General features: G+C 37.5%; 1 protein-coding gene and 2 long non-coding RNA genes across 4 annotated transcripts; all 3 read right to left on the bottom strand.

Moving 5' to 3' along the window:
• Positions 1–2873: 2873 nt before the first annotated feature.
• On the bottom strand, positions 2874–3501 carry LOC147518999 (uncharacterized). Its single transcript, XM_086594828.1, has 2 exons — positions 3063–3501; positions 2874–2974 (listed from the first exon to the last, which is right to left on the bottom strand). The coding sequence occupies exons 1-2, from the start codon at positions 3423–3425 to the stop codon at positions 2897–2899; spliced, it is 441 nt and encodes a 146-aa protein (XP_086450954.1). The 5' UTR covers positions 3426–3501; the 3' UTR covers positions 2874–2896.
• A 12038-nt stretch (positions 3502–15539) lies between these two features.
• LOC147518998 (uncharacterized) lies at positions 15540–26492 on the bottom strand. 2 transcript variants are annotated; one of them, XR_015214175.1, is made up of 7 exons: positions 26428–26492; positions 21044–21100; positions 20010–20121; positions 18949–19340; positions 18359–18445; positions 18237–18274; positions 15540–15997 (listed from the first exon to the last, which is right to left on the bottom strand). It is a non-coding gene; the product is annotated as an uncharacterized LOC147518998 (long non-coding RNA). The 2 variants fall into 2 exon arrangements; XR_015214174.1 differs by lacking the exon at positions 26428–26492 and having other exon boundaries at positions 21044–21421.
• A 12106-nt stretch (positions 26493–38598) lies between these two features.
• Positions 38599–51559, bottom strand: LOC147518997 (uncharacterized). Its single transcript, XR_015211947.1, has 2 exons — positions 41329–51559; positions 38599–39557 (listed from the first exon to the last, which is right to left on the bottom strand). It is a non-coding gene; the product is annotated as an uncharacterized LOC147518997 (long non-coding RNA).
• Between the last annotated feature and the right edge of the window lie 20530 nt (positions 51560–72089).

Here is a 72089-nt window from a genome sequence, read left to right as displayed (position 1 = left end):
ACATCCACGTAGAAATAATTCAGTTATAAGACCGTAATCGAAGCGGGATTACAAAATGAAGGAAGAATTGTACTTCCATTATTTCAAAGTAAAACATATGAGTCCACAAAACTGGAAGTAAAAAGCTGGATTATCATATTTTTACATATTGATCAAGAACATAAAACCATATGGAGGTATCGGGTTACAAATGTCTTAACCCTTTTCTTTGGTAATTTACACGAAAGATAATCTTTGACAAAACCGAAAATAACGGACCCGACAAAGACCACCTATCATTAATGACCTTTTCCTACCAAACTTACGGCTTTCATCATGCTATTATTATACCGTCGAGAGCACCCAGGATGCAGTGCGGCATCATCAATTTCATCACCGTCCTCCTCCATTTCGAAGGCTACAAACAAAGATAACATAAAATTCAAATTTCAAATGCAAAATCATGATTTCTAAGATTTTCATATATATGCCATTGTCCAAAAAATATCAAACTCATAGTTTGGGAAATTCTTGCTCATGAGAAGTGGCGGTTTCACATTGAGTAGACTAACTACACTCTAGACCCGGAAATACATTAAGTAATTGCCGCATCATGAGAAACACCCTTTGTTACATGACCTAATCAAGACTTAACACTATCATATTTAAGTATTTTGCAATGACAATTTGCCAAACTAGCTATGTTTTCTAAGACCCTAGCAAGTCCTCAAACTTTGTCGTTATATGTCTACTAAGAAAAGATCCAACTAATGTGCGAAAGGTGTGAAGTTCCTCCTTTTTAAGCATAAAACACTATTGTTGATGCCATTGAACAGTAGGGTGTCTATTTCAAACTCAAAAGTGGTGGTGCTAGAGATAACTAAATCATATGAAGTTAATAATCTCTATCTTTCTCCAATTTTCCCTCTTCATATGTGTATTGTGTATGAGTTTTATCTATGTATATGCTTTCTTGGGGCCACAAGCTGCAATCCTATGCTCAACATTTTCAAGAGCAAAAATGAAGCAATTGGATGATACTAGGGAAGTGACTATATGGACACCTACATATAGGGACAATGAGACTCTCCCATTCCACTCATTGCCCATTGGACACACCAAAAACAAGATATATGGCCACAAGCTGCAATCCTATGCTCAACACACCAAAACAAGATATATGGCCACTAAACCCTAAACCCTAAACTAACCAAACTCAACATACCTAAATCCTATGCTCCTTCACATATATCGTCCGCCAATGAACTTGCACCGGTCAAATTGTATGCCTCCATGAACTCGTTCATTGCATCCTCGGAATCGCAGTCCACCCAATTGCAGGCCTTGATTGAGCAAGCGAGAAATTTCATCGACGACGGGGTGTTGTCAAAATTAAAACACAAAACTACATTAGTATATACATTTACATTTATAAAATACCAAAACAAAACAAAACAAAACAAAAATTAACGTTGTAAGATATTAACTCACCGGATTATGATATGGAAGACTCGTAGGGAGTAGTGACTAAGATGATCGGGGTTTATCATTCTCATATGACTATTATTTTTTCGTACCAACTCATGTATCTACTAACACACTCCCATGGATAAGACGGAATGGGTCAGCGTTGTTCAAGTTGAATCAAGTGATTCTGCCAATTACTCCAGTGGGAAGACGAATATTAAATTTTACATCATACCCGGCGTCCGAAGTAGTTAAGCGTCGAGCTCTTTGGTTTTGGGGGATCCGAGGGTACAAACCAGATATGACCTAACCGACGACAACCCTCGCAGAACATTGTATTGCTTTCGACATTATCAAGAAAGCATATAAATCCCTCGAAAAATGCTATTTCATCCACCGCCGTGTAGCTCGGACTTCAACATAGGGATACCATTCAACCGTCAAATAGCATATGATCGAGGAAATTAATCATTAATCACATACTAATAATATTAATTAATAAATAAAACTATTTACATACAAAAATACTTTTACATCGGGTACAAGTCATATTATCAATGGTGGCTCGGGTATACTTCAATGCATTTGTTGTGCTAGCATAAAAAGACGAGTGGCGAAAGTACCTATTAGCATCGGGACATGCTCAAATGATAGTCCTCATTTGGGTATGGCCTGAACTTAGGAAGTACTCATAAATCCATGCCTACATTAATATAGACACCGAAGTTAAATTGTAATAGATAGATAAAATTGACATTGAAAAGAAAAACAAAAAAACTAATACCTGTAGGAGAGTGAAATAGCCTGAAACACCCTTCACCTTGGCACTTGTGGCAGTCCCAAGACTTCGTAGACAAGTAAGCCGGTAAAGGCCGCACCCCACGCCGTAGTCTCCGATCTCGCAAATTTCGAAAAGGGCCTCAGATAACAAACGGAACTGCAGTTCGGGACGGTTTGGTAAAGGCGGTACATCCAAAGAAAAATAAATGATAAGCTCTCACAAAGAACTGCACCTCTTTTTGGGTTGACGCCTTCTTCACAACAACCCCATTTTCATCACGTAAATCTTCATCTCTTACCTTCCCAGCAAACTGCTTCATCAAGAAATCCATCCTAACTTTGGAAGTGAACTTATTGGATTTCATCTCCGTGATCTATCTTATCCATGGGTATGCCAAGATTTTTGTGGAGAAGTCTTTTTGTTCTGTTCCAAGGTCAAATCGGTGTCCCTACCTTTGCTTTGCCTCGACGGAACTCCTAAGAGTTGGGAAACATCATCCAACGCGGATTGTCATCTCGCCCCACGGCATATGGAAACGGTTGGTCTCTCGGATGCCACCTCTCCACAAACGCTAGAGACCAACACGGGATCCCGATGCTCCTCAGTATACACCTAAGACCGAAAGCACATAAGCCGGTCCTTTGAAGCTCCACGTGAAAAGTAGAACGGTCACGAACACTCTCCTCTGATATCCCATTGTACCAACTTGTTGAGGTGCCCATGGCACTTCAACACCCCTCGCTCCGCCTAAAACAACAAAAACTTAGTATTAATGTATGCACAAGTTTCGTAATACAAAATTTAAATACTAATAGACACTATATGATAATATTACCTGCCCCTCCCAAACATCGCGAGCTACGTGCACTGCATAGTCATACAATAGATGTGACACACGAGGGCCACCTCCATAAACACCTCTCTGGAACTCCAAGTCATTGTTGGACTTTCTCACAATATTCACTGGAGGTACAGGTACAGGGACTTCCTCGTCATCATCCTCCTCCTCCTCCTCATCCTCCGCGTCCTCCTCATCCTCCGCGTCATCAACACCCTCTTCGTCATCTTCTTCATCATCACCTACAGCTACACTCTTCCCACGATCCATATTTACATCATCTACATCTACATCTTCATCTTCATCTAAATCTAAATCTAAATCTACATCTACATCTACATCTAAATCTACATCACTCATAATTGTTTGTTTTCTTCTCTTTTGATTTCCTAACTCTACACCACTTACTACATTACTGGGATCATCCGCTTTCCGATCCCCTCTACTGACCGATGCGAGGTAGTTGTTGTTGCCCTTTCTCTCTTTTTCTCGGGCTCCTCGCGACCGAACTACTACTCCCCACCTAACAACTTCTTAGCACCCGCGGAAAACACTTTTGTCTGCATTCTTCACATTCAGATTCTTTGTTCGAGGCATTGCTACAAAATAAATAGGAGTTAAAAATAAGACATTCAACTAATTCAAGCATGGCAAAAATCGACTAGGAAAACTTTGGCGAGAACGACTCATGTAAAACTTTAAAGCCGCCATGGAGATAATGAACATCGAAAAAGAAGCACATTTGTAAAACGAAAATAGTCGACGCCGCATAAGAGAAAGACAATATAAGACATGTGTGATTCGAAAACTAGCAAGTCGTAACCTCTTTTAGTTTTGCTGGCGTGTGAGTTGAAATTTTACAACATCTAAACTTAAAAGAATTTCTTAGGCCATGTTTTTTATTAAGGGGTGGGACTTTTTCAAAGCCTTTAAAGCTTTGTGGGAATATCACGCTAGCAATCAAGGTATGTCATCAAGCATCAATAAACCAACTTTGAAAGCCTGCGGGCGAAGTTCAGATTATTTATTTGAAAGCCTGCCTAATCACTTGAGATGCCGGGGTGCCCTTAGAATAGAATTCTAAACCAGGGGCGCTTTTGATCAATAGGAAGAGGATCACTCCGCCATGGTGAACGTAACTCTTGGCAACTTCCATCCGCCAGAAGCAAAACGCCCGGCTTAAGCCCGACCTTTAGGAAGGCCTATATGAATGAGGCTAAATGCAGGAGCTTACTCTCTCTTTCTTTATGGTTTAGAGAGCCGCGATACTATATCTTTTTATACTTATTTTGGCGATTTCTATTGTGAGTAGTGATTCATTTCCTGCAATATAGTTCGCCCTTCCCTTGTTAGAGTTGGAGTCATGCGAGCTCGGCCTAAGTCCTGTAAGCTCTCCGAACTAATCCGTTCTCTCTACCCCTAAGGGTCGTTTCGCTCTATCGACCTAAGAAGTTAGTGCTTTAGAGAGAGTTATGAGAAAACTTCTCATCTCAAGACCTATAAGTATAAGCATAGTTCTCCATTCTCCATTAGTTAGTAGCTTCGTTTTATCTTCGCCTCAAGAGCTTTTCAGTGTCTGCTTCGCCCTTCCCTTGCTTACCACTGCTCAACTAGGGAAGCGCCCCCGCATGGGTTACATACAGATCCAGTCGATTATATAAGATATAAGATCCCCCTCGTGTTCGCCTCCTCGGTCACGCCTACGACGAAAAGAGTGATTGTGGGGTCATCCTTTAGCTGAAAAGCTGTACCAGCCCTTCTCCCGGGCTTTTAAGATTTTGAAGTCATCGTGGATGGCACGAGTTGAGGAGTAGAATAGGGTAGACGTTGAAGGCTCTCTTTCGTAAAATCCCTTTTTGTGAAATAATAGGTTCTCCCCCTATTTACTTTTATCAGGCAAGCTACTTTCTCTCGTTTCACTCCTCTTTATACACGAAAGCAAGAGAAATTGAGTCTATAAAGAACGAGAGCTTGATGACCTAAAAACCAGGAGCTTCTTTCCCTAACCAGAAAGAAGATCGAGGTATACAGCTAAGCATCAACGGAAGAACGACACAAGATAACCTAACGGGTTTAACGTTTAACGTAGTCCCCGCCTTTGCTTGAATAGGACTCATAATAACAACAAAAGCTTACTCCAACTACGCTTGCAAGAATGACAAAGCCAAAGCCCGTTAAGCTTCACTTTATTTTCGGTCCGACGGCTAAACCTTGCTTTAAGACAACTCACGTATAATAACTAAAAAGAATGTGCCGAAGGCACTCTTTTTCGATATTGCACTTTTGAACACATATATCCTTATATGTATATATAACGGTAAAAGTGCCTCTAAGGATAAAGTCTATCGGAATCCCTAAACCGATAGAGCTTAGACAAATTATGCTTGTTTAGATGCGGTAGCTACGGAGCAAGCGTAGCCTTGAGGTCATTAGGTAACTAGCCCACGTCAACAACGCAACCGAGACTCGAACTTCGACTTCTCCTTTTTTTCAATAAATAAATAAGAAAAACAACAACGAGGTTGGAGAGACCTATCGAAGAGCACTTTCTCACTTATTTAGTTAGAGAAGTGCGGAATAAGCCTCCAACCGAAAGTAAATAACGGCAGACAGTGGAAGGCAAGGAGCGAGAGATGTAATCTCTTTCCCCTTGCTTTCGAAGGGAGTGAAGTGAGAGGAGACAACCAACCCATTTTTTATTCCAGCCGAGAAGACTAGTAAAAGGAAGGATCCGAATGTCATATATCTCAGAGCTAGATCGGGCCCCGATAAACAAGTAAGAATTGCCTCAACCAAAATTGATGGAATTGGACCTAAAAAGCCATTCAGTTAGTTATCGATTAGGTATCGATGGGAACATCAAGATAAAAGAGTTAACTAAGTATCGATCGATCAAATGGAACAAATGATAGGTCAAGATCATGTTGTTCATTGGGAATTGAAGAGGGGAGAACGAGCGGACATCGAACGATTCATTTCTATTTTCGTTATCGTGGAATTCGTCATCAAGATGGATCGCCCTTTACGCGGGTCAACTTAACTCATACTAATGCACCTCAGGTTTCACTATCGAGCTATCAAAAGAAAAAGTAGATCATACTCTTAGACATTACGCTCCTCCCTCTAGATAGAGGAGGACCTCCGCTTCACCCCCTTAGAGAACCGCAAGCTAGATAGAGAAGTGAAGTTTGTGCTTGTATTTATTTCCTATTACACCATTCTAAATGGTGTCACAAAGAGCTTGTCTAACTTCACTTCTCTGATTATCAACTGATTTATCCTTCCTGAGTTTGGTGAATGCAAAACTTCGATATCATTTGATGTGGATCTTACTGGAACGTATCTATATATATCCGCTATACTTGCGAAAATATAAATTTTGTTATACTTTCGAAATCTTGTGAAACTTGTGTTAGATGGATGACCACTAGCTAGGTTCACTTTATTTTGGTTTTCATGCATTCTTAACTTCATTTTAAGAATGGGTGATATCAACGTAATGGGTGATATCAACGTGGAAAGTACAAAATGGGTGTCTAGAATTCAAAAGAATTGAATCAAACATAACATTATATATATAAAAAAAAAAGATAGAAAGATAGAACAGGTTATCGAAACAGAGCTATATATTTATTTTGAATCAAGCAAAAGCAAGACTCAAATCGATATGGCCTCAAATAAAAATCTAGTGATATCAACAGAGAGACAATAAGTTCATAACTTCATTGTTTGATTTAATGATTTATTTATTTTGAACTTGGATAAACATAACATTGATGTCTATGTCTCCATTTCTATAAATCGAAAAAAATTAAAAATATAAATAACTTAAACAAATCAAAAATAACAATGTACATAAACAAGGTAAATAACTTAAACATCGAAACTCGACAGAGTTCAAAACTCGACAGAGTTAACCAAATATGCTACTTCATCAACTCGTCAGAGTTCAAAACTCGACAATTCAAAACTCGACAGAATTTAGAACTCGACAGATTTAGAACTCTGACAGAATTCAAAACTCGACAGATTAAATTTAGAATTTCGAATGTAATTCAAGAACTCGGACATTTAGAATTTAGAACTTCGACGACAGATTTCACCGAACTCGATAATTTAGAACTCGACAGAATTCATCGAACTCCTCGACAGAGTTCAAAACTCGACAGAATTCGAACTCGATGAATTTAGAACTCGACGGACTTCAAAACTCAAAAATTCAGTTCGAACTCGACAGATTCAAAACTCGACGAGAATTCACGAACTCCGATGAATTTAGAACTCGACAGAGTTCAAAACTCGACAATTCAAAACTCGACAGAGTTTCGAACTAACTTAGAAATTCAATTCGAAACTCGACAGAATTCAAAACTCGACAGAGTTCACGAACTCGACGTAATTTAGAACTCTCGAGATTCAAAACTCACGTAATTCACCGAACTCCTCGAATTTAGAACTCGACAGAATTCATCAACTCGACCCGAGTTCAAAACTCTGACAGAATTCACCGAACTCTGACAGAGTTCATCAAATATGCTAACACCTAATTAAACACATTTAGCTCCTTGAACTACTAAGCATAAGAGTAGCCGCACGATTTGCAAAGCAGCTTAAAACGACTCTAAAGCTAATACAAATATGGGTGGTGTGGTGTCGAGTATTCAAGGATATTGGATAGGTTAGTTGTTGCTTCTAGTCATATTGCATTTGGATCTTCCAAATAATACAGTAAGCAAAATGCTCGAATCCAATATTTCTATCGGCTTATTAGTTGTTGCTTCTAGTCATGTGACATAGATGCAAGTTAAATCACATCCACTTCATAAGTAAATTTACATTCTTAAAACAAAAAGAATATTACTTGGTTTAATTTTATTACTTAATAAGGTTGATTTTAATATAAGTTAAAGATATATGAAATGCTATCAAAAAAAAGGAAGTATCGATTACCAACCTTTTGATTTCAACGCGAAATGCATCGAGCCACCAAATATACCACCGCAACAAAAATAACCTTTTAGAACCTAACAACATAAACGGAAAACAGATCTAAATTAGATGTGGTGAATTAGACCAAGAAGTTCACATACCGCAAAGAAAAGAAGAGATGGAAATCAAATCGACAAAGCAATATATGGTTGTTTTTGTAGATCGCCAGATTAGTCGATCCTCTCTCTTTTTGGTTAGATCGGCCTTTTTTTTGGTTAGATCGGTCTCTTGGTCTTAATTTTTGGTTAGATCGGTTTTGAATTTCGGTTTTTTTTTTGTTAGATCGGTTTGAACTCTTTGGTGAAGATCGGTTTTTTTTTTTTTAAGAGAAGACCGGTTTTTTTTTTTTTTAAGAGAAGATGATGAAATATCGAAATATCGGTAAATATCAGTAAATTGGGTGAATTAGATCTGAAGATCTAGAGGGCTCGATCGGACGGCTCAAATGAAGAGTGAGATAAGGGTGGCACTCTAAGAGTGGCACCCTAGACAAACCGATATATATATAGTGGTTACACTTTTGTTTAAAGCTGCCTACGTATCCAAATCTTTCAGGATTGGAATCAAGCCTTCGTAGTTCTTAACCAATTCTCCAAATATTTTAATAATCACGATAAAAGAAAACATATAGATATCTTTTTATTCCACACCAATATTTCCACAATAGTAAGAATATATCGAAAGTATAATAACCACTGACCATCTAATGCTATCATGTAACCACCCAACTATATCCATTTTAAACTTTAGCTAATTCTAACAACCTTGTTAATCCGTGCCTTGACAGACAACCCACCATTGGATCAGCCTAAAATTTGTATATGTCATTTAACTGGATATCAAGAATCTACATATTTAAATTTGAGGTTAATCCTCCATCTAAGCAGAAACAAAGGACTGCGCCTATCAGTTTTCTGGTGTAGTTTCTACTACGACCAGTCCCACTAATGGAAGCCTCGACAGATATCAAGCCGTTGGATAAATCTAAAAATCTAATATGGAAGACTACAATGTGTCAGGAAACTATGGGTTAAATTTCATACAAATCCGAGTGCGGAAAGGTCACCATCTAAGCATAAACAAAAGACGCGCACTGCAGTTTTTCTGGTGTAGAAACACTACGACCTGTCACGCTTATGTGCGCCTCGACAGAAATCCAACCGTTGGATCTGTCTAAAGTTTTAATATGTCAGACTACAATGTCTTATAAAACTATAGATTAAATATGAAGTCAATCCAATAATAATTTAACCTCCATCTAGTAAGAAACTTCTAACTGTGCAGTGTAGTTTTTCAGGTCACCCTTTTTCAGTTCATCTTCTTCTCAAATATTCCTAGTTAATATAAGTAACCAAACCTTAACAAAATTTAAGAGGAGAAATACATCACGCACAAGATAAGTGTATTAATACATACGAAATTATCCAATAGGAAACCAACGTGGAAATTACCCATTATATTTTAATTGTTAACCTTGACACCATATCAAACAACACTTGCATGATCGTAGAAGCGAACATATATCAAAGAGAAATAAAAAGAAAAATCCACTCACCTCTGTTGTGTTTACGAGCAACGTGAATGAATATAAACTTGAGAACGAAAAACGCCACGCAACAATCGTCAGAAAGCAATCCCAATAATCTTCTCCTTTCTCTCTTTTCCACTCTGTGTAAAACTCCCTCTCTCTATTAAAACTCCCCATGTAAAGTCCTGTGTAACTTTTTTTTTTTTTTAAAACCCCGAAAAACAGGGAATGGGGTTTATCCTCTTTACCTTATCTATTTCTAATATTTATCATTTTATTTTATTTTATCTCTTATTATTATTTTTATTATTTATTGTATTAGGAAAATATTAAATAAAAACACCTCATAGGGGCTTTGCTAATTCAGGAATAACCTGCGCTTAATCCAATGTTCCACCAATGAACTTTCAATTCCTTCAGAAAATTACTCTCACAAATGCGGCACATAAACTTGAATTCATTGTGAGACCTCTTCTAGCATTACCGAACTCTACAAGAGAAAAGTTCTCTCCTTCATCAAGACAGTGGAAGAAACAGACATATAACCATTGAGCATTATGTTATTGTCTTTTGCCGAAAGTTGTGATGATATTGATGTGTGATTATTGAAAACATTGAAAAAGAAATTATAATAGAAAATTACAAAAACTCCAATGTAGACTTTCAAGTTTCAACACTCAAACTTTCGTTTCCAGGCGAAATTCGAATTTGAAATTTTCTTAAAAATTTCTAAAAAAAGAGTTCTAAGAAGATATCTTATAAAAACACGTAAACAAACTCAAAATCGTTAGGGTATTTATAAGTTTTAGATTAAACTAATATTTTGTAGATATATTCTCCTAACTATTCTAAATATTGTCACAAATAATCGAAAAATTCAAAATTTTCTAAACTTGTCAAATGCAGTCAACAAATTACAAAATTTGGCTAATTGTGGATCGTTCATTTTCACCATTTTTGATACCATATTTGGCAAGTTTAGAAATTTTTGATTTTTTTGATTATTTGCTAAAATGTTTAGAATAGTTATGAGATCATATCTACAAAAAATTAGTCTCATCTAAAACTTATAAATATCCTAACGAATTTGAGTTTGTTTACGAGTTTTTTTAACATATGTCCTTAGAACCCTCTTTTCTAAAAATTTCCATGATTGGATTTCATATTCGAATAAAAAATTTTATTATAAGCGTTTAGAAATTTAGTTTCAACTGGTAAGTTGCTAGTCTCTTCACCCCACATACATCCTAAGGGAGGTGACGGACAAGATCAGCACAGTTGTGAACACTTGGTTTTATACCAAATATCATCCCAATTCCTTATTTTTTACTTGGACTCTTGGAGTTTAACTAACCATCTACTTATTTATTTATGTTCTAGAATACCTTAGGTTATTCTGTTTTTTTTCGATAATTACTTAGCCTTAGGATTACTCTTAAGGTTTATAGACCAAGATATGGTATGATATGAATGTGCAAGTACAATTAATAAAAGACTATGTATATGGACATTTGGTTGATTTGCAAGTACTTTAATTATCAAAATACAAAGTTATATAATATACTTTTTTGTTTAATTTGATGACTAATGAATACAATATACTTTGGTTGATTTACCAATTACTACATTGAATGGGTTCGGACAAATAAATTAAAAATAAAACTTAAGAATGAGAAACTGTTCAAGAGATGAAATTTCATTAATTTGAAGCAATTACTTACTTGAATTGAAGATGGATTTGGTTTTGGCATTTCAATCATGACCAATTTGAACACAAGAAATTTGGGGATTTTTAATTCTCGAGATCCCTAATCTAATTAGGGATTCAAATTGTCCACAATTGAAGTGCCGATACCAAATTCATATCCAAATCAAATAACACCAAACTTTAGATGTATGGAATTTCATCATATGAACAATTTAAAACCTCTTACTTTTATTTTTTTGGAACATTTTAGATTCATGAACCTCCTTTTTCTTTTCTTGTCCACTCTTCACCTCATGAACATCATGACAATCTATAAATTAGAAACAGCTTCTGTGACTAGTAATATGCTAATATGTGGTAGCAGTGATGGAAGTAAAAAGTAATTAACTTATTTTAGAAACTGAACTGTATAACCCAAAGATAATTACGGTAAGTTTGAATAACTAAACCAACGCATCAACAACACAAAAAGAAAAGTATGGTAGCACAGAGAGCAAAGGAAGGCAAATTAATGACACCGCTAAATCCCTAAAATTTGAGAACAGATGACTATTCTCCCTAGCTATGCATATACACTCTAGCTGTATAATGCAGTTGGAAATCATTTTTTTTTTTTTTTTTTTTTTTTTTTGAGCGAAATCAAAATTATAAAATAGCAGTTCCGGTAAACAACTTTAAAATTGCCATTATGGTTAAGTAGGCACGTGTAAGAAACGAAAGACCAATAGTCTCTTTGGGCCTTTTCTTTCATTTTTCTTCTATATTGTTTTTATTGTGGCTGACTGGCTGTCTTAAGTCTTAACTCGGTTGGTCTCCATTGTGAGTTTCCTTGATTATCAATTTTACATTGCTTATTGAAAACATAATCGTAATAATCAGAATTACAATACCCAAGCTAAAATATTTGAATGGGGTGGTTTGAAGTGCAAAGATACTTTTATGCATCCCATGCTTGATACAAATCAAAAAGATTGCAATGCAAAAAAGTCGGTGAACAATACTAGATACAAGTTTTCAATTATGTCTCCCTAAATGGTCTATCTTGATATGGCAGAGATGTTCCATTGATAATTCTCAGGTCTCTACAGAGTTTTAATCTAATGTCACATAACACATTACATTATAGCACTAAACAACCCACATTGTCTTGATCTTTGTTTAATACCAAGCAAGGAAAAAATAGTGTGAACAAAAAAGACGACATTTACAAAAAAATAAAAATAAAAAAAATAAATCTTGACAATATTAAAAGGCTTTTTGTTTACACTTAACCCTAACTAGCAAAATGCACGTGCTCTGCACATGAACGATACACAAAACTTATTGAAGAGAATGTGAACATAGTTATCAAGAGGAGAGTTAAGCTGCTCCATATTTAACCATAGTGTCTTCTGCGAAATTTGCATAGCTCGTGTCTTTTTGCATCTCGACGCCCAAAGTTTGTATAGCTGGAGTGGATTCAGATTCAATCCATATTTTAAGAGATCCTTGCTCCATTGCTCTCTAAATATGCTTAAAGGATGACCCAGCATTCAGCCAAGTAACTTGAACTCTTTGGCAACCTGCAAGTAGGTGCTCGCATAACCCGCCCCTCATTCCTGTATATCACCCCTGCACCAGCTAGGCCTAGGTTACCTAATGATGCCCTATCTGAATTCATTTCAACAAAGTTACTTGGGCAGCTTGATCTCCATCTTGATCTTTTGTAGTTTCGCTGATTAAAGTCGAAGCATGCTGTATCCACCTCTTGATGCCCAGTTTGCATTTTGTTTGTAAGCAATGCTTGTCATCACAAGCAGCCATATCTCCAGTGTAGTGGCCAAAGCCCCCACATTTTAACATATCCTTAATAATGGAACTTGATGCAAGTTTCAATTCAACAGTCTTTACATTTGCATCTAATGACATAGGAACAGTATCCATTGCCATACCTGCAAATCTTGGGTGCATTGCCATCTTCCATAATATTCCAGACCACTAAGGTTTGTTCACATTGGATCAAACCCAAATAAAAAGTCGCAATTAAAACGCAGCCATCTAGAAAGAATAACAATATTGTAACGTTATATCCTCCATATTATCGTAGACCACGAAGGTTTCTACATATTGAATCAAACCTAAATAAAAAGTCACCATTAAAACGTAGCCATCTAGAAAGAATAACGAAATTGTAACATTCTTTCTCATTTTTTTGGAAAAAAACCCTTAACAACCATATAATATAGCCTATGCAACTACATTAGAGTATTACGGTCATGCAACAGTAAGCACTTGAACCATTAAATACAACGGTTAACAATCAAATAGCTCAAGCAATTTGACAAACAATGTATATTGTATAGGAGACCAAGACATCTACTTGTGTGTGGAATGAATTTGAAATGTGTAAGTAATATGGTTATCAAATTTGATCTTAGCTATAGACATACCTGAACATGTACCACAATTCGATCACCTCTCCATCCATGTCCGATGAATTTTAAAGGACATAGTGTGTTCAACGAAACTGTACATGGGAAACAATTAGTGATAGTGCAACAATATATGAAGCAAATTAAATAAAAGTGATTACACTGATTATGAAGAAAGAAACATAAAATAGCCCAATTTTTGGCCTTCCCATAATAATGATTATAAAGATAAAAAGAACACCGCCAATTCTTATTATAAAAAGTAGCGCAACTAAGTCATAAAACCCAAGTCGTTGTGAATAGACAGTCGCAATGCTTGCCTAGGCCAAACAACCACACCACACACACCTTGAAAATTCATTAAAATCATATACACCCTTTCATCACTATGCTACTTTTAAGAAAGTTATAGTATATTTGGCTCTTCTACCTTGTTATCCAACCTCACAATTTGCTCTGGTTCTTAAGACATTCTTGATTATGTGGTGCGTTACAACTGCCATTCCATTGTAGTTGGCGATGCTTTAGACCTATTGGAAAGGAAAATTTAGAGATCATGAGCATAGAATCCACCTCAATTAAACTTTGACCTGTTAAGTAGACTGAACTCTCCTTGGAGGTCATTATCAGTAGCATATTTTTAAAATCAACAGTCCGTCCCTTGCTATCTGTCAATCTACCATCTTCCAGAATCTGAAGCATCATATTGAAGACATCGGGGTGAGCCTTCTCTATCTCGTCAAAGAGGACCACAGTATAGGGCCGGCAGCGAACAACTACTTCAGTAAGCTGACCACCCTCAGTGTAGCCGCGCGACATAACCAGGTGGTAAACCAATCAGCTTGGAGACAGTATGCCTCTCCATAAACTCACTCATATCAAGCCGAATCATGGCTTCCTCAGAACTAAAGTAATACGTAGCCAGCGTTTTTGCCAACTCCGACTTTCCAACACAGGTTGGACCTGAAAATATGAAACTCACGATAGGCCGATTTGGATTCTTCAGCCCAACACGGGTTCGGCGGATGGCACGGCTAATAGCTCTGACAGCTTCATCCTGATCAATGATTCTTTAGTGGAGTGTGTCTTCCATCTTGAGGAGTTTTTCAGACTCATCACTTGATACTTTGTCAACAGGGATTCGAGTCCATGAAGACACAATATGATGTATGTCAGCTTCTGTCACGACAGGACCTGAATCACTTGCCTCACTCTCTGCCTTGGTTTTCTCTTTACCTTTGTCAATTAAACTTGTGATCTAGGACTTGAGGTCCATTTCCTTATCCCTCAACTCACCAGCCTGCCAAAAGTCATCATAAGCTTGATTGGATAAAAAAAAAAGTGGTAAACCCAAAGAAAATTCCATCGAATCTACCCATTAAAGGTCATGATTGGACTCAAATGCATGTCTGGAACAACCAAACACCAAACTTCATAACATCACCACATATGTGTGAAGTTGTTGAAGCATAAAACTCAAACAATATGGTGCACTTTTGGTTCAAATACATATTTGACTTGAATTGACTTGATAAGTTTGTACCTCATTGGATATGTACATCAAGTATGAATAAACATGTCGTCTCGGACCACTATGGCATAAGGCTCCTAATGGATTAGAGGGAGACACATTGACTAAAAAAATTCTAAGTTACATTGACATGTATCGGACACGGATATGGGGTGTCTAACACGGCAAAATATAAAAAACTGGTGAATATCACACACGACACCATAGGTGACAAAAAACACAGTGAAAAGTAGTGATTATACTGTATGAAGTATTCATAGGACGCTTGCTATAAGCCTATAAATGTATAAACTCATAGACACCATAATGACAAAAAAATAAATATCGTACCTAAGTAAGTTGTACCCAATACTTGGATTCTCTATTGAACAATGTTTCCACTTAAAAAAGTTATTTCACACATTTGTGTGGAAGAAACACAGAAGCTCATTTACAAAATGAAAAAATAAAAAACCAAAAATACTAAGAGTTCCTTCTGATTCTTGAAGCCTCTGATTGGTAGTAGTTATCTATTAAGCTCATCTCATTCATTCAGGTTCGTCTCATTTGCCATACCCAAGGAAACCATTTCCTCCGCCTTTAAGTTTTGTACTTCTATTAACAAACAATCGGCCATTGCTACTTGAACCAACCATTGGACCAAAAATCACAACTTGTCTTATAATAACTTCCACAGCAACCGTACATCCTATCATTTGGAAACATTTTGTTTAGATACGATGGAGTGGGGCCAATGTCAGCAGTTCGTCTTGGGGATTGTAGACCCTGTAGTTAAAATCAAGGAATAGTATGTCAAATGAGATTGCACACTCAAACACGACAACACCAATTTATGAAACACATCAAACAATATAGCAACTTGATAGCTAGTTAATTAACACTAAAGCTAGAAATGATGAAGGAACAATGCTTACCATAAGATTCAGAAGCATGTATAGATTCTTATTTCTTCCAGCCTATGTTGCTGGCATGTCATATTGTAGAAAATAAGGGGTGCTAGCTACTTGTGGAAGCTCTATGTTTCCCATGAATATAAGATGTGCCATCCAACTGAGGTATAGGCGCGACTTAATCTTATAAAAATTGAATATGGGGTCCTAATATCCGGAAGTCGGATGCCTCCACATTTCAAACCCTCTCGCCCCTACAGCCCATTTCAATTCAGAGTTGAGTTTGGTTAGCTTGGTTACAGCTGCATTAACCCATTACTGATTCCACTGGCATTTTATTTGAAATTTCCGTAATTCCATCAAACACTTCAATTGACAAAGTTGGATTATCAACAGTGATGGAAGTGCATGGATAGCTTGCTTTGCCTAGCAGGGGATTCATTAAAGATTGTATGGCTCATTAATTTTTGCTACCTAAGAGAAACAATTAACAATCATTTGAGCTTGTTGACCATGATGCAAAAAAACAAAAAAAATAAAAAACACTTTGCAAAATTGTGATTGTTAGTTGGTCAAATAAAAAAAAACATCCGGCTGCTGTTTTTTTGCAAGACAGTTAGCACTTGACAATGAAGAAATGAAGTTTGAACCAAAAATCCTAAAGCCTTGTTAATGATAAAAAATAGAAGGAGCCAATTGCTATAAGCAGACTTGTAGAATGAGTAGCATATTAATATAAATTCAAACCAAAATAGTAATAATATAAGCTTAGAAACACAAAGGCTAGTACATTTTCCATACTATGCATGTGCTTCTCAAATATTAATTGTAGATCCTAGGTACTCAGCAGACTAAGCAACTCCTTGAATGGCTATGCACGAAATAATAAACCCTGTTGAATGGGTTAGATTAAATAGTATTAAAAGAGAAACAATATCACATATTCTTAAAGAGGAGGAAGAACGTATTTGCAATTTGACAGAAACCATAAGCACACACCAATCAATGGTATGCAAAGTATTGGGAACAAATAAAAACACCATTCGATTCATTTGCTGAGTACCTAGCTTCTACTAAAGCCCTTTCCCACCTTATACCATCTTGTTTCTAATTTGACTCAAACTAATAATAAAGTAGCGATTAAGCAAAAATTGAACTATCATTTACCATCAGTGACAACTATGCTACAGAAAAGGGAGTAGTAGATACTTTAAACGAAGCCCTAATGCGAATGAAGAACATGATAGACTAAAAGTGCCTCAAAAACCAACTTCGTGTCAGGATCATTTTAAGTATATCGCAGCTGCAAGATCATTGCAGAGGCAAGTTCATAAATCAATACAAAATATAACTATATCTAGAAATTATAACATTATTGCGGCACACCATATAATAGACATTTTGATTTATTATTTAATAACCCTAGTCTTTTCTAATGGATGCGTCATTGATTTGTGACCGTAGATGCCAAAAGCATAGAAAACGTTCACATTGCACATTGATATAACCAGGAGAATAGACAAATTTCACATTGCACATTGATATGATCAATAACATAGTAAAAACCAAGTGTAATATATCTTATGTGGTAGGCCAAGAAATGGCTTTGAAAGGTCTTTTAGGTGAATCACTTCAAGTGAGTTTATAACCTTCCTTGAACTCAAACCACCATCATCAATCAAAAATTGCGATTACAATCATCAGTACACCTGTTATCTTAAAAATCCATGTTCCGAGGGCATCGCCACTCTAAGCATAATGAATGATAACTTTATTGATGAAAATCGGATAGAAAAAAAAAATTGAAATAGGCAACTACTGAAACACAACCCAAGGTATTCTAAAAGGTAAAATCCATGTAGAACTTTCAGGGTGACTAACAAAGACAAGCACGACTATCATTATTTCAAAGTTACTATAATGTCACCTCAAACTGTGACACTGGTTTCTCAAGATTATAACACTGATTTTTTTTAATGAGATCTGTGTTCATTTTATCGGTATATAAAATCCCATAACAAACTACCAAACAATTAATTTGAATCAAAGCATAGTTTGTGAATCAGATTAAATGTAAATGAAAGAAGAAAGAAGGAAAAGCCTTTGAAACTTACTTTGATGTCTCGATTTCGTCTGAAACTAATTAGCTCACCTGTAAGAGTTTTAAACCAAAATTTTAAGTTCATAGCCTCTATACTTGATATAAAAGAGAGACACAGGTTTGTAGTCTAGTTACCTTCACCACCTAATCAATATGTCCTAATTGATATTTCCACGGTTTCTGATGTTGTTCTTCCATTTCCACCCAAGTTAAGCTTGAAAACTGCATTGAATATTACCAATCAAATAAAGCATAACATCAGAAAATAAATGATAGAAGGAGATATTATGTAAAGTAGAAGATGCCAATTAGTAGGAGTGGTAAGCAAGGGAAAAAGCAAAAGTGAGTTAAATTTTTTAATGAAAATGATTGATCCAAGTATCCAATCAATGCATCGAGTTACCTGATTGTTACTTTTATTTTTAAAACATTCTTCGTCCCTAACAATTTTCAAAAAAAAATTCATGTGCAGTTCAGAATAACATGTTGAATTCTTGTTCACAAGATCTCCTATTTGGGACACTTGGATTCATGAAATACATGACCATTTATTTCTGTGTTAGCCTTTTCTGCTAGAAGTGGAATTAATGTCCTACATGGATAAACGTCCATCAGCACAGTGGTCAGCAATGGAGACATCATGTTTACTCAGCTCACACAAATTTGGATCTTTCTTAGCTTAATGGGTTTGCACTGGATGTATAAATGGCAGTAAGGATTAATACCTTAGCTGGTAACTGGCATGTAGTGGTCCAAAAATGCTAAACGTCGTTGTAGCACTACTAAGAGCTGCTTCTGCGTCACTTGGCTTATTTAAAACCACTCTTGCACTACACGTGTCCTTTATAGCTTCTGGTTTTAATTCCTTCAAAGCTCTAAAGCGTCTGAATATCTTATTCATATTCATTTTTGAGGGAATACAACCTGACTCGGGAAGGCTCATCAAAAGTATGCTGAAGGGGGAAATTCATTCACATACGAACTGATTGTGGGTTTGTCGGATATCAAATCAGAATCAGCAAGACCAAGGAGTTCAGAGTCCAAGGCTAGATCCTCATCAACACTGATAAAAGAGCAAAAATGTTCTTGAAAAGAGCACGTAGGGGAGCATGTTTTCCTAGAAAAGCATTAGATAAGACCGTAGATATATTAGCACCCAACTAAAACCATTTGGTACGTAATAAAAGAAAACATAAAAGAAATTAGTACAATATAACTTGAAAACAATTGCATCAGTCAAACATGCCATAAAAATATTGCGAGTGGAACTTTTCAGGTTCAATGTATATGCTAAGTGTAGGATAAATACTTTTAACTTCATTATTGGAGTTTTAATGTATTCACCTTGCGGGCAAGCTTCTACATCAGCCAACTAATAGTACAAAACTTATGCCATATCACCATGTTTTGCAATATGGCTCAAATCAATAGCATGCCCACCTTTAACTAATTAGCCTATTAAAACCATGACTATGGAGTCCCATTTGGTAGATTACTGCAAGACGAAATACAGTAGCCCTACTATCAACGAAATGAATCTTTTACTAGTTAGCACAACAAATGAAATGAAGCGACTCGTTAATTGTGTGATTATGGATCAAAGCTTACAAAAAAAATTAAAATTCAAACTAAATGCAAGGCCAATCCTTAAAAATCAAGCAAAATTGGTAAAATTAATTCAGCTAAAACACAAACCATGCTTCTCTACATTTAAAAAGACATGAATAAGACAAAAAAAATTTATTTTCCGCGCTAACAAAAATATAGTAGACTTCAAAGTGCCTACAATGGTAGCTGGTGGAATCATGCTCTCCTGCTGCACAAAAAATCCAGGTGCCTCCGACACTCCTTTATGCTAATGCGACTCCTCATAGTTTTGTGGTGCTCCAATAAAAATCCTGTAGATATAATAACGTATGTTTGTTATTATGTCGGAAATTCAAATGTGTTACATATTTATTGAAACCATAATCTTATTCCCGCCTCAGCCTCTAACCACTTGGACATTGGAATCCACCTTCAGGATAACTTTTTCTTTTGAGGGTCCCTTCCAATTTCAATTAGAGGATTGGATGTAGTATATAGATCAGTTCATTAGACTGGCTAGTAATCATGGAGGGTTAGTTAGAGGGCTAGATTAAGAACAAAATAACACTTGACCAAGACAACCGTAAAAATGGATAAACAGCCCCCAAAAACTATATAAAAACAACAATAAGCGAGGAAAAAAAAAAGAAACAAATTACCAAGTCCGTAACTTCAATTTGCATAACAAAATGTAAACTTCTTGATTTGGATAATATTGTTCACTATTAGGCCATGGGATTTATAGATCGACATGGCCAAGTGGCACAACCACAACAAACCTGTTATTTTTTCAAATGAACTAACTTTTTAGAGTCAAACTATTTGTGAATGTTTGGTGAAAGGAAGGTGACAATATGTACCGTTAATCCAACAATCAATAATGGCATGGTCATGTAGGAGTCTCTAAGAGCTAAGATGTTATTGTATGTGGAGGGATGGGTGGGAGGGCAATGTACATAATGAAGGTGTGCATAATCCAATGCTTTTTGACAAACTTTTTCAAACAACTCTTAAGCGAAGGAGTTACATGACTATGATTAATCACAGCCTTTATCAATTAACTTGTGAATTAACATCTCATATAGCTTTCACCGTTGAAGTTTAATAGGAATATGACTCTGTAAAATATGTTTTAATGTCAAATATTACAATTTCCTTCTTAGAATTCTAATTGGACGGTTTAAAAGAAATAAGAGTGAACATAGTTATTTATAAGGGGTAAAACCTGCATACCTAAGTTTTATGAGCTTCACCCAGTTCACAGTTATTATAAGCATCAATGTTTTGAGTCTGCAAAACATATAATGTGTCATCACCAATTCATCCTATACACAAATATAGGAAAACCAAAGGGTAACAATAGGTGGCAAGGAAGCACAACAAAGTTCATGAAGGGTAAAAGGATTTAGCACCAACTTCTTACTTTTGCAACCAAGGACTTGCTTGCGCTTTCTTTTTTTACCTTTCATAGTAGACATAAATGGGTGCTCATTTGGCTCAGAAGCAACACTAAGATCAAATCCAGAATTTGTTTTTCTTTTAATGTTTTTATGAGCATTATTGTCAACTCCAGCTGTAGATTTGTGCCCTTTATCCCCTAACATTTTTGCCTTTTCTCTTTGATGGTTTCCAGACATAGCCTCAGGTCTCCTGGACTTCTCAACCATAATGGATGTTGTCAATTCTTCCTTAAATTGCATAGAAGATTCTAGACTGACAAAGCAATAATAGTTTTAGCCTTAACCAAAAATAAATAGAGAAAGATTTCGGGGGTTAAAGAATAACTCGACCTTTACTCGGTCTTTTGGTGGTTAAAGAATAAATGCATCCAGTACATTTGCAGATTTTGTAATGATAATCAACGCTCAAATATTAATACACTTTACAAAATGAACAAAGGAAATTGTTTGATATAATTTCATCAATAATGAAATAAACATCCAAATTTACTTGTTCTATCAAAATAATAATGACCTAACTTGTTCCATCAATCAAAAGAGCAATCTATTTCTTCCATCTAAAATATCAAAAAAATGGTGAGACCAAACACCAAACCTTAACTGGAATGGGTCAAAACCTAGCTAAGACACAATGCTTGGCTCGAACGCTCCATTATGCTGGATGAATCTAAGAATTTCAAGTCGAACAACATCAAGTTCCTCTTGTTATCTTTGAGGGATAGATTTGTTATTGCAGATTTTTGACCCCCACCCCACGTGGCAAAACGTCCATTAGTAGGGTCTTTATTTTATTCATTTAATCAACGGGGCTAAAGCCCAATTCACAATATCATGGATCAATGTACATGCCCATTAACTCATGTGTAAAAAAAGGCTGAACCTTAGCCACATGGCTTTGCCACTAATGTACATTGATTTATGTCGATTCATTTCTTATCAAAAAAGATAATTATCGGTTGACGGTTATATTCTATCACAATTACTCAAGCAACAAGATTACTTGAGCTACAAGGATTCTCTACTCTACCTATATAAATACCACATTATTTTTCATAAGGAACTACGTTGAAACTTGATCCCTAGAGAATAGATCTTGGGTACGTAGGCAGCCATTATTTGATTCAGTTTCATCTCCCTCAACATCAAATTCCTCTGTTTCTTAGTGCGTTCTTTACCATTGCTCTCGTTGTGTTGAAGCAGTTTACTGCTGAAACATAATTGGCACCGTCTGTGGGGATTTTAGAATTCATTATCACGTGAAACAATCAAGATGGTAAGCACAAGAAGCAGACCAAATAGTCGACATATTCCTCCTGCTAATAATACTCACAACCATCGAAATTCAAATAGGCCAATGCAAGAACCGTTGAACAATCAAGTTGCTCCGATCCTAGTGGTTGGATCAATTCGTAACATCCAACTGTAGCAGCGCAACCGCCACCGCCACCACAAAAGGCAGTACAACCGCCGGCACCAACCCTAACAATCTTGCAACAAGAAAATCGATAAGTCAGTAATCCTCCATGCGGTCCGCCGTTTGTCCATGTCGATCCTTCAGTTGACATGGATATGGACGTGGACATTACTCTCACACCAACTAACGGAAAAGGTGATAGTAATGACCAATTCACCCTAATAATACGGTTGGCGTGAGTTACGACTAGTCAAAAATTTAAATAGGAACTTGAGAAGGAAGCTGGCAAAGAGGCAAAGGCCAGTGGACGATGCTGCAAATTCAACAACATCAAGGCGACCATGAAGGGACGCAGGCCATTCCAGTGTATGGGACCGTCTTGAAGAACCACTTCATCGCCCCTCGAAGCGTGTTATTTCTCAAACACAATCAACCATTGCACGCTCTAAGAGTAATGACCCTATTACCCGTACTTATGGGGAGAATCGGATTGGCAGGGATAACTACTACCCTAGACATGTCCGATCTCAAAGGGAAGATTTACCTCTGAGAAGCAATTTCAGGGAAGACCGTCGTCCGAGATATGTCCGACATGACTGGGAAGGCGGGCATCCCAGACAAGAGCAACAAAACATGGAGAAGTGGTATAATTATTCCGACCACCCGGCCAAGGGTGACTACCGGCCTAGACAAGCTGGTTACAGGGATAGACAAAGACAATCACCGGTCGGAGTTGATTGTGCATACCGCCAAAGATCTCTAACTCCAATAAGAGATAATGGAAGGTATCCTTCTCCACATGGGCACGACCGGGGGCGTCCAGTTGTTCGAGCCAATACTTTAACTCTAATAGAACAATAGTTGAAAGAGTTGATTGCAAAAGAACTTAAGGATAGAGAGTCAAAGGATGTAAGAATGAAAAACTTGACAGTCAATGATGGCGTACTTGATAAGTTTTCGCTCGACATTCAAGAAGCTTACCACTATCCCGACTTCAAACAACCCGATTTTGAACTTTATGATGAGTCAGAAGGAGATCCTGGCTTGCATGTTCTATCGTTCAAAAATAAGTTGGTGTTATGGGGTGGAGATGACCCGCTCATATGTAAGCTCTTTCCATCAACTCTAAAGGGAGAAGCATTATGCTGGTTTAGTGAGTTGCCTTCAAGATCAATTCACCAATTCAATGAACTAGAAAATCAGTTTGTTAATCGTTTTCGCCATAATTGCAAGACGCCAAAGGATGTCGACTCACTTTTGAACATCAAGCAACAACGTGACGAAAAGTTACGTACTTTTGTTACTAGGTTTCGAAAGGCAGCAGCAGATGTTCCAGAAGTTTATGATGGGATGCTTCTTTTCGCCTTTAAAGAAGCATTATATTATGAAAGAGACAGAAGTTCGAACTTCATTGTAAGGGATCTTTACCTCTCTAATTAAAGATGTCCCTAAAACTCGGTACGATCTGTATGTTAGGGTTGAACAACACATCCGTATCGAGGAGAACCTATCGGCAAAAGCAGCAAGAGACAAAGATATTCGGAGTAAAGATTTTTCTGACAGCAAGAATTCTAAGCCGAAGCAAGGACAGTCAGATCAACAGCATAACGATGGAAAGAATGACAATCAGAAGCAAGTTAGTTTCAATCGTGATGGAAAGACTCTACCTGAGCTAAAATTGACCTCGCTCAATGCCAAGTACTCTGTTATATATGAGAAGTTGAAAAGTGGGAATCTTCTTTCCCCGCCTTATCCACTTTCAAAAGATACCAAAAGGACAAGGGACAAAGCCTTGCGGTGTAAATTCCATAATGACTATGGCCATGAGATAGAACTTTGTCGCTCTCTCCGGAGTCGGATTCAGAAATTAATGGAGAAATGACTTTTAAACGAATATCTTACTAAAAACTCTCAACAGGCAGTTGCTGCAACTTATGAGTATGTCATTAATGTTTCCCATTCTCATGTTGAGTCTCTTTCCAAAAGTCAGAGTAAGAATCAAAAGAGTTTGAAAGTTAGTTATGTTGGTGAGTTTAACCATATCAACAAAGTTGATTTTGTCAAAGGAATCGGACGAAACTTCGAAGAAGAGCCCTCCGATTCGATGATGATCTCCTTGGTGTATATCACCCTCACTATGACGCAGTTATAATTTCGTGTCTATAGGTGCTTCTCGTGTTCAACGGGTAATGATCGACCACGAGGCCACCTCCGGCGTCATTTTCGGTGGATGTTATTCTCGGATGCAACTTCGAGGGTATAATCATCGCGAACACAATCCTATCATCGGTTTTGATGGGACAACATCTTCACGCCGGTTGGAAGAATTACCTTACCAATCAAATTAATGAACAAAGAAGTTGAGCTTGATTTCTTATTGATGGTATGTCGGCTCCCACTATATACGCAATTTGATTTAGAGATTGGATACATTCCATGGGGGTCGAAGTCTCCACATTTCATCGATGTGTCAAGTTCCCATTCTCTATGCATATTTGCAAGGTTCGTAGTGACCAGGTATCTACCCATGCCTGTCATGACAAAGCAATGGATGACTATAAAAAATCTGAAGTTCGAGGTAATACGATCCTTGTAAGTTCCCTGCCCAAGTTACAGTTGCCAAGCGGCATGCCCTCCATCTATAATATTGAGGCTCATGTGCAAGGGCCGCCTACAGTGGATTGACTTTTGAAAGTGCAAGTAGGAGATTCAGCAAAAGAAACCACTTTTATTTCCACTGAACTTTCGAGCGTAGAACAAAAAGAGTTGATTTCCCTTTTACAGCGAAATAAGCGTATCTTCACTTGGAAAATTGAGGAAATGCCGGGAATAGACCCTTCTATTGCCTATCATAAACTTGACATTGATCCAAGTTTCAGGCCAGTTCGCCAAAAACCAAAAAGAATGGCACCTGATCGGAAGCTCAAAGTTAAAGAGGAGATTGATAAGCTACTTGCGGTTAACTTTATCCGACGAGTTACTTACCCAAAATGGCTTGCTAATGTAAAGCGCGGTGCCAAAAAGAACGGACAAATCAGAATTTGTATTGACTTTACAAACCTTAACGAAGCTTGTCTGATTCATCCGTATCCATTGCCACGAATTTCCGAACTAGTGGATGCCACTTCCGGATTCCAACGCCTATCTTTCATGGATGCTTCTTCAGGGTACTACCAGATCTCTTTGAATGTGGATGACCAAGAGTTCACCGCCTTCATTACAGACCAAGGCATTTTCTGCTACACTATTATGCCTTTTGGTCTGAAAAATGCTAGTGCAACCTACCAAAAGCTTGTCAATACAATTTTTTCTGATCTGCTGGGGATAATAATGGAGGCTTATATCGATGATATAGTTGTTAAATCGAAGCTTACTAGTGATCATCTTTCCGATCTTCAACTTGTTTTTGGTAGGCTTAACAAGTATAACATGAGACTCAATCCCGCCAAATGTTCTTTTGGCCTCTCTTCTGGAAAATTTCTTGGATACCTCATGACTCGTAGAGGTATTGAGGCTAATCCGATCGGATCGATGCCGTTATTGATATGCCATCACCAAAAAATAAGAAGGAAATTCAACGGCTTACTGGTCGGCTTGCCGCTCTTCATAGATTTATTTATAAATATTCCGATCGTTGTCATCCCTTCTTCCAGACTTTAAAGGGGGCGACAACTTGGAACGTTGATTGTGAGATGGCATTGCAACAACTGAAGAAATACTTGCTAGTGTATGACGACTTATACCTTATTTTCAAAAGAATTATTTGAACAAGCTTCCATCAATTATTAAGAATTGTTTTCCCCTACCTGCGGCATTAAAAACTAAGTCAGAAGTTTCTAATAAAAAATAGCAATTCTAGTGAGCTTTGTCCCCTTACATATAATCTAAGGAAAAACCAAAAAACTAATCAAGAGAAGACTTCTTCCATTCTTTTTCATATAAAATACTAGAAAGTTGCACTTTCTCACCTTTTGACCAAAGATTGCACCTTCCGCATTTTCCAGCTCTGCATCACCGGTTCAAGATAAGCACCTACAAAGTAGAAGGAGAAACAACACCAAAGTTCATTACAAGGAAACTAGATTAAGTCTAAAAAGAGGTTTTAAGTCTAAAGAGATTTTCGGTCGTACTTTCTGTAGCTATAGGATCGAGTCCCAAAGACTCTCATAATCGAATGAATGCTTATATAATCTATATATTGTCCCCTATATGTTTCTTTGCCACGGTTCCTTTATATTCTTGTTTATTTCCTCCATCTTCATTGAGTGAAAACGCATTAACTGCTGAGTACTTAAACTCTTAAAAATGCACTCATGCACATAACACTCCCTCTCCTGAAAAAATCGTAATCATTGGACAATTATCATCTCTGCCCTTACGTCATTATTACACAAATAAATTTGCTAACAGTGGACCATTAAGAGGGTCCAGCTTCAGCAGAAAGCATTTAGACACAATCACACAAATTTACAACTTGTGTTGAAATCATACTGCTCGCATTCTTCCACCCTTCTATTAAAAAAAAAAAAAAAAAAGAGGCGGAGCTGAAAAAGAGAGTGGAGAGAGGTAGGACAAGAAGAGAGTGGAGAGAGGCAAGAGAAGAAGAAAAAAAAAAGTAGGAAAGGAGAAGTGAAGTGAAGTGAAGAACAGAAGACGAGAGTGGAGAGAGGTTGGTGAAGAAAAAGAAAAAAAAAAAGTGGGAGAGGACTAGAGGAGAAGAAGTGAATAACAGAATAAGAGAGTGGAGAGAGGCTGGAGAAGAAAAGGAAAAAAAGAAATAGGAGTGTAGGAATGTACCTTGAGAGTGGAGAGAAGACCTGGAGAGCGGGAGTGGAGGAGTGAGATAGTTGAAAGTGAGGAACGATCATCAGTAGAGCTCCCTTAGACATCATCAGTATGTCATCTAGCTTAGACATCATCAGTATGTCATCTAGCTTGTTTGATTTCTTCTTAAAGTTCAAGCGCTAATCAACAGAACAACGCCTCCACAAGCAGATGGAGATGACATTGAAGTTCCATTCATAAGCATACGCCGCTGAAGAGTCCATGTAGGTATAGGACTGAGAACTTTGAGAGAAAAAGACTAATTTCGAAACAACAACAAAAAAAAAACACACTCCGGCATGGAAAACAAGTTACAGTGCTTGGACCCAATGCATTACTGTAAGAAAGGATTTTATCTTGGTTTAAGGGCAAGATGATATTTTAAAAGAAATACCAGAAAACATAGATGTGGATAAAATATATTAATGAAGATATGATTCAAAAACAGGAATAACTCCTTAAAATTTAGAACATAGATTATTAGATGACCAGAAGATTTACCTCCACTACTGGCGATCAATGCTCTAGTTAAACCGGTTCAGTTTCCATTGAACCTAAGCGTGAATCTCAATTTTACAAGATATAACCTGTGCTCACAGTGCGATTCCATTTAGCAAAGGGTTCCTTTAAATTACAACAGAAAACAAAAACAAAAACAAAAAAATGATGAGGCAACCATATAGGCAGCAAAGGATATAGCTTTTGGTCAAAACGATACTCTCCCATACCTTTGGATGGAAAACAGTAGCGATACCAGCAACATGAGTGACATGAGGGAAGGAATCTTTTACAATGCTTAAAATGTTTCCCTTGTCAAATACGTTTGGAACAAAGGAGCAAGCATCTAATTTGCTAAATATTCCATATTTCCGTTCAATCCTGCATGATTATAGGAACCAAGTAAGCATAAAATCAAACTTATCCCTTACTTTCTTTATAAGAAGTTTACCATCAGACATTCACATTCAATTAAGGGAATATGCACTATTTATTAACATACAATATAATGCTTTCCTTGACCTACGTGCATCTCTTTAAAAATAACATAATACTTATCGTTCAGACCTATAGTTGGTTAGCGGAATGAAGTCAGCTAGTTTCCCACATTCAGAGTCATCCTCAAGGCTGTGTGTGTCAAGAGAAACCCTCCACACATCACCCTCCGCCTTTCTGAAACTCTACTTCTCCAGTGTGTTTCTCTATATGATGTGCCTAGGCTATCTTTTCTATCTAGACAAACCTCATCATCAATTGTCAACTCTTCATTGCCATTACATATGACGGTACATGTTCTCAGAGAATTTCTGCTTCTAACCTATATGATTTTTCTAATAACAATGAAAGTGGAGAAACATCTTTCGTAGGAAGTACCAAGTCAGATCTAATCATGAGATTGAAAATGAAAATGAAAAAGTGAAACATACATTACAAACAAAGACAATTAAAACAATTTAATGCTAATAACTTTGGTCAAATTGATCAAGATTCTTGAACATACCATGATTAGTTATAATTGAGAACTAAGACATAGAGTTCAATTCAGTAAGTCAAGATGTTTCCAAAGGAAGACTTGTTTGAATAAAGTACACAAAAATCCAATGACAATGAAACATAACCTTTAAACGGGAAGTCAAACTACTTATGAAAAGCTCATAGACCAATTTACATTCTACAAGCCACTCCCCAGTAGGATTCGTCCATGAAGGATTTACAACCAGTGATATTCCTACGATAAAAAACACCAGATTTAGCAATTTCAACCAAATTAGAGAAAAAAAACATTACGATAAAGAAAAGGAAAGAACGCAGATGGATCATAAAATAAAAGTCCTCTGTTTGTAGATTCCAGCGCGAGTCTTTCCTTCTTCTTCTTTTCCCCTTTTTTTTTTTTTTTTTCTCTTTTTTTTTTTCTTCCAGAACTCGCTTTATCCACGGTAGCTATAATTTTGCCCAAAATATAAACCACCGTTTCTACGGAAACAGTGGGGTATACGAAAACAAAAAAAATATTAGGTTATATTTGATAGTACCGTGGTATATGAAGTAATATATACCACTGTTTCACAAAATCAGTGGTATTTGTTTATTCAAAAACTAAGAAAGTATTTTGTACCGTGGTGAATGAGTATAAACCACTGTTATTATGGGAACAGTGGTATATACCAAATAATCTACCGTGGCTAATGTGCATTTTTGTAGTAGTGCGATCTTGTGATTATGAAGAAGAAGATGTTGTTGCCATGGCTTTCTCAAGAAAACACACTTCAAACCACATCCAAAGCAATTATCAACTTTGTTAACTGCAAAAGAACTAAATAGGAGTACCGAAATCTGATTAAAAGGGGAAAATGTTTGATTTGTAGGAATAGCAGACCGAAGGCTAACGGTAGTGTTTTCAAAAGGAATAAACAGATACCACACAACTTCTAAGCACAAAACCGTTTCCTACGAGGCTAAGAAAATAACTTAGACACCACACAACTTTTTTGTATCTTACTACTTTGAAAGGGATATATTTTTTGCATGCTAGTAAAGGGACAGATAGGTGTTGGGCTTAAAATAAAGCCGTAATGAAAATGTTGAAGATCATATCTAATGTATCTAGAAAGGTTCCACTATGTTCACCTAGATACATTGGTTTGTTCTACCGTATGAAGCAGGTGATGAACCTTTGACAAATATTATTTAAAGATCAATCATAAGCTTAATTAATCTTAACTATGTATCCTCCTAAATGATACTTACTACATATGTATTACTGCTAAACCTTGTGTTAGCCAGTTTGTTAACATAAGACCTCAAATTATAAAAATCAAATTAATTTTCTATTTTTGCTATCATATGACCTCCAACTTCTTTGGACAAAATGTGGTACCGATAGTGATAAGGTTGCTAGCGAGCATAGAAAGAGACAGGTACATAGCGTGCCTAGAGCAACACAAAAATATGAATGATCGCAATACGTGGCATGCGAAGTCCATATCCATTTGTCCAAGTTTTCCCTCTTGAAGGAAAATGAATGCCAACCATAGCACAACTACATGTTTCTCATGCTGCCATTAGTCATACCCCTAAATCTACAAACATTTTATTTGATATATTAACAATAGAACCATAGATGACACTTTGTTAAGTATAACACAAGCTCGACATAAGAATATGCACAAATAAAAAAGGATATAAAGAAGAAAGTAGCATTATCTAGCTAGCTTGCTGAATAAGATTAACTTGTGTCTTACCTTGAGCATCCAAGATTATGATAGAGGAAGTAGAACTCTGTAAGTATACAATGGCAGGGTGGAAGAAAAGGTGATGGACCTGTAATAAGAAATAACCACGAAGCAAAGCCCCCAAAATCCTTATCAATTATTAAGCTTTATAGCCATTTGGTATGCATTACACACTCTGAATTGGCATTTGGTCGATTGATCAAAATGGTCTTTAAGAAATGACAAAATAATAAACGTGTAGGGTTGTTACATTTCAATGGCACAAATGTTGGAAGCATATCAACACCGTTATGGGTGTTGCTTGCGCTTACCTATTAAAGAACAATATGCAATAATTATTTTAGATAGCACAAATTGTAATGGACTCTTTTCTTTCTTTTTTTCTTGTGAAAATCTTAGGGGTTAAGAGTTACCTGAACATGCATTCAATGAGTTGTATCATAAATACATCCGAGAGCGTTTTTTTTCAACTGCACATTCAGTGGAGGGGCAAAGTACAACATAACATCATCAGCCACACTCGAAAACATTGCTAGCAAGTCAGATGCTTCACTCGTTACCCTGAGATGAAACATACAAATGAAGTGAATTAAGTTGCAACTTTTTATTTATATATTCTACCAAAATTTTAAGATAATACCAAGACGCAGGTGATCTGCCATTTACTAATATTGAGTCTGAACTAACGTCCACGTTAGTGCAACTCAACTTCAAACAATCATTTAGGCATGAAGCTCCTAGAGAATAGTCACAAATAGTTGAATAGTCACAAATAGTACTCCATTCATATGCCCTTTCCTAGAGAAGCATTTGTGACAATTTAAGATCCAACGGTCACAAAAAACCTTTAAAAACAGTCACTAAAACCCTTTTCTGTAGTAGTGTGCCCTCCATGGCCCCTAATAATATCTCCAAAACCAGCAGAATTGCATGTTATTGAGCCATCTGAATTTAGCTACAGTGCCCCTTTTGTAGGCTTGATCCATTTGCATATGATGCATTATATCTCAACCTTCCGCAACTAAGTCCTATAATGTTTAAGTTCATTACCAGGAGGTCCTCGTGTCTCTTCTAAATTAAAAATCATATTCAGATTAAAAAAAAAAAAAAAAACGGTTGAATAATAAATTGAACCCCCACTTGAAAAAAAAAAACACAGTACTACTAAATCTTAGACCCAAAAACGATAATGTAGCCATAACCAAAACGATATTCTGAGAAAAATCATATAGTCAATTCTATCCTATTTTAAACTTAGCTTAACTCTTATATTACTGAAACTATAAAGCATGACCATCCACATCCCACTCACTTACTTGTATCCATATATGAATCATTCCCCACCTCATCAGAACCAAGGAATATACTGACTTGAGTCTCTATTGAAGCCCTTTGAAGTTCAGGACCACCGTACTTAAGTAACATAATGTCAAAGGTACATAAGATTAAATGGCTCTAACTCTGATTCCATATACCCACAAATATGTTGTTTGGCTAGTTAATTAAAGGATTAGAATCAAATATAAAAGGAACAAAAGAAACTCTAATGAAGGTTTGGGAGAGAGAGATGATGAAGGGAAGGGAAGGTGGTACCATACATGATCAAGTAAAACATACGGCAGTAATATACGACATTGTCAGGAAGCTAACATGATCGTCTATGTTGGTCCTAGTCCACACCTCGCACAAATCTAATTAGTGTGAGTAAAGTGTAGCCTTATGTTTACTTATATAATTGAGCAAACGCACCACAATCCCAATTTTCGTCATCTATGATCCAAATGCACCAAAGTTTGTGCGATTATGGTTGCAAATGTAAGCTGAAAATAGACTGAAAGAGTTGAGTTCACCACATATTATGCATAAAGTGCCTTTTTCATACATCTTCACTTAAACATATACTATCACTATGAACTCATGAGAAGTTTGTTACGGCTATCACATGAGTAGTAGTGTCCCATGAAACAATCTTGGTTGCATAAAATTATTGTTTTTCTTTCTTAAAATACCAGCTTTTGTATCACTCTTTTTTTTTCCAACATCTCATATTAGAAGTCCCATTAAAAGTACAAACAGTCAAGGGGTCTGAACTCTTTTTGCAAAGTTGACTGCAAGGCAATTTTTTGACAGAAGAACACCTATTGATCACAATGGGTAAAACTAAACATTCTAGCGATTAGATTGCATTGGCAAAGTGGAATTAGATTTAACAATGAGGGGGTGGCTTGGATATGAATACATCAATATAAAAAAACCTAATAGTTTTTAACAATGATGGAATACCCCAAATCAGAAAGTCGACTTGGATATGAGTACATCAATGAAAAGAAGAATTAACTGGGAAACAATTGATAAGGAAAAGAACTCTAAGAGAAGTGTCAAGACTAACCTGTACAAATGAACTAACAGTGGAGATAGCTTTGACATTCTACCAGACTTTTAACAAAGTATAACTTGGCATAACATAAATAAACTAATAATTCCGTAGGCTTTTCTACAACATTTCAGGCATTTCATTTCAACAAATTAGAAAGAATAAATTGACCCAAAATCATAAGCAAATTTGCTTAACCTGTAAAATAATAAACTATACTACAACACAAATAGCTTCCTTAGAGTTAACTAACATTCCTATAATTATCTAAAACAGTAGAAATTGCACATGGCCTCATAGACTTGGATGGTTAAAAGGTGCAATATAATGAGGAAAGGAGAAATAGAAGAATGTATAAATTCCAGTAAAATTAATCGATAAAAATTGAAACACTAATTGTTGCTTCCTTCCCAAGTCCTAACACAAACTATTTTTAACAATTTGTATTGTGAAGTCGAATAAGGAAGATGAACATAATAAGGAGAGAATGAATGGAAAGAACCTGAGCGAGAGGAAACGGAGTAGTCATCTCTTGCCAACGGAGGAAGATAGAGAAAACAATGGATTAAATCATTCAATTAACTTGATAGAGCTTAAATTTCTCAGATTTCTTTTTGGTTGATGCTTTGGTGAAGAAACGAAGTTTCAGGAAGACTTATAAAGGTGGTTGGGACTTTGGAGAACTGAAGAGTTTTGAAACTTTGGAAAGCGAGAGGATGCAAAACTTTTATTTTCTAATCTTACTTACACTGCATTCGAGGTGTGAAAGTCATCCTCGCTCCCGCAACACAGTGACTTCATGACCAGAACTCAAAAGATCTTTAGCAAAGTAAAACCCAATAACAGCATGCCCACCACTGTTAGTATTAATAATAAGTATTTTCTTCTTCTCTGCACTTGCACTGATAGTGAAAGAAGAAAGAGAAGAGTGTCTAGAGATTTTTGAGTCAAGAAGAAAAGATGAGGAGACAGAAAAAGAAGATGAAAGGAAAGAAGTTATTGTTTACCAAAAAGGGGAGACGGAAGGAGGGGAAAGGAGCATAGTGTATTTATGGTAATTAAAGTCTAATTTATAAATAATTAATATATGCGTATAATTTATATATTGCGTGCATTTGGTTTTCGACTTGAATTTATACAAACACCCTATTTTTCCTATGTTAAGTTAAGGATATAAACGGTAGTAAAAATTGAAATGACCAAATAGTCTTTTTTAAAGGCATTGAATAATTTGTTTGATTATTTTATCAAGGGTATTTAGTGGTAGAAAAAAGGCTGGTCCAATTTAAAAGCTCGTGTTAATTACGGTGTACTCTACTAATTGAGATAAAAACACAAACTTCTCACAACATATATAGAAAACAATTTGATCCGACAGCATAAATTACTACTGTATTTATGATTGGGGTGAATAGTTACTACTGTATTTATGATTTTTGAGGAAAATTAGGAGGGGGCTATAGCCAGGGCCAGCCCACTCATAGATCCGCCCCTGCCGGGTCAAGCCATCGCTCAGGCAAGATAGTGTGTTTCACCTCATAATGCCTTGGGAAGGCCTCTATTATAGGTGAGAGTCCTACCATTGCAAATGAAACAAGTAATGTTCACCTCAGCCTCTAGCACTCCCGACCTAAAAAATAGTCAAAAATCGTTATGTCAATAAAAAAAATGTGCTAGAAGCACACCACCTAAAAACCAGATAAGAGACAATTACGTACATGCATTTTTTTCATTTTGATATTTTGATGGACGAGCTCGTCTTCATTAATAGAACCGATTCTAACAGCTTTTGCATTTTACATTATGTCCTTTGTATTTTGCTTCGATGCAGCTTCTTGTGCTCCTCCCATTCACCTTAAAAGGAGGAGCTGTTTCAGCACACTTTACACCTCATAGTGTTGTGCAAGCCCTCCATTGAAAGGAAACTTTTTGTTTATGCATAAGAGGCATCGAACTTCGATTTTTGCTCATTGTATATTTCAAAACAAAAAAGTAATAACAATTAATATCTAACTAAATTTACCAACAAAAGACCAAAAGTTGCAGACAACACAAAATAGAAAAGCTCGCATGGACAGCGTCCACCAATTGATCTTCCTTGCGGAATTTGTTTTCACAAATTCAGAATAAAAACTTCAAGTTTTTGTTGTGGATAATCCTATATAATGCTTCGCCAATTGTGCATAAGTAAATCCAAATCTTTTCGTTCGTTTAAAATAAAAATAAAATTAAGATCAATATATATTGTGAAGAATATTCGACATCCACACTAATATATTTTTTGTTCAATTCCATATCTCCATTAATTGAGTTTCAATCCAATAATAGTATATATTTTTGAATCATATATTATTTAAACTGGATTCTAATATCATTTTTTTTTTTGGTTTTGTTTTTCTCTGTGGGTGTGTTTGTTGGCAAACCTATTTTAACTAAGATCAGTAACACATTGATGTGACCCGCCGTGGTACCTGCAACGAGAAAAATGTGTGGGCAAACCTATTTTTAAAGAGATCAATAATTTAAAAGTGTGCAAGCGGTGTTTAAACCCTAAACCTCTCGGACATTTAGTTCCGCGGTTGGTTTCAAATGATACTCTATACGATTATACCTTTTTATACCCTAAGGGAGGTGGAAGACGGATAAGACTGACACGTTCCAAATATCAAATATCGATTGTTTGTTTGTTTGTCTTTTTTTTTTTTTTTTTTGGGTAAATGTATTTTTATTTTTATAAACACTAAAATCTCATATTTTCCAAATATCTCAGGTTTGATATTTTGAACTGGAACTCTGAAATACAAGAGAGAGAGAGTCACACCCCAAATTTCCAGAAAATTTAAAATATGGAATTATCCACACTCTATAACATCTTCTAAAAACCCAGGATGAAATAAAACCCTAATAACTCATTATTAAACACAATATATAAAAATGAGGTCAAATTAAAACCAAAAGAATAACTCTTAATTCACAAATAAAAAAAATACTAACCAACTCTATTACATCTGTTTCAAATCAAAACTTTCCACTTCAGAAAACTTAAACCAGTAAGGCTCCAAAAGCGAATCCAAATCAAACGTTGTCATCCACTGCATTCTACCATCTATGTTTTCAAGAACACACTCACGTTGCAAAACAAAGCAAACATGGGTCAACAAATTGAATTTGTTGGTATGAGTAAGACTAAAATAAAATATACAAAATACATTCAACCTCCCAAATAAATAAATATAACATTACCAACCATTTCAACTTGGAAGACATGATAGTTCCGTTTTCCAAAACGGCGTGTAGTTTCTTCCCAAGTAAGATTTCAATCTCATTATCTTGTAAATTAATTTAATTAAAATCTTACCTATAACTGCTTACGTGTTAGGGTAGGACAACGTCTCTGCATATAAAGTTAATAAGTCCTACCCACCTGCAAAACACAGTTAGATTTTCCAAACGTAATCCTTAAAAATCTATATTTATTTCACTCTCACTGCAACCATCATGGGTATACATAATCTGGCATAATATATCGCCAATATTAACATTCATGTCACACCACCCTATCCATCATATCACACTAACCACATTCACGTACATTCCTTCATAAGAAATTATATGCATCAACTCGTCTACTTATGAGAACGAGAAAATCACAACCAGAGAGTACATTCATCTCTCGTGAGTATCAACTCACACCAACCACGTATATATTTCTTGTAAGAAATCATGTACATCATAATATATAAATATTCATATGCAATAACTCAGTCATACTTAAAATCAATCTTTTACTTTGTTTATTAATTATCTCATTGACTCATTTATTAATAGACACTGCCCAACCTTTAATTCCTACTCCACGATTTGCACTTCACACATTTGCCAAATCACACATACCCGTGTGCCTCACTCACACCGAGTACCACTACAAGACATATGTCCCAAGCAGGGATATCGCCTCTAGAAAACCTATTTCAATCTTGTAAACTCGTAACTTGTGAGTCACAGCCATCTCTAGGTTTTCCATACACATAAACAAAACCTCTTTTAGGCATAAAAATATAACTGGTCATTTATGACACATTCAATGAATACCTTGGATCATTCCCATAACAATCAAGGAATACCCATCATAACACTAACAGGTTATTCATGGCACACTCAATGAATACCTTAGGTTATTCCCGCCACATTCAATGAATACATTGGGTCATTCCCGTCACATTTAAGGAATACCCATCATAACACTAACAGGTCATTCATGGCACATTCAATGAATACCTTAGGTCATTCCCGCCACATTCAAGGAATCCAAACCTACATTCCCGTACAGTCAAGGAATCCAACCCACCCGCAAGGCGCATGCCTTAGTTCCTTTTTAAGACGGCTTTTCACATGACATCATTAGTCATAAACATTTCATTTCATTTCTTTTCATCAAAGAGGCGTGGAGAGATCTAAAGATGTGGGCGACACATTAAATTTTTACAAGACTTTTTACAACACTTGTTAACACCCAAGAGTTATCATTTATTATAAAATTTTCATCATAAAATAAACATCTTCTCACACAGTAGAATCATTAATAAAGATTTTAAACACAATAACCAATCAATTCAACTCACCTCATTATCCATTATATAAATTATAGATATCTCGATTCTCAATTATGATTAACACGTTAATTAAATGCCTCGTGAATACCTTTTAAACCACCACAAGCACGTACACAATTAAGTACTAACATTGTATATATATAATTATCACAATAACTACTATATAATATATAATATAGTGACTGCACTTTTGCTCAAAGCTGCCTACGTATCCAAATCTTTCAAGATTGGAATCAAGCCTTCGTAGTTGTTATCAGCTACATAGTCAAAGTAAAAATCCATCAGTGACAATATATATTTGCGTAATACCACGTCAAATCTTTATTAGATAATTACAAACATGTTTATACAAGTTTCGATAACATCCTATTACTAGCCATGCAACCCGACTTGTGGTCGGGCTTGCTATTCTTAAACCCATTATGTGTAGGCATGTTAATTTTCAGGCTTTTAATTTTGGTTCGTTGATGTGCTTAAGCCCATTTGTATAATATATATATAGTTCCTAGCATTAGCTTTTGCCGAAATAGTAACATTATGAAGTTACAAATATAATTAACTAAAGATTATAAGTTCGATTTCTTTCAAATTAATCCCAAACTTGTTAACATAACAATGGAGAAAAATGAATGTTATTGAAGAACAATTTTAAGAGTAAGAAAGTTCTCACATGTTATTTAACAGTGTTAGCAAACCATTGTATTCAAAGTTTCTCAGTGAACGGAAATTACATGAGTTATAACTTTTAAGACGTGGACATCACTAAGAACTTAACATGGTCTTATATCGATCAATGGTCTTTTATTTTCCTATTATTTATTCATAGCTAGCCAAAGAACCTCACCTAATGATTGTGTGATGCAATCCCAGCCATGAAACAAAAGATAAGGTGATTCATTATTATTATTGAATTCTCATAGAATACAAAAGCAGATTGAAGTAAAACACGTGTACATTCAAGCACTTCTTATTGATAATGTGTGCCCACATTACACATTTGTGAGGCCTCTATTAAGACTTTGTAGCCAAGGATTGGAGGAGCAGAAGTGTATCCCTTTGCCTTAGAGTCTCATACTACTAAGGACTTGATAATTAAAAATATAAACAAATATAAAAAATTAAAAACCAATTGATGATCAAACATTGATGATTAAAAACCAAAATACAGTTGTTAAACATTGTGTACATGAACAGCAGTTGATTGAAGGTGAAACACAGCTGATTTCAAGCTTGGGAGATCAATGTCGATACTCAGTAATCAGTACTATGATGGAAAAGCGACAATCTATCGTTTAGTAACCGCTGAAACTGACTTATCCTCCCTAAAACACTCTCCATCTTCATCTCTCTTGGCGTCACCGGCCCTTTCTTCCTCTCATCATCACCACCACCACCACGGCTGGCTTCAATCACATCCCCATAAAACCCCGATCTCGGAGGTGGCCTTGTTCCATACCCACCAAAATCATCTCTAAACCCTCCACCATACCCTCCAGGTGGCGATCTATAAGGCTCTACTCGCCTTTCACCAAACCTATCATCATGCCCACTTCCATAACCCGATCTATAAGGCTCGTCTTGCCTTCCACCAAACCTATCATCACCACCACTACCTTGTCGTTTCTTCTCATAAACTAAACACTCCAACTTCTTATCAAGATACAGTGCATAAGTCGGATATCTTATTTTGTATGCCAGTAGTAAACATATTGTCTCAAGGCTCTGCTTGTCGTGGTCTACATAATCCCCAAGAAAGAGGTAGCTGCCAGTAGGAGGGAAGCCTCCCATCTCAAACAACCTCAAAAGGTCCTGGTACTGACCGTGTATGTCACCTGTAAAATCAGAAAGAGGCCACTATATCACCAGGCATCCACAAGTAGTTGTAAAGAATAATTATTGAGTCATATGTCAACAAAGCATGTTGATCTTAGATATTTGATTAGCGATCGACAATCTTGAATCGTAACTACTAGTAATGAAAGCCATCCGCCCATTCACCAAAACAAAACTACATTATCAAGAATAAGCAATCATGCATAACCATTAAAACATATCCAAGAATTAAAAAAGAAAACTGACCACAAATCTTGATGGGAGCACGGAGGTGGAGAAGATTGGGTTGAGAAAGAAAGAGATGTCTAGCGTTGACAGATCTCAAGATTCTCAGCTTCAGAAAGTTGGACTTGTTTTATTCCACCTAATCCGACTTTACCTTCTAGTAATCTCCTTATTATGTCATCCACCACTACCCTTTCCAACACTCCTTTTATTGTCATCATCTCGTTTTTTTTTTTTCTTTTTCTTGATTTAAAAGACAAATGTTTGTTTGTTTGGTGTTTCTTAACTTAGTTTTGTGATTGTTTATTGGGTTTTGTATTTCTAACGGCAAATAGGAAAATCATGAGTGTGTTTACTTTTTCATTTTAGACACAATTGAAAAGACCAAAAGGTTCTTTTATAAATTACTATACACACCAATAATAAGGTTAACTTGGTAATCAACCAACTAATTATTTGTTAAGTGAAGACTTTTTTGAAAATTTTGCTGACGTGGCTCACTATGAACATCCTGGGAGAATGGATATTAATGTAGGTAGGATTGGATTTGTCCACAAAGTTCAATATGTCAAAAGTCCAAAAAGTCAACATTCAAAAAGTCATTGGTCAATAGTCAAAGCCAACGGTCAACAGTCAAATTCAATAGGTCAACAGGCTCTAACCCGTCTAACAAAAACCCAAAGACGAAGGCCCAAAAGCCTTTAGCCTTCCCCAGGCCTAACTTAAACAAAACTTAAGCCCACATGTTTATAAAACAACTCAAGCCCACCATTCCGATTCGGCCCAAGCCCAACTAAAACCAACTTAAGCCCACATGTTTATAAGACAACTCAAGCCCACAATTCTGATTCAGCCCAAGCCCAACTAAAACCAACTTAAGCCCACATGTTTATAAAACAACTCAAGCCCACCATTCTAATTTGGCCCAAGCCCAACTGAAATAAACTAAAGCCCAGCCAACTTAATAGTCATCTCCTACCTCCTTTTTCTTCCCCAACAGCCCACACCACCACCGAAACAACCGCCACAATGTGACCACCAAACACCACCAAAAGGTTTGGTTTTGCTCCCCATCAAAAACTCAACCTTTTGGTATAAACAAAACTCACATCCCCCACTTCTCTAAAATTGCCTTGATGACGCCATTAGCAACCTTTGGAGCTTCAACAACTCCTCCACAACAACCAAACACCACCGAAACCACCAACCCAACAGTCACCATTTCCAATTCAAACAACAACCCAAATCAACCTGACATACATCAACAGTTCAACCCAAAACCCAATAAAAATCGGTTTACCCCAAACTCAACAATTCCAACAGTAACAAGTTTATATTAAACGTATATAAATAATTAAAATTGATTCATAATCATCTTTTTATCACATAGGTTTGTTTTACACAAAGACGACTAAATTCTAAGCGGTATGTAGAATAAGCACAGAAGAATAATTGAACAGAAAATAATGAGCAGAAATTAGACAGTAAAATTTTTAAACAGACTTAAAAATATAGGTTCAGTGAAAGATAAGAATATCTACTCACTTGTAATACGCTCCTGTTGTCAGCAAATCCCCAACAAGAAACCTCCCTTTTTCTCTTTGCGTAAAACTCTCTTTGTTTTTCTTATTTTTATTTTTTTGTCTCTCTATCAAACTCGATCTTTCTCCCTTTTAAACTCTCGGGTGTAAACTCGTATATTTGTTTCTCTTTTTTTGAAAGCCTCCGAAAATAGGGAATGGGGTTTATCATCTTTACCCTATCTCTTTATAATTTTTATCCTTTTTTATTTTATCTATTATTATTATTATTATTATTATTATTATTATTATTATACTAGTAAATATAAAAAAAAGCGGGGTGTTAGAGAAAGAGAGATGTTTTCTGTAGTAATGAACACGTCAACAATGTTTATTCCACCAAGAACGAAAACCATGTCCATATCAGCAAACATGAAAAACACGGAACAATTACGAACCCAACTCCTCCAATTACATACATGCAGAAGCTGAGAAAACCAGAGATAAAGGTGTGTGTCTGCTTTCATCTCTTCTTTATACTTCATGATGATTAATGTTGTCTCTTGACTTTCAAATTTGTAAACATTTTATGTGACTGTGATTGATTGTTTTCAGCAAGCAATGCGAGATTGAGGTTTATGAGATTATCAGAGGCAGCAGAGAAACTTTAACAGCAAGCAATCACTGATATTCGAATTGGAAGGGAAACTGAAGAAGGGAACAACTGTTTCAAATGGAGAAGTCAAAAAGTCGCATTAAGATGCTTGATGAGCTTTTAGCAAAGCTCAATGAGGTGAAATTACTTATTTAACACTGTTAAGGAGAATTTAATATTAGTGGGTAATGTAATAATTAGGGCCCTTTTTATTTTCAGGCAATACCTGTTAAGGAATCACAGTTAATTGGAAATGTTTCTTCTGGTCTTGTGGATAATCCTATAATGCTTGTTGTGGAATATAATCCTGTTAAGGAATCGCATTGGAAATGTTTGTTGTGGATAATCCTATAATGCTTCGCCAATTGTGCATAAGTAAATCCAAATTTTTCCTTAAATTAAAAATAAAATTAAGATCAATATATATTGTGAAGAATATTCGACATCCACACTAATATTTTTTTTGTTCAATTCCGTATATCCATTAATTGAGTTTCAATCCAATAACTTAAAAGTGTGCAAGCGGTGTTTGAACCCTAGACCTCTCGGACATTTAGGTTGTGTTTGATAGGAACTGTGGCAAATGCATAATGATTGAATTATGTGAGAATGTTGCTATTTTGGTGTCGCTAGAATTAGAAAGTGTTGTTTGGTGCAACCTCAAGGAGTCGTAACTAGAAGATTGCTATTTTAATTCCAGCCAAAAAACTATTGGTTTGGTTTTGGAGCATGCCTCTTGTCTAGTTCTGTTTTGGTTTTAGAAATATCTTTTTCCATCATGTTGCCTTAACTAGTTGGGAAGCTTGTAGAACTTAGAAACTAGTTGTTTTTTCCATCATTTTCCCATCACATCACACCTCTTACTTTGCATCTCTCACTTTGTCTTTGAATTTTTCACTTCATAACACTCATCATACTCATAGTCATGACGCTCTGCGTTTTGTTTATACTTTCGCTAGCGCCCTAAAATCATTAGACATCGAGCAAGGTAAAGGCCGCGCCTTCCACGAACAAAGTTGCTGAAAGCGAAAGCGCGAAGGCGCTTCCTTCACCTCCACAGCCACTTCTAGTTCTGATTTTTTGTAGGTTCTTCCGAGGTTGCTTCCAGCAGTTCTAGAGTGTGTTGTGTGATATGAAGTCTCCTCAAATCATACCGGAGATTTCATTCGAAGATTTATTCGCAAGTGACACGTATGGATCTTGGTTCCTCAACGTGATTATACAAGCACGATGGCAGCCTCTAATGGTAAGCCCTGATTAACTATATTCTCTTGCACTTACAACTTATTTTTATGAGCATTGTACGTTCTTTGAAAGACCGAATGGAGAGGATGTGTTCTCCGTCACCATTGAGGATGAGACAATGGATATAACCAAGTTCTTATTGGTGTTTGCCCTTGGACTGTCTATGCCTGCTAAAATTCAAGACCCATAGGGCTATTGGGTAGATAATATGTATGTCTACATTTATGAGTTTTTGCATGAGGCCTACGGGGCAGAAATTTTCCGTATAGAGGACCAAGGGCAATATAACGTAGCCCTTGGTAGCTTGTCCCTTAACGTAGGCACGGTGATGTTTTTTATCATGATAAACATATTAGGGGAATGTCGTTTTTCTTCTGCAAATGATGCCACTTGTAACGTTTTTCTTGCTTTAGCCACAGGACATATGCTTTATGACCTTCCCCAGACTTTAGTTTCTAGTTTAGCTCGAGCTCACAGTATGAGGCATAAGTATCTTCTTATGCTTGTCTTAGTTTGTCGAATAATGTTATGTTTCTTTTCGAATTTTTGTGTCCGTTTCACGGATTGGGTTGGAGTTGACACTGTGCGACCCACCAACTGCATTATACACTCATTCCATGCAATGACTTGGCCAGGATAGAGGTTATAGCCTAATTGGCTTGCCCCTTACACCCCATCAGACCAAGTGGCGCTTGACCAGTTAGCAATTGTAAATGATAAATGGGATGAGGCCTAACAAATTATCATGGCGTGGCAGGATGCCAAGGAACCTCAATTCTTTATCGAGGAGGAGGAAGACGAATAAATGCGGGATATGAGGTAAGTTTGTTTTATTTTTGTTAGTGTCTGTTTATGTCCTAAGCAAGTTAATTCTTGTTAAGACCTCATAACGGGTGGAACTCATATAGAGTTACATATGTTTTTATTTATCTATATTAGTATGTTTTAAAGTTGTTTTGTAGGTATTCTTTAATTTTCACGCGTTTCCATGGTACTTCCTAACCTTCTTATTTTACTTTGAGGACAAAACATGTTCTTATTTGGGGGTGGCATAGAAACACGCGTAAATTAAGGCACCTATTAAGATAATATATGTATAATATGCACTTGTTTTATAGTAAAAAAAAAAATTAAAAATATAAATAAATAGTTTATACTATACACTTAGGAATATTGGTATTGTTTCTTTCTCTATGATGACAATAGTCTAGATATTTCACATTAGCTTTTATATTAGAATAGTTTTTAGAAATTTAGGTTAATATGTAAGTAATAATCATTAATTCTTTTTATAAATATATTGTATGAGTATCAATGATTGTTTGGCACTAGGCTAGAGTACTTATTCTACAAATCCTATGAGAATATAGCCTAAAGCTTTATATATGAGTGAAATATTTGAGAAATGACACAAGGGAGAAGTAAATTCCGAATAAAGAAATCACACGTCCACTTGCTTGATCACTATACCATATCCTAAGCGAGAATTTAGGCCCTTTTTGGATCGATATAGCCAGAAATTGAAACCTATATGAAATTATTTCCGCTAGTCACCCCTCTAAGTCTTTCTTTAGCCTTTCATAAACCACAAATCCTTTACCCTTTTACAAAACAAAATAAAAATAAAAATCAGCCTACCCATTTTTGAATGAGTCTGAGAATAGAGATAAAATGAAGAATAGAAAAGAGAAAGACCCGTGAAACCAAGAATTTGTTAGTTGCTTCAAATAAGAAAAGGAAGTTTCCATCCAACAAAAAAAAAAAAAAAAAAAAAAAAAATTAGAACTCCAAAAACATAATCAAATGAGTCAAAAGCCAAAAAAAAAAGAAAAAAAATGGCTAAGGATGGAAGCAAAGTGTAGAAGCAAAGTAAGAACAAGGTTTTCTCTAGTTACATAATATGAAGACTCTATCATCTCAGACTTGTGTTTTTTGAATATCTATTTCCTTCATTCTTAAACCATCACCTAATCCCCAAAACACCTAATAAAGACCTCTAGCTCAATTAGGAATATGTTAGTGTGATAGTAAGTGGCAGATGTGTTTGATTTATTTCGGCTTCCTTATGTGTCATGGAGATTGTAAGGTAAAGTGTGCCCATTGCACACTGGAGTGAGCGAAACTTGAGTGGAAAAATCAGAGTGGTTTTTGTCTTGACATATATGTGAGGATCTACTTAAGGATGTTATTCCAAAGTTTCATAAACGGACCTGTTATTGCATTTCATAGCATAGTTCATTATATATATGTTTATCCGTAGATGATTGATTATTATGCACGTATTAGCTTAGATTTCGACTTGATTATTCTGTATTCATTGCTAGTGAGATGTATAGATATCTAAGAATAAATTAGAAAACAATAATTTTATTTCTTAGTCGTTGTAGTATAGATGAAGTTTGTGAATACCTTCTCTCGAAAATACTCGTCCACTAGGGAATTCTTAGTGGTTAAGGCCTTGTTGCATATGGTCAATGCAATCGCACTCAGCGAAAAGAGATTAGTTAGAACTCTATTTTTGGTCACTTATATTAATTTCTCATATTTGCTTGAGGACAAGCAAAATGCTGTTTGAGGGTAGTTTTGATAAGAGCCCAAAATTGTAGTTTTAACTCCCTTAATATCATTACATTTAGGTATAATAAATATGAGTTAGTACTGTTTATGTGCGTTTATGTATTTCAGGCATTAGAATCAAATATATGAAGAAATATGTCACTTTTGCGAGATAAATAAGCAAAGGTTGGTTGCTAAGAAGTTCTATAATTAAAGGCCAAGATTCAAGGAGAAAAAACTTTTTTAAAGCCCGATCAAAGCTGAAAAGTTAAAGCCAACACGGGCAGAAATAGAGCAGAAAAGTCAATAGAACGTCCGCAGGCCGTATCTTTGGACTCAGACCTCGGAATTGGGCCTATTATATGTCAAAACAACCGGTTCGGAAAGAGCTTTCTAACAGTCTAGGAATTAACTCAATCGAAGGAGTAGAAGTGGACGAAAAGACTGTTGTAGTAATTTCCAGCAGAGAAACCCTTTTTGGACTTATGTAATTAGGTTTTGGGCTTGATTTAAAGGCCAAAACTTGGCTCCAAAGCCCATGCACGAAACTGTAGACCTAGCCTCTCTTATATAAAGAGGACTAAAGCATATAATAAGATATACTTAGACTTAGATAGATATAATTAATTAGAGATAGATAGTTAGAACTTAGACTTAGTTATTAGTTTAAACTTAAGTTAATTATTGTTATTCAGTATTCATTAGATTAATAAAAGAAAGTTATTGTTCTTCATTATGTCTTCTTCTTATTTATATGTTTATGATAGTCTAATGACCTATAGCTAAACCTCTATTAGAGGGGTTTGATGAATCTTGATGAAGACTTGATATGTTAGTTAGAATTATTGTTTGTTAAGAGTTTCACTCTAGAAGGATAGTTGATTCGCCATGAGAATGGGTTGGACTTCCTCACATGCTAATTATTAGTTGGCAGAGATTGGCATGAGTAATTAGGGATCAACATTTAATCTTATTTTATTAGAACTGCAATAATCTACACTAGCATATTAGGGGTACATCAAGTGGATTCAAATCCCCCTAATCCCTTCTCCATATTCACATTTCAATATTCAATTATCATAGTATAAGTTAATACATCTTATTTAAATTCAATTGTCATATTAGTATAATTCAATTCATTACTCTCAACTATTTTGTTAGTATCGATTAAACTAGCGAAAACTTACGTTTAAAGGACTAGGAGTGGAACGAATTCTCTACTCCATATATTTCACGATTCACGAGAATAGAACTTTGATAATTTAGAGTAAATTATTATTCTTTACTTCTGTTTAAGTTTAATTAGTTAATTAGGAGTAAAGGATAATTTCTTCGTTTATCAATAACTCAACTAAGGACCGTGCTGAAACAGGGTCCAGACAAAAGTACGGAGGGGGCCATCTACCTCTAAAAGCTAAACTATGGGCGACAAAGTTCATAGTCCTACTAACATAGTAAAGTTTACACTCAACTAATTTAGATAATAAGAAGTATATATCATGAGCTATAAATGTTGCTCTCCAAGAAAGCATTGTTCCTCTATGCTCCAAGACAGCAATAAGGGTTTGACAGTCTGACAATATTGCTACTTTATTAATTTGCAACCGTTGTGCTAATTGCAGTCCTTCAAGGATAGCTCTGGCTTCAGCCTATTCTGCATCCCCATCTCTAACCCTGTCATGTCCTGCACCAATGGATATACCAGCAGAGTTCCATAAAGCAAAACCAAGGCCTACTTCGGTGTAATTGTCCACCCAAGATGCATTTGTAGATATGTAACACCAATATGAGCCTATGCTGGGCCAATTGGTACTCCTTATAAGTGGTTGGTTGTTCTTAGTGATGTAAGTGCTTGCCCTGAAGAGGATAGCGGTCATAGGAGTTTGTTTGTTGTTGAAAGTAAGGTCATTCCGATCGATCCATATGGAGTACATGGTTGTAGCTACAGAGCTAAGAATGTCAATGATATCGTGCTTATTATTGTGTCGATTGATAAGACTACTCAAGACGGAGCTGAGATTATCACTCGGGTTCCAATTTTCAACTCTTAGGCCAAGACTAGAATCATACCAAATACGCTTGAGCATAATACAATGGAAGAGAGCATGGGAGGTTGACTCCACCTGGTTATTACATCTCGAACAGGTAGATGACTAGACTATATTCTGATAACTCAAATTTTCTTTTGTCGGCAAGGCATTTTTTACTGCTTTCCATAAGAAGAGCTTTACCCGTTGAGTAGTGTCTAGGTGCCAGATGTAATTCTAAGAAAAATGTGAATTTTCTTGGTAATCACTACTAAGATACTTATACACTGATTTAACTATAAGTTCACCATTCTTCTCTCCCAACCATCTGATAGTATCGTCATGAACAGTCTGACTGAGTGAGATCTTAAGAATTTTGTCTGCCACTGTGGAGATGAATAACTCATTTATAATATCCAAGTTCCATACCCTGGTTATGGGATCAATAAGATTGGATACAAACTTAAATTGGTTTGGCTTAGGTGGTGGCCCAAAAGGATGGTCATGTATGGTAGGGATCTACGGATCCAACCAAATGTCAATGTTTGCACCATTACCAATATGCGAACATTGCGAGCTTTTATAATGCCCTTCCAAATTTTGGAGGAATGAGACGAGCTTTTTGCTCTGAGAATGGGTGTTCTAGGAGAATACTTTTTGATAAGGCTAGATGCCCAATTCTTTTCAGGTTCTTTGATCAATCTCCAAAAAAGCTTAGCCAGTAAAGTTGTGTTGTGGTTTGAGGCAAGTCTGATGCCTAGCCCGCCCTATGATTTGGGTTGACAAACTTTGTTCCAGCAGATGAAATGAGTTTTGTTTGCATTGTTCTTGTTCTGTCCCCAAAAGAAGTTTGTATTCATTGAGTCTAGTTTAGAATATGTGGTAGCCGGTACATCAAATATTAACATAAGATAGGATGGTATGGCTGAAAGTGACTGATTTGATGAGAGTGACTTTTCCTGCCTGGGAGAGAATCTTAACTTTCCAACCTTCCATCCTTTGAAAAACTCGAGTAGTGACCTCATTGAAGTCTTGTGTACTCCGTCTGCTTAATATCAAAGGTGCTCCCAGATACTTGTCCGAAGTAATGCTTTTGCTAATATTAAGAATCCATTTCACCAATCTCTGGTGTTTGTGGTGAGTGTTCTTGCTAAAGAAAATGCCATATTTTTGAAAATTTATTTCCTGGCCAGAGACATTCTTAAAAACATCGAGGATATCTCTGAGCTTGTGAGATTCATCAATATTAGCCCTGTAAAAAATAAAATTGTCATCAGCAAATAGCAAGTGATATATGAGAGTATCTGATCGACTAAGTTTGATCCCATGGAGTTGCTTGTTGATTTAAGCCTTGTCAAGGAGTCCCTCTAGATAGAACTTCCGCGCATATGATGAAGAGGAAAGGCAAAAGAGGATCTCCTTGCCTAATTCCTCGCTATGGCTTAAGGAGACCAGTAGGAGAACCATTCAACTTAAAAGATAGGGAAGTAGTTGAGATGCACTGTTTAATCAAATTCCTCCATTTCTCACATAAGCCAAAAGCTTCTAACGTTTCTAAAAGAAAACTCCATTCAACTCTGTCGAAAGCTTTGCTCATACCTAGGTTTATGGCCATACAACCAGCTGCGCCTTTCTTTCACTTGAGAGTCCTAATAATCTCATGGCTAGAACAATATTGTCAAAGATTTATCTTCCCTTGACAAAAGCACTCTGGGATGGAGATATGATCTTCTCGAGTAGTGGTTTGAGGCGGTTTGCAAGAATCTTAGTAGTGATTCTAAGACTGACATTGCAAAGGCTGATAGGTCAGAATTGGTTTAGATTTTATGGGCTCTTGACTTTGGGTATAAGGGTGAAGTTTGTGTGGTTTAACTCAACCAGAAGATGGTCAGAAGTCATAAAACTTTGCATAGTATGTAAGAGATCAAGGTGGATGATGTCCCAATATTTTTGGTAGAATAAGGGAGTAAAACCGTACGGTCCCGGTGCTTTATGAGGGTCCATAGAGAATAAGGCATCTCAAATCTCACCGATAGTAATAGCCCAAGTGAGATCAAGATTTTCTGCATCTGTGATGGCAGCCTCAATTATGTTAAGTCGGCGACATGGATGTTAGGGTTTGAATATGTGAATAGGTTTTGGAAATGCTCAACAATGGTGTTGCTAATCTGATCTCTTCCTTCTACCTAGTTTCCAGTAGTGTCTCCGATCTTCTTTATTGCTATGCGATTTCTTCTCACCACCGTGGACATGTGGAAAAATCGAGAGTTGGTGCCATCACAATGAAGCATGGTATTTCGTGATTTATCCATCCAAAGTTTTTCTTCGAGTTTCAGAGCTTGACTAAATTCTACTTGTAGCTTGTTCTCTTCTTCGAGGTCATAGTTGGGATTCTGCTGACAGATAATTATATCTTTTCTTAGTTTTCTTATCCGGAAGTGAATGTTGCGGAACCCATTACGATTCCAGACTTTGAGGTCCTTTTTCACCCATTTAAGCTTTTGAGAAAAACAGTAAGCATGTGAACCTTTAAAGCGTGTGTTCTAAGATTTATCAATGACAACTTTACACTCGGGAGAAGATGTCTACATAGACTGGAAATGAAATTGCTTCGAGGTTGAAACCAGAGGTGGCTTGAGGTGGACAATAATGGGTCCATAATCCGATCTAATAATAGGAAGGTTGATAGTGCGAGCATCAGGGAACAAAGTTCGCCAATTAGAGTTCACAATAGCCCTATCAAGTCTCTGTTTTGTAAGGGCTTCACCATTATTTTTAAGTTTCTTGTTGCTCCATGTGAAAGGCACCCCTTCATAGCCCATATCTAAAAACTTTGCTGAAAACATGAAATCTTAAAAAGGCCTAGCATTAGCCGGGTCGAAAGGTGGACCTCCAGATTTCTCTTCCTGACAAGTAATCTCATTGAGGTCCCCGATTATAAGCCAAGGAATAGAGTGAGTAGCGGCCAAATCCGTGAAATTCTTCCAGAGTGGGCCCCTCTGAGAATGGTCCAGGTGACCGTAAACAAAAGTGCAAAGCCAATGTTTATCATTTGGGTAGTTTTTCACGAGCGCCGCTATGTTGCGACTGAATGAAAAAAAGATTTCAAGATCAAGAGCTGACTTTCTTCCTAGCCAAAGACCACTACTGCGCCCACTAGCAGGGACACAAATAGAATGAGAGAACCCCAGGGGGGAGAATCTCTTCGTACTAGTGGACAAATCTGCCTTTGTTTCAGAGATGAAACAAATATCAGGGTTGAGAGTTTTAATATGGCTTTGGAGTTCTTTTATTGTCGCAGGTTTTCCACTTCCTCGACAATTCCAAGCAAAAATGCTCATCCCTTCTCAAACAAGGAGGGTACAGAGAAAACCAAACTAAAGAAAAGATTGAGTCGTATTCAGATGCATACAACAAACTACCAAAGGATGCTAGTAGTGCAAGACCATTCTCAGAATAAACACAGAAAACATGTGAGAAAATAAAATTGTAGCAGCACGCATATTTCCGTAGCAATCAGTATGCAAAACTAAGGCAAACCAAAACACACTCCCGAAAACAAAAGCGAATTAAAACCTATGCTACAGTACACTAATATGCAAAATGAGTATGCAATCTAGTAGCAACAAGTAAACGATGAGGTTAAAGAAATAAGTATGCGTTTTAGTAGCGACAGTTGAAGATGAGGTTGGTACCAAGCTTATCACAGCCAATAACAGTTCTGATTTACCATGATAAGTAAAAAAGTAAATAAATCAAAGATGGGTTAGGAGAGTTATCTGTGTGCAAACCCAATTGGATCACCGATCACTTAGAGCATTTCGTACGCGTAATCAAACACTGAGTGTGCAATTCCCCACTTTCCACAAGATGGAGTCAATATTGTGACTGGCCGTATAGAAAAGCAAGGAGCAGGACCATGACTAGAAAAGCAATATTCAAGCAATACTAGAGCATGGAAGATGAGGTGCCACAGAAGCTACTCGTTTGTAAAAGGGAGAAAGAAGCCAAAAGGGCTATGCTAGACAAAGTGTTTCCTTTCGAGAAGGGGGATCTAGTGGTGCTCGATTAAGAGAGAGTGCCACTTCCGAACTCACAAAGAGCCTGTGCAGGGGTGTGGTGGTGGTGCCAGTCCTCCGTTGAAATAGAATCTCAAAAGAGCTGGAGCTGTTGGTCGAGAGCCGAGAGAGTGAGAAATGAAGAGACTAAAGGCTTAATGCCAGAGCCAACAAATTATGGATCCACTTTCTTCGAATCCTTTCAAGTGAGGATTGACCTCAATCAGGTGGAGAGTAAAAGAGAACTGATTGGGTTTTATACTATTTCTGATTTGGTTGAATACGACAATTTGTTAGCTTCCACATGTTAAAAACATTTTCATATAATGAGCTGATGGGTTTCTTTTGGACCACTGAACAATAGTTGTTTTGATCACTGACACACCCATATACCCAAATTTGGTATACTATGGACTTACTCCTCATTAGGCTGAATTTGCTAAATTTGCTTCAAAGCTAGATTGTGTTATTAATTTTAATTATTTGTTCTTCTATTTTGGTAAATGTTGAGCATTGCTGGCTGGTAGTAGTGGTATAAGGAATTCATAGTTACTTGATTCAATTGACGGCGTCAATTTTGTACTTACAATGAATGCCAAGGATTCAAGCTCAAATACAAAGCTGAGGAACGCCTTATTATTTTCACTAGAATGGTGCACGTGCTATGCACGTTTCTCTCTTTCCTCTCACCCAACCATATCTCTCTTTTTTATGCCCAACAACTTTTCTCTTTCTCTCTTTTAAATAGGGTAAATTAGGTAAATAATCAAAAAATAGAAGGACAAATAATAAATGACCAAGTAACTAAGAGATACATTAAAAAATAATAAAATACTGTTGCCCCACTGTAGATGAGAGGCGTAATCTTTAAAGTATTTTAGATAGTAAATTCTAGACTACAACGCAAGAGAATTTTCCAGTACAAGCTGATCTGGATATGTGAAAGTGGCACAGGGCAAAAGCTTAATTAAGCATCACATTACCTCTTAAGTATGTTTTCAATATATTTATTTCATACTATATTGGATGCAGTAGCATGAAGTTGCTGTTGGAATATGGTACTTCATGGATGTGATGACGATAGTCAAACTGATAAGATGGAAACATCAACTTTTAACAGTGTTCAAGTGGTGTTTGCAAAACAGGATATGTAAGCACTGTATCGCCCCTATTTTATTTAATGTTCAAAATTATTTATTTTGTAAAATGTTATATAATATTGATTATATTCCTTAAGTTGACTATCAAATGTTGACTATTAAATTATTGGAACCAAATTATGTTTGACTTTTAAAAAGAAGGGAAAATATTTTGTTTATCTTGAAAATGGCTTAAAAGGTAGGTTTTTAAGTTTTAAATTATTGTGTAGAGCTTTTGCTAGTAAGGAAATATTTTTTTTTTCAGAAGAAATAATTACTTTATTTAATAAAGATAAAAAGGGAGAAAATGTGGAGAAATTTGGATTAAAAAGTAAGTATCCTTAATTGGGGTGAGAGATTTTTAAATTGTTGAAAACATTTTCATTTGTATAAGGAAAGAGGTAGTAGATATAAGAAATGAAACAAACTATATTCAAATGAGAGATTTTTGGAAAGATTGGTTTTTATTTGTAAATGAGGTATTTAGAGATTTTATAATTATGGAATGTTCTTTAGTTTTTTTTTTAGATCTAAAATGAATGGATTACTGGGGATAAAAAGAAATAAAGAATATGAGAGGAAAAAGAACAAAATGAAGAAGAAAAGTGAGAAGAATAAGAACTAAGAAAATAAAGCTTTTACTACTTATTGTGTTTCTTTTAGAATCTATGTGGAGCATTTTTATTGCTTGGTGTTGCTTGAATATTACTTGGAGTGATGTTCTTTTTGTTATTGTTCTTTCGCTAGAAGAAAATGATAGTAGACCTCACTTAATAAGCTATTCTAATTACTTCAATTGTTGTCTTTCAATTGTATTCAATTTATTAAAATGAAATATATTTTTGGTGGTTGGAAATTTATAAACATAAATTGGTAGTTGGAATATTAATGTTTGATGTATGTATAATAATTATGAGATGTAGCACATATCAATATTGTTATTAATTTTTGGTGGTTGGATATTTATAAAATAAATTGGTAGCTGGAATGTTAATGTTTGGTGTGTGTATAATAATTATGAGATGTAGCACATATCAATATTGTTATTAATTTTAATTGCATGAAATTTATTAGCATTTACATTAATATTATTAATGATATATATAATATATGAGAAGAAAAATGGGTGTGCATTTCCTTTGAGGGTTTGAATTGAACAATTATATGTTGGAATTATATACAATTAATTTAGTATATTTTGCTTAGTTTGAAATAAGAACATGAAAAATGATATGTTGTGGATTAATTACTACTTTTTGTATGGAAAAAATTTATTTATTATATTCGCATGTGATAATTGTAGAAGTGTAGAATTTTGGCAAAGAGATTTTTTTTTTTTTTTTTTTAAAGAAATAAGCTAGGGTTAGGTAGAACCCCACCTATATTAAATCAAATACGGTCATACAGCTTTCCCACTGCATCATTGTATCAACCTATTTTATGACCAATGATAAGTACCCAAAACTGTAATATTAAACCCCGAGAGACATAGCATTTTGGTTGATTATGTGTTTAATAATCATGTAATAATTATATTTTTCGCATTTTTGGGTGAGGTTTCCGCGATTTAAAATGAATATAATGGTAAAACATGCGACGTAAGACGGGAATCTTGGAATATTTGAAGTCTCCCACTCAACCCAAATTGAAGCCCAAAGAGCGACTAGAGCGAAGTTTCCAAAAGAACAAAAGAGTCACGTAACGGGTCCACATATAAAAAAGAAAACTTCGAAGCTCAAATCGATAAATAAAGGTGCCGAGAAGTTGGCTAGTGAACTACCGAGAAGCAATGGCATTAACAAACTCTACGCAAAGTTACGAAAGTTGTAAAAGCGCCAAAATCGGCATCGCCACCTGGGACATACTAAGTGGAACCACTCTGCGGGCCCAAAAAGCATGACGACGAAAAGATATAAAGTGGCAAGTGATGGTTTTAATTTGGTGCCACCTCGCAATATAGAAGACACGTACCAATTCAAACAATGTGGTTTGAATTGAAATTGGCTAAAGGACGAAACCTTAATAAGGTAAAAGACAAAATTTAAAACAGGTAAAAACAAAAGTTTTGAACGTTTCAAATAGCTAACAAACAAAAGCCAATTAAATCCTTCATGGGACATCAGCCTATATATATGAGGGGGTCGCCTTTGATATTCTTCCTTCAGATTTTCATGCTCTAAAGCATCCGCTAGCGGTTAGTTAGTTTTTATTTCAAAGACTTACATTCCGTCATTTTCATTCCAAAGAAGCTTAAAATCGTAAGTCATTTTACCCTTAATAATCATCATTTCTTTTCTAGTTTAATTCTCGTCCCCGCATTTATTTACTTAATGTATACAACAAGTTTTATTATTCCTTCAATGACCACGAAGCTAATCCCCTCGTGGGGAGGGGTTATCTTTCGCCGCGTGAGAATCCGGATTGACTCTTTAATATTCTAAAATCACTACTTAGGAATTAGGCATAGATTAGACATCCGGTTCCAAAATGGCCCGAGGCGAGATCGCATAAATTTGGATCGATGCTCGAAACATCTGGTAGCGAAAAAAAATGTCTAGCGACTCTATGGTGTCGATGACTCTCCAATTTGTCCGGTGATGTGGAATCGAGGGAGAGTGAAATGATATTCCGGAGATGAAATATTAGTTCAACTCCTTGTATTATGCGATCGGCTCGAGAGATGTGGGCATGCGCTAGGGATCAATATCGACGCCGTCTCAAACACGATAATTAATTAGAGATGTAGTGATGTGATAATATAAACTGTTGAAAAAATGATTCATGCATGAGTATGACTAACTCTCTCCCTGTTTCTCTATCTTTGTTTACCTCCATATAAGTCACCGTAGTAATTTACATTATTTGCATTACCGTTAATTTAATTAAAACCAACTAAAAAAACCTAAAATCCTACTCACCAAAAGTTGTAATACCAGTTGTGGACCTTTTCCGAACCCTAAGGTTTGGACGATCCCTTACTCGACCTATCCTACCAAACCCACGTGAGTAAGATAACTTGACTAAAACGTACGACTATACGGACTTTGGACTTTGGACTTTAGACTTGGGTCTTTGGACTTCGGACTTTGGACTGTGGACCTCGGACTTAAGAAAATAAGTAACTGAAAACAAATAACGTACAAAAAAGCATTATACCAACCAATGAGGTGGCATGTCCTCGGGCCCGAGGTAGAATAAGGAGATGGGAACGCGAAACACCGAAGCAAGTCCGTGGAACCCTAGAAGGATGTGGGCCGCATAAGGGCAGGTAACCCAGGGGGTGTCAAGGTCAAACCGAAGGCAAGATAAGGAATAAGGAACGGGAGGTACAAGAGCAAGGCCGCAGAACCCTAAAAGGACAGGTGTGGGGGAATTGACTGTAGGATGGAGGGAAGATCAATGGATGGAAGGAGGGGGAGGAGGAGATAAAAATGAACAGTAGAAAGAAAGGAGGAGAGGAAAAAGGAAGGAGGGAGACTAGAAAATGGAGAGACTAGGGAGGCTGTTAGGTATATTTGTGGTTAACACATTTGGTGCCGTCTGTGGGGACGAGTTAGTCCACGATTTGTTAAGAAAAGAGAGAGTGTAGAGTATGGCTACTGTAGCTAAGAGAGGGAGAGGAAGAGGAAGAGGAAGAGGAAGAGGGGGGGACCCAGAAGGGTGAGGGCTGAAGCCATCGAGGAGGAAGCAGTGAGTATTCAAAATGAATAAATGGAGGAGGAGGAGGTCGAGGATAGATACGGTGGCAGAAGCGACCAGGTTGCTTCAAGAAGAGATAGGGAGGCTTAGAGAGGAGAATGATGAGTTGAGGAAAGAAAGGGAAACCACGTGGGGAGCGGGAACAGAAGCACCTGAGGGTAGTGAAGTGGAGGGGCGAGGCAAGGAACCTCCTTATGAACTTGGAGCGAACAACACAGGAGGTATCACCATGAAAATGGTACAAGCAATGATTGAAAGGGACAGAGAGGATAACCGCGTGGCGGAAAAGGAAAAACAAGGCGCAGCAAAGAAGGTGGTGGCCAGCTTGAATCAGAACCCATTGGCTGACTCCGTCTGGAATTCGAGGTACCCAAGTGGTTCACGCAACCACAGTTCGAGAGATACGATGGGAAAGGAGATCCGGCATACCATTTGCACCACTTCAGGTAGCAGATGCCACTATGGCAAGAGGAAAAGTATGATGGGCTCCACTGTATGATGTTTCTTGCCAGTCTGAAAGGCGGAGCATCAGACTAGTATTATCGGCTGGAGTTGCGGAGTATATAGAGGTTTGAGGAACTGGAGCAGGCCTTCGTAAATCACTTCATCCATCAGAGAAAGAGGGTAGTGGATGTCGCGGATCTCTTTAATGTAAAGCAAAAACCCACCGAGACACTTAAGGATTTTTTGTGCAAATTTAAGGAAGAGACGCTATGAGTGGAAAATCTGGATGAGTGCACCGCTATCATAGCGTTCCAGCATGGATTGAAACAGGGAACCAAAGTCCATGAGTCTGTTTCTAAGATCGAAGTTACTACATTACATGCTTTGTATCTGAAGGTAGAGAGATACATAAGATATGATGACATTTTTGAGAAGAAATAGTAAAGGAACACAAGAAGCCTGAGAAGTCAGTGCAAGTCATGGGAGTGGAAGACCGGAGAGACCGAGAAAGGACCGCGGCACAAGAGGGGGGAACCTACAAAGGGGAGACAGAAAAAGTGGAAAGAGGCAAGGATTAGGCCAAAAGAGAATACAGGGAAAGAAAACCTTATCGCGAAGTAGAGCTAACACCGCTAAACAAACCGTTGGAGGAAATCTTGTCGTTAATCAAGGGACAACAGTATTATGAAGCTCCGTGGAACACACCCAAGGAAATAGAAGGAAAGACATTTTGTGCATATCATCAGGTCAGGAATCATGCCACCAATGAATGTTTTTTGTTGCAATGGTTAGTAGAAAGAATGATTGAGAGAGGGAAGTTGAAGGAGTTCATTAAGGAAGTGCAGCCGTTTAAAAGAGTTTCGGCCGCGGCTAGGATCCTGGGTACGATTAATGTTATTTTTAGTGGAGAAACGCTGAGAAGGAATGCCCACAGAGATAAGGTGAGGAAGAAAGCCAATCTGCAGCAGATAAATGGGGTTATGAGTAGTCCGCGGCCAGTTCCAGGAGCTGACAAGGGAAATGACAGGATAGAGTTCACCCCAAAAGATTTGGAGTCAGTAATCTCTCCTCACGAGGATGCGCTGGTGATCACAATAGCGATGGGAAATTACATGGTGAAAAGGGTCCTGATAGATTGCGGAAGTTCAGTGGATTTGTTATTCAAGGGTGCTATGAAAGAGATGTGCATTGAAAGAAAGCAGATGAAGCCCGCTCAAACTAACTTGTTCGACTTCAATGGCAGCATGATAGAGCCATTAGGGGAATTGATACTACCAGTGACCGCAGGGCCGGTGATGGTTTTCATCCGTTTTATGATAGTAGATACCAACTCACAATACAACGCGATCTTGGGAAGAAAATGGCTTCATGAGATGAAGGCAATCCTATCCACTTATTACTAATTAAGTGATCCGTTTCCTGACTAATGGGAGAACGTATGAGATAAGGGGCGATCAGGTCGCAACACAAAACATCCACCAAGTGATAGCGAAATGTTTAGTCCGCGCGCCAGATAAAGAGGCGCTGGAAAAGGGTGACAAGCTAGCATAGCAATTACAGACCGCGGCTGACAAGAAGGAGCTGCTCGTCAGGGCCAAGACTATGGATGAGATTGAGGTCATGAATATAGGGTTGGAAAGTTTGTGATTGAGGAGAAGTTTGTGATGAGAGGAGGTCATGAATAAGTTTGTGAATGAGAGATTGAGGGGACAAGTTTGAATGTGGGGAGGAGTTTGGAAAGTGAAGTTGATTGCCTTGTTAACCGAGAACAGCGACGTGTTTGCATGGACAATCGAGGACTTGGCAGGATTGGATCCAAAGTTCGCGTGTCACAGATTGCATATGAGGGAAGGTGCCTGACCAGTCCAGCAGAAGATGAGGGGAGTGAAACCGCAATATGCTCAAGGAATTCGAGAGGAGGTAAGAAAGTTGAAAGACGCTGGAATCATCCGTGAATACAAGTTTACTGAATGACTATCAAACGTAGTAGCGGTCCCCAAAAAAAACATGAAAGTAAAGATGTGCATTGATTTTACAAACGTCAACAAGGAGTGCCTGAAGGATTACTACCCCATGCCGCGGATAGATGAGTTGGTGGACCGAACTGCGGAAAAGATTTTCTCGTTCATGGTTGCATCAATGGGCTACAATCAAGTGGCGATGTACGGCCCTGACCAAGAGAAGACCGCGTTCATAGTGGAGGGGAGAACGTATTGTTATACCAAAATGCCTTTTGGGCTAAAGAATGTCGGGGCAACATTTCAGAGAGTGGGGGAGAAGATGTTTGAAAGCAAAATTAGAAAGGGAATGGAGATCTATATATATGACATGGTGTAAAAGAGTATGACCAAGGAGGAGCATTTGGCGAGGCTAAGTGAAACCTTCTCTATACTGCAAAGACATAAACTGATGTTGAACCCAGAGAAGTTTTTGTTTGGGGTGACCTCCGGAAAGTTTCTGGGATACATTGTCACATACCATGGAATAGAAGCAAACCCGAACCAGATAAGGGCACGGTTGGAAATGTTGTCTCCGCGGGATGTGAAAGAGGTTCAGAGGTTGGCCGGGAGGGTCGCGGCTCTCAACAGATTCATATCAAAGTCCTCGGATAAGTGCCGACCTTTGTACCTACTCTTAAGGAGGACAACCGACCGTTAGTGGACCGCGTCATGTGAAAGGGCTTTCCAGAAGTTAAAAGAGTACTTAGGAAAGGCCCCGATCCTGTCGCGCCCAGGGCAGGGGGAGAAGCTATATTTGTATTTGGGGGTGTCAGAGTACGCAATCAGTTCAGTGTTGATAAGAGTAGTAGACAAGGTAGAGAGGTTGGTATACTTCTAGAGCAAAACGAGTTAGACGCCGAAACAAAATATAGTAGAATCGAGAAGTTTGCCTTAGCTTTGATCTTTTCTATGCTGAAATTGAAGCCTTATTTTGATGCTCACTCGGTGGTAGTGGTGACCAATTTGCCACTTAAGCAGGCCCTGAAGGCAGAGAAATCAGGGAGAATGTTGAAGTGGGATATGATGCTGAGTTCTTATGACATTAAGTATCAAGCCAAGACCGTAGAAAAGGCACAAGCTATGACTGAATTCCTGGCCGAGTTTCTGGCCGAGGACCACACCTGGGGGGAAGAGATGATTATGGAACAGGAAGTGGACCAAAACCACAACCCTCTGGATCCTTGGGACATGCGGAATGGATGGAGAGTCTTTGCAGATGGGTCTACTACAGATATAGGAAATTGAATTAGGGTGGTGTTGGTCACACCCGAGAATACTCGCTTAGAGTTATCAATGAAGCTGGGTTTTGCCACTTCAAACAATAAATCTGAATATGAAGCAGTGATAGCAGGTTTGGACTTGGCTAGGAATTTGGGTGTGAGAGAGCTGATAGTGTATTCTGATTCGAACTTGGTAATAAGTCAGGTCAACGAAGGGTTTGTGGCCCAATGCCCTAGGATGGCAAAGTATCTGGAGGTATTGTGGAGAAGGGCAAGCAAATTCGAGAAGATCAATTTTGCTCATCTAGGTCCGGGGAGAGAATAGACACGCCGATGCATTGGCATATGTTGTCACGGTACTCCCTGGGACCGAGGGTAGATCCATTGAAATCAGGGTGCTGAGCAAACCGAGTACCGCAGAGGAAGAGGGGGTATGGCTAACTACTGAGCAAGAGTCAGGATGGATGGAACCTATCAAGAGTTTCCTTTCGGGGATAGAGATAGAGGACAAGCAAGAAAGGAGGATGATGGAATAGATATCACAGAGATACGCTTTGCTGGACGGGGATTTGTACCGGCGAAGTGTCAGCGGACCTCTTCTGAAATATTTGGGACCACAGAAGGTGCAGGAGGTGTTGGGAGAAATTCATGAAGGGGATTGTGAGAGCCATTCGGCCGGGAGGACAACGGCTCACCGGCTGCTATCATAGGGGTACTTCTGGCAACACATGAAGAGAGATGCAACTGAATATGCCAAGAGGTGCAGGAAATGTCAGAGCTTCGTGAAACCCCTGCACAAGGTATTTAGCCCATGGTCGTTTGCCATGTGGGCGTTGGACGTTGTCGGACCTTTGCCCATGGCAAGCGACAAAAGGAGGTTTATGCTCGCCGCGACAAATTATTTTGCAAAATTGGTTGAGGGTGTGGCTCTGCAATAGGTGAAGGAGGAACAGGTGAGGAAGTTTTTGTGGGAGAATATTGATAAGAGCCCAAAACTGTAGTTTTAACCCTGTAACAGACATACTTTTAGACCAATTATGTGAGTACGTAATAATTAAGAGTTAACACTGATTACATGTTTTTATGCATTTCAGGTTTCAAAGTCCATTATGTGCAGAAATGTGCCACTTTAGCGAGATAAAGGAGCAAAGGTCGGTTACTAAGGAGTTCCATGATTAAAGGCCAAGATTCAAGAAGACAAAGCCTTTCTAAAGCCCGGTCAAAAGCTAAAAAGTCGACGCGGGCAGAAATAGCACACAAAGTCAGTAGAACTTTCGAAGGCCATATCTTTGGACTCAGACCTCGAGAATGGGACCTACCTTATGTCAAAACGACCGGCTCGGAAAGAGCTTTCCAATGGTCTAAGCCGTGATTCAATCAGAGGAGCAGAAGTGGACGAAAAGTCTGTTGAAGCCAACTGCAGCTGAAGAGGCCTTTTTGGACTGAAAGAATTGGGTTTTGGGCCTGATTCTCTGGCCCAAAACATGGCTCCAAGCCCATGCACGATTTTTGGATCTGAAAGTATAAAAACAAAAGCTTAGCTCTTTGTTAATGGTAGATTTTTTAGTAGAGAATAGTAGATATTTAGGTTAGAAAATAAAGGAGCTTAGAATAGAAAGTAGCCATTAGAATAGCTTCTAGATCTAGATTTAATTGTTTTAATTAAGTTTAATTTCAATCCAACTCTTGTTTTAGATTAAATTCTTAGAATCATTGTTCTTAATTAGTTTGATAAATAAAATAGCTAGTTTGTCAATTTTGATTCTTGCCATTTACATTTGTGTTAGATCTGATTTCATTTATTACTTGTTATTCAATTCTTAATTATTAATTAGATTTTAATTATTGTTTAATTTAGATTAGTAAATTTCAATTCTTTATATTATGTTTAGTTTTAATTTAATCGGAAATGATTGCGTAATGATTCTCGGCTAAACCTCCATTAGAGGGGGTTGAGAAGCCTTGATGAAAGCTTGATTCCGATTATCGTAGAGTCATCGTAATTTCCCTTCCACTCTAGAAACGATTAGTTCACCATGAGAATGGGTTTGATCGTTCACATGCTAGTTATGAATTTGTAGGAATGTCATGTGTAATTAGGGATTAGGAAGAACCAATTGTTCTGCGAAGCAGTTCAATTCGGATTACAGCGATTCGTCGTTAATAGGATTAAGTCGAGTTAAGGTGGAATCAATCCCCCTCTAACTCCTTATCATCGAATCAACATAGCATTCCCATAGTTGTCTGATAGTCGACTAGTGCATCTTGTGGGTAGTTGCATCGTAGTCTAGTTGCCACTTCGTAAATCTCTCATTAGACCTTAAGTAAAGTAATTAGACTAGAAAACACAGCATGCGGAAGGACTAGGAGTGGAACGAATCATCTACTCCACTATATCTCATAGGATTGAGAGTAGAAATCTTTGATAAAACTAGGCATCATAAGATAGTTTTAGTTTACTTACGTTTTGAGATTTATCGTTCATTTCGTAGGTAGACTAACCATTTTATGTTTTATCAAATGGCGCCGCTGCCATCTTAGTTGCACTTTCTCATTGTTTTCATAGTGTAAGTACTTTTCTTAAAAGTCCCATTTCACCCACCCACCCGTGTTTGATTCATACTGTGGCTTTCCGTTTCATCATTGAAAATTTCAGCGAGAAATTACACTGAGCGGCCAGCGCTCGAAGAAGAGACTCGCTAGCCTCTATAGCCAAACATCGAAGCGCTTAACCCGCCCCCATGTGGAGCGCGACCCGCCCTAAAAACACTGTAATTTGAAAATTACCCGGCCTTTGACCATCGCTATCTATGCGCGCCCGCCCTTTGTTAATTTTTCCGGAATTCTACAGTTTTGACTCGAACTTTGATTTTTCAAATTTTTCAGTGTTCTAACCTTTTATATACACTGAACACGCGTAAACAAGATGCTATTCATAAGCGAAGCAAGGACACAATCAGGTATTCCTTTCTTCCACACCTCGTGATCTCTGTTAGAGGTTTATACTAGTATATAAGAATTATTTGGAGTGTTGATGTGTTTAGCTAAGTTTGGTTTTAGCCTTGTATGAGATTAAGGTCCGGCGAACAAAACACCGAGCGTAATTACACAACAACGCGTTAATAAACAAGTCTATCTAGTATACCACCCACTACACCTCTAGATATTATTTCACACACATCACCGACACAATGCCCGATGAAGAAGAGACTCCTCTCTCGACTTCTACAAAGCCTCGGCGATAGCCCCAAATCTTGCATCGTTCTAGCGGAATCTAATGGGGATTTCGAATCCCCAAATATTTTAATTTGTTACCCGTTTTTCATGGATTAGACCATGAAAAACCTTATCGGCTTTATCGTAGGATTGAACAAGTCCTAACAACATTCCACCATCCTACGGTTGGTGCGGAACAAATTAAACTCGGGGTATTCCCTTTCACCTTAGCCGATAAAGGCGGGATCTTGGTTAGCGCCCAAAGCCTAATTCGTGGACTCGTGAGCTAAACTTGTTCAATTTGTTTATGGAACATTTTACCCACCCCTAAAGACGGATGAGATGCTTTCCAAGATTCATTTCTTTTCGACAAAATCCTTATGAATTATTTTCGAGGAGGCTTGGAATCGTTTCACCGATCTCCTTATAGAGTGTCCACATCATAACTTAGTGAAAGACACGTTAGTTAGGTGCCCGCCTTTTCAAAGGACTTCTACACCACCATAAAGAAGTCCTAGACATAATGAATGGGGTAGTTTCTTAAGCAAAGGAGCCCGAGAGAGTATATAAATTTTAGAGGATCAAACTAAGCTTAAATAACAACGGGGGTAGTGATGATATCCACCGCTCCGCTAGTTCTTCTAATCTGAGTTAAGGCCGCCGGTATGTTTGAAATTAAACACGATTCGAGCTTAAAACTCTAATCAAATCACTCACTAAAAAGGTAGAGGCCATTTACGTTCAACAAAAGCCTATCCCCGTCATGAATGTAAATTCAAATCCATGTAGTTTCATTTGGAGCCTCGAAAGCATCCCGACTCCCATCGTCTCTATAGCCTATGAACAGGGCTGTTCCATTAATAGTGAACCTACGCCCCTTGGAGACAAAATCCCAACTTCGGTTGGAGAAATAACCAACACGCCACACCTCCAGTGGTACAATAATCAATATGTTAGGCCAACACAAAGTTTTAACCAAGCTCCACCACGACAAGGACAGGTCGGGGGTAATTTTAATAATTATAACAACCAAAGCGCAACCTCGACAAGGTCAAGCACAAAGTCAAGGTAATTATAATAATTATAATGCTAATAGAGGTATCGTTAGGTAAATAATAACTATCAAAATCCACCCATAAATAATTCACGTGAAATAGTTCCGATCCACACCACCCGTGACTTCTACACCCACACAACCGGATCGTCTTGACACCTTCATACAAGTGAGCCAAAAACTTTTCCAAACCATGGCTCAATCTAACCAGCGGCTTCTACAATCCGTTAATAATTTAACCCAGGTTGGCTCAAGATAAAGCCCAACCCAAATGTGTGTTTCCAGGTCACGCAATACCTAATCCTAAAAACAACAAATATAGCCTTTGAGGTAACCGATAATACTAGTAATGAATATGAAAATCTAGGGTGAGCTAAATGCCATCACCACTTCGGGCAGAGTGGTTGATAACAAAGTAACTATGCCTATAGTTACCCACCAAGAGTCCCCCTACACCGCTATTTTACTAGATACCGAAATAGAAATTGAAGAGCCTACCACCGTAGAGGTACCGCCACAACACAACCTAAGAAACGAGGAAGCCATGGTTAAACATCCGGTGATACCATTGCTAAATATAAAGTAAAACAACCGTTTCCACAAAAATTAGTCGTGTTAACTAGGGATACAAATTATGAGGAGATTAGGGATATTTTTAAGAATCTAACTATATAAACCTTCCCTTCCTCGAAGCTATAAAAAGCTACCACACCATGCTAAGTTTCTTAAGGAATTGTGTACTACTAGGTAAGACCAATATACCAAAAGGCGCCTTTTTAACGAACAATTCCCAACTTTATCCTCGAACATAATGGAATTGTTAAGTACTGAAGGACCCTAGTCGATCCTCTTGCACAATGCACCTTAGGAGATTCTTATACGACGACCGCGTTATTAGACTTGGGGGCTAGTGTTAACTTACTCCGTTTTATTTGTATAGACAAATAGGTCTAGACGAGATGCAACCCACTAAAATGGCGTTGCAATTAGTAGGCGATCGGTCTATTAAGTATCCTAAGGGTGTCATCGAAAATGTTCGGTAAAAATTCAGGATTTTTACTATCCCTGATTTTTCATCATCCTCGACACTGAAGTCGATTAACGACTCTGTCCCCCATCATCTTAGGGCGTCCTTTCCCGGAAACCGCCAATGCGCTCATTAATTGTCGCGATGGTTCAATGTCCATGTCTTTTGGCCATCTTGTTGAAGTCAATGTTTTTAAAACAAAGACACGCGGTTACCCGATTCGTCTATGGATGGAGAGGTTAGCATGATCGAGAGCTTTGCTCGAGATTATTTCAACAATACGTTCCCTAATAATCATATGTCCAAATTTCTTTCCTTTGGAAGTTCAGACTCCAACATTTCCATCCCTACACTAGTCGATACACATATTACGGATGAGGATGAGATAGATGACTTTCTCAAAGATGTAAAAGACTATCATAGTAATGGGGATATGACAAATCTAGATGAGCAATTCAATGAGTTTCTTAGAGCAGGTGATGATTCACCCTATCAAGAACTACTTTGCACAACATCCACCTCGACTCCCCTCCTTCTACCCTTTCAAAGGAATCCCGAGTTTGCACTCGATCGATCGTTGTTTTTACAGGCTTCATAATTTTTAAATTCACCTAGTAAACAAATACTTCATAAGACAAAAGCGTTTGACACCTTCATTTTCAGACTTGAGACAGTCCCTACCTACACTATGAATGAGTTTTGTGCAAAACCCACATCCTCATTTTTTCCATACTTTCCTTCTACAACTTACCCATATCCACCATATTCTACACAACCATTCACTCTTCCACACTTATTCACTAGGACACCCTCTCGTTCAAAAATGAAAAAAAAGGTGCATGCTAGGTTAAGTAATAGGGTTATCCGACTTCGCTTTCATTTTACTAGGTTGCGTCATAGGAAATCTTGGTGCTTGATTGTGTTTGGATATGTTTCCTGTGATATTTATTTATGGAATGATCCACAATTATTTCGGTTGTTGATATATGATAAACTGCATGTTCATACATATGTTTAGATAAAGTCTCGAGTATCTGACTATAAACGACTCAACTTTTGTGTTTGGTGCATTTCCTTTCATTTCCATATATTGGTGAGTGCACCATTAAGTTAACCGGGCCCTCCCTACGGAGTGTGTGGCTGTAAGTACCGGATCCTAAGTCCACGATTAACATAATTCACGTTTTCCACTCTTGCATGTTTTTCTCGGATTTTTGAGTCATGTTTCTCTATGGGGTGAATTATGTCCTTCTTGCTCATTGTTTTTCCTTATAAAAGTAAAAAAAAAAAATATTAAATAATAATCATAGTAATCTAGGAAGTCTCGGGAATCCGACTTTAAAAGACCCACTGTAATAAAAAACAAAATTTCGAAACTTTGTTGTAAAAAATTTGTTTGGGGGTGGGGTGTTCGTATTTCCGTCCTAAAATGTTTTATATCCCATTAGAATTGCTTAGACCGTTTAATTGTATTCCGATTCGGGTCGACATAATCTATGAATTTAGAGTTCAGTCGTTCGCATAACGTACGTCATGCACGCACTCCGAGGCATTTTACACTATCTTATATGTCATCCACGGTCGGAATAGAGTGTTTTATGGATCATTAGATTGGAAATTCTCTCCTGATCATTTCCATATCTCATTCGCAAAAATCGGACCGGTAACGAAGCGGCAATTTTGATTTGAAGTTTCGCAAAAAAATCGAAAATTCACAAATTTCGATTTGGGCTTGGGCCCAACCCGCGCCCACCGACAGCGTGACCGCGCCCTTACCTTCACCATCAGTTCATCGTTTTTTTTACAAACCGCCATTAACAAAGCTTAAAACAAAACCTAAAAAAAAAAATAAATAAATAAAAAAAACCTAATTACCAAGATCCAACCCAAATCGGACTTATTTACATCAACAAAAACCACCGAAAATTTCAAATTTTGAGCCACCACCACTGTTTGCTACCGGTCGTCGATACAAATTCCACCACCACATCCCATTTAAACCCCCACTACATTCCAAAACTAAAATGGCTCAACAACGTTGAATTTTGGCAAGCTTTTTTGGCGACCACTTTAGCGCCGATTTTACGGTGTGAAATGATCGATGAGAGACTGGAATAGCTTTGTAGTACTTCGATTTGAAGCCTATTACCACGAGGACTTAGTTAGACGGTTCTACAATACGAGGGAGTTGGAAGGGACTAGGATTTTTGTTGTGGTGGCGAAGAGGAGGAAGGAAGTGACGATGGGGTTGTTGGCTGAGATTCTAGGCATTCCGCCTAGAATCCATCTGGATGTCACGTTGCAGGAGTCCCAATATAATGGGGTAGAGCCATTGATGAACGTGACGGTTACAGAAGGGAACTACAATGCAAGATCGCATTGTGTTCGCCAGGCATCCCTTAGGACCAACCAGCTGGCTGCAGCTCAGTGGATTGGTCGGAACGTCCTGGGGAAGGAGAAGGTCAGCGACATCGGCCTGAACTGCCTCCACATCTTATGGATACTCCAGGAGCAGAAGTACCAGTTCTGTATCTTGGAGTTTTTACTTAGCATGATTAGGGGAGTAGGGAAGTCTGTTGCACCTCTCCCTGTGTTGATAACCAAGATCATGCTAAAGTTGAGAGCAGCTCAGGCGTCTGATAGGACTTACATCACCCTACACCGAAACCCTCGCATCTATAAGGAGTGTGTCCAACGAGTTTGGAGGTTGGCTGAGGATAGAGAAGAAGAAGAGGAGGACGGTGGTTATGAGAATGCCGAGGAGGATGGGGGAAATGAGAATGCCTCGGAGGATGAGGAGGATGTGACTTGTTTTGATGCGGATGCCTTGGAGAGGTGTTGGTGGACGACGAAAGCGCATGGCTGTGATTCATCGTGGCATCGTTAAGCCAACACTATCTGCGAAGACCTCCGGACTCGACAGCAACGATCCATCATAACCGAGATCCGCATACCGCAGAGAGAGAGGATGAGAGGTGGGAACAGATAAGGGCCGAGCTAGAAGCTCGGCCCCGTTCGGGCGAGATGCTTACACGATTCCCACCTCGGGGATTCTCCGTCGAGGACACACCATCGAGGCACGAGTCGCCGCCCGAAGGACGGATGGTGTCGGCCCATCGGAGCTCGGGGAGCCATCTCCTGACCGTGTGCCCTCCGCTACCAGTACCGGAGTTGTTAGGGATAGCATCGGTTGATGTTCTATGTTTATTTGTAGTTTCATTACTGTCATTTATTTTAATGTAAGTTTTATTTCCGTAATTTGAATTTTGTAGTGAAATGTACTTCGAATGAAATTTTTAATATAATGCGGTTATTTTCATTATGGTGGTTGTTTAATATTAATCCCACCTTCCCAATTTGTTTGGGGGTGGTTTTATCTATTCCAGCATGATTTTTATATGACCCTCGTCTTAGAATTTATTGCGGAGTCAAGGTGAAAATATGGCCGTTTAGGCATATCTATGAATAAGTATCATGGTAGGATGAAATATCGATTAAATAGGTAGATTCTATCATAAATTCAACCTAAAAGATACTAGGTTTGATTTAGAATCAAGAAAATGATTTGTTTCGTTTTGGGTTTGGAAATTTTAGGATTCTAAACCGCCCGTAAATAATTTTTGGCAACTTCCGATCCGTTTAGCAACTTAAAACCTATATAAACTTCATACATTCTACACTCACAACTCACACTACACCTAACCTCCATCACTCACCTTTCACTCCCGCGATTCCCTCGTTTTCGTTCATTTTCCGAAGTTTCAAGAACTCCGGAAGCTTTTCCTCTGAGCGCACACTCGCTCTGATTTTTTTCAGTTTTTTGTTTTTTCAAGCTCGAAGCGACAAAGCTCAAACACTGGAATTCTGAAAACTTTTTAAGCGCCAGCGCTTCAAGTAAGCGAGACTTTCATACCGACTTCCGTGGACCGAAAAACTCCGGTTTTTTGCGGGTAGTTTCCGGATCATTCGCAGCTATTCCAGAGCGTAATTTTGAGATGACATCTCCAACATTGATACCGGAACAATCTTTCGAAGATTTGTTCCAAAGCACTACTTATGGTGCTTGGTTTGTGGCGATCATACATCGTTGGTTGGGAGCCGCTTATGGTAAGACCTGATGCACTTTATTCTCCAACACTAGCATCTTATTTTTACGATAACTGCATTTTCTTTGAAAGACCACTTGTTCTCCATCAACATTGATAATGAACCAATGGAAATTACCAGATTCTTGCTAGCATTTGTTCTTGGACTTGCTATGCCCGCTGAAATACAAGACCCATGGTGTTATTGGGTAGATAATATGTATGTCTACACTTATGAGTTTTTGCATAAGTCGTATGGGGCGGGCATTTTCCGTATCGAGGACCAAGGGGACTATAACGCTTTTGGTAGCCTATCCATGAACATAGGAACTGTTATGTTTTGGATCATGCTAAATATTTGTCACGCCCCGAGACCCAACACACATCTCGAGGACGTGGAATGAATCTCGAGGTCGACACCATCCCGATTCTACCGAAATTTCGGCAGAGTTTCATTTGTTTAATCGACCTTCGTAAACCCTAAAACCTGTCATAAACCTGTCATAACCTGAAAATCTTAACTACAAACTTCCAACAACCATATATATACAACCCAACTTTCTAAACAACATTATATACATCCACCCACTGTTTAAGTGTAACTGCTACTCGAATACATCAAATAAATACATCAAAAGGAGCGGAGCTCTATAAATATACAACCAAAAGAAAAGAGCTATGCTCATTATATACAACAAAAGAATAACCTAGCTTATCTCTATACAGCCCAAAATATAAACTTGACTCTGTCTCTCGTCAAGCAGAAAGGAATCCTCCCAAATCCCCATAACCCTCATCGCTAGGGTTAGGAAAAGCCTCCTCCGCAACTGGCTCGTTTGAAATGTTAAGTAGGATGAGCAACAACGATGCCCAGTAGAAACACTCATAACCAATAAATAGTCTACTTATAGAAAACATTTAAAACATGCAGGGTTTCTATAATAGTATTCAAATATTGTGACTATGTATATATACATCACTAACTAGCAGAAATCATCTCGACATGCTTCATTGATATACAAAATAGAGTTTTCACAATCATCATACAACTATTGTGGCCGCTGCATCCTATTAGAATGGTGAGGGTACGACTGGTACTCAGCCCCAGTCACAGGCAATCTCGGTTCAGTACTTTTCAGTGTGAACCATGCACCGTTGTTTTCCTGATTTTACCGGCAGGGAGCTGAAATGCCGTTGTTGTGTCCGTACACACAAAATCCCCAAAGCTTTTAGGGCTTAGGTGGGCCATGTGACCACGACCCCCATACGAGCTGTCACCTAACTTACGGTGGTCAACCGTTCGACGACTGCACGGTCGCGGGATCCTGACACACATCCAGGAGTGGACTAAACTCTCACTCCTCGCGTCTAAACCTCATCGAGGTAGCATGTAACCCCACACAAGCTAATCACCATACAGCGTGACACGTACAAGCATGGTTATCTAGAAAAGTAGAAAAGGAATTCCCGGACTACATCCGGTGATGCATCCTTTAAAGGTGGCCCACCACCTCGAAGGTGTACACCACCAGTTGGAATCTAGAGTTTAACTGCCGTCTCCGGAATTTCGACAACAGTTCCTTCTTTATAGGAATTCACAATTCCTTTTCTAAATCCTCTCATGATAAGCATAATAATATCTATATATATACTCGTATTACCGATTGTTTTCAAATACTCTATTTACATATTTAGTTTTTCTTTTAAAACTGTTGGTTCTTTATGTGTGAGTTCTTGGATTTCCCACCATTGAGTAAAAACAACCTATGACTCCCAAACGGGCCAGTCATAGTAAATAACAACCGATGATTCCCAAACGGCAAATCATCGTAAATAACCACGAAACTCTATCCCGGGGACAATCCAGAACCTCACATATATTTACAAACAACCCGGGTAATCCTCACCCCTATACAAAATCCATCTCTCTGTCTCCTTACTGAGACAAGAGACGCGAACCCTTCCCAAAACTAGTTTTTCTCTTTTAACCAAGAAACCAAATCTCCGCTACCCCGATTTTACCAAAAAAACTCATTTCACCTAAAGCTATCTATATATACAGTTTATATCGAGGAAATACAGTGCAAAACATGAATATCATATATACATGCATGGTTGATACGCAACTATCTATTTCCTATTTAAACAATTCAAATCATGCATGAAAATAAGCAGACCAAATATTGGTATGTAGGTTCCTACCTTAGCAAGCTCCGTTCTCCTCAATCCCACTTAACCGAATCAAGCTCGCTTAACCGAATCAACTCGAATTCACTCCTATAACAACATATACATATACGTCGGTTGTTAGAATTGATCGAACAACGAGAAATCATTATCTAGCGTAAGCCGAGAAGAAAT

This window comes from Coptis chinensis, chromosome 2 (genome assembly GCF_015680905.1).
Source record: "Coptis chinensis isolate HL-2020 chromosome 2, ASM1568090v1, whole genome shotgun sequence".
Classification (NCBI taxonomy): domain Eukaryota; kingdom Viridiplantae; phylum Streptophyta; class Magnoliopsida; order Ranunculales; family Ranunculaceae; genus Coptis; species Coptis chinensis.
Note: the sequence above shows the minus strand (reverse complement) of the source record. Positions and strands in the feature narration are given on the sequence as shown.

Coding starts and splice junctions, on each gene's coding strand:
- LOC147518999 (XM_086594828.1), bottom strand. CDS start 3,425: ATGAGTGATGTAGATTTAGATGTAGATGTAGATGTAGATTTAGATTTA. Junction 2,975..3,062: donor GCGATGTTTGGGAGGGGCAG/GTAATATTATCA, acceptor TTGTTGTTTTAG/GCGGAGCGAGGGGTGTTGAA.